The 72,089-nt window shown below is 37.2% G+C and overlaps 3 protein-coding genes across 3 annotated transcripts; all 3 read left to right on the top strand.

Moving 5' to 3' along the window:
- The first annotated feature begins 35,023 nt into the window (after window positions 1–35,023).
- On the top strand, window positions 35,024–36,191 carry LOC149007732 (trans-resveratrol di-O-methyltransferase-like). The gene is made up of 2 exons (XM_089166198.1): window positions 35,024–35,791; window positions 35,880–36,191. Exons 1-2 carry the CDS (start codon window positions 35,024–35,026, stop codon window positions 36,189–36,191), a joined length of 1,080 nt encoding a protein of 359 aa, XP_089022324.1.
- Window positions 36,192–50,198: 14,007 nt separating this feature from the next.
- LOC149007731 (putative O-methyltransferase 3) lies at window positions 50,199–51,523 on the top strand. Its single transcript, XM_089165215.1, has 2 exons — window positions 50,199–50,966; window positions 51,055–51,523. Exons 1-2 carry the CDS (start codon window positions 50,199–50,201, stop codon window positions 51,364–51,366), a joined length of 1,080 nt encoding a protein of 359 aa, XP_089021341.1. The 3' UTR covers window positions 51,367–51,523.
- Window positions 51,524–70,228: 18,705 nt separating this feature from the next.
- LOC149007730 (putative O-methyltransferase 3) lies at window positions 70,229–71,715 on the top strand. Its single transcript, XM_089165819.1, has 2 exons — window positions 70,229–71,016; window positions 71,099–71,715. The coding sequence occupies exons 1-2, from the start codon at window positions 70,249–70,251 to the stop codon at window positions 71,408–71,410; spliced, it is 1,080 nt and encodes a 359-aa protein (XP_089021945.1). The 5' UTR covers window positions 70,229–70,248; the 3' UTR covers window positions 71,411–71,715.
- Window positions 71,716–72,089: the final 374 nt, after the last annotated feature.

The raw sequence follows: 72,089 nt of genomic DNA, 5'->3' as shown, positions 1-72,089 counted from the left end.
TCTGATCAAATCCCGAAGTGGTTAAACTTCTCTTCACGGGAACCTTGCTCTGATGCCAATTGTTATTCCCAGATTGACACTGAGAGGGGGGTGAATCAGTGTCTTAAAAAATTCACTTCAATGTGAAGCTTCTTTAATCTTGAAACAAGATTAATTAGAACATTCTTGTAGCTATCAACTGCACAAGGACACGTCCACCACACACCACAATGTGGCTGGGTCTACCAGACAGTGTACCACCACTCTGCAATCAAGGCACTCCAATATGTGCAACAAAGAAAAATAAACCAAAGACACAATGCACCAGAGTTTACGTGGTTCGTCCAAATTGCCTACGTCCACGGAGTAATACCCTACCTAGGGTTTCGTATATTACTCAATACACTCCAAGATATTTTGACTGCTATAACAGTCCAGGAACACCAATCCCTGCTTTAGTCTAAAATGCAATTCAGACAAGGGCACCAACCCCAACCCCCTAGACAAGCTCCAACTTGCTAGGTTACAATGTAAAAAAATAATTCAAGTTCCCCCAATTACATTCATGATCTAGGTCTTTCATCAATTAACATAGCTTAGAAAATAATAGACAAGAACTTGTGAATATGGGTTACCTCACTTGTGTAAGATGCATGGTAACAATACTTGTTTTTTTTTTTTTTTTTCTTTTTCTCCAATTCTTCTTTCTCTTTTCAATCTTTCTCTTTAAAAAAAACTTGCTGCACCTCTGTTCTTTGTTTCATGCACACCCTTGCTGCTGCTATTTCTTCCTTCTCTTTTCACTTTCTTCCTTATTCAGCAAAACAAAAGACTTTCCTTCAACAACTGCTTCTTCTTGTTCAAAAACATAGCAGCATCTCTTTGTTTAAAAATACAGATCTTCAAGCTGTAGCAACAACATCTTCCGGCAGCAGCAGAGCACCTTCTTGTTCAAAAACACAGATCTTAAATCAGCCGCAGCAGCAGAGCATCTTCTTGTTTAAAAAACACAGATCTTCAATCAGCCGCAGCAACTTCTTCTCCTCTCTTTTTACAATATCAGAATAATAGAAGATGTGGAGAAAGAACGATTCAAAAAATTTCAGCAATATCTTCTCTTCATTCTCTCAAATTTACTTTTCAAAAACGTTTACAGCAATCTTCTCTTCTTTCTCTCAAATCTATTTTCCAAAAACGTTTGCAGCAATCTTCTCTTCTTTCTCTCAAATTTACTTTCCCAAGATGTTGCAGCAATCTTCTCTTCTTTCTCTCAAATTTACTTTCCCAAGATGTTGCAGCAATCTTCTCTTCTTTCTCTCAAATCTACTTTCCAAAAACATTGTTGCAATCTTTTCTTCTTTCTCTCAAATCTAATTTCCAAAAAAGTTGCAGCAATCTTCTCTTCCTTTTTTTTCATATAAAAACGATTGCAAAAGGAACCTTTTTGTGTGTTGATGTACCATATCAAAGCCCACTTAAGTTGCCAACAATGACAACGCCTTCATTTTAAGCCAATGGAACAACAAAATTGATTGCAGCATATAAAGGCTACACCGAAGCGTGTCGGTCATCTTTGAATAATGTTTAATCACTCACACCATGAACTGTTGGGTGATGTTTAATCAATCACAAGTTGTCACAACATACTCTATATAGGTGAAGTGCTAGGTTTTCAAAATGAAAGGTCCAAGATTAGATGGGTTGAGCAAGATCAAACCAAAAATGGAGTACTGGGTGATTTACAACTGGTTCAGTTTAGATTGATGTTAAACGCATGTTTTGTTTGATTTGGGTTGATCTTACAGTGTGCCTGAGATAACTTTTTGGCATATACCAAGTGCTGCTTATAATCAGGATGCTCCAATGTCTACAATACAAAAGCGTTGCTGTGTGGATTCCATTAACTTAGAGAGGCAGTTGCTCCTCAAAAATCTAAAATGGGATGATGGATCTTCTTGGAAATAGAACATCTGTCAAGGCAACTATAAAATGTCTCTGTTTAATTTTAGTCAATTATCGGATGCGTGTTTGTTGGTCACAACCATCGATTAGATTGATGTTGCCCCTACAGCAAGCTTTGGTTATGCCTCACTTTTTGAGTTTCAGCTCAAGACATGCATGTTAAAAGCCTCAAAATTAGATAGGTAACCCTGGGCATCTATGCTTACGTTGTGATAACCTTGTAAACAGAAAAGGTAAGTGAATGTTAGAGCTAACCTTGTACATAGATCTTTCATGAACTTCTGATTTGCTGATTTGAGAAGAGAACTGACAGTAGTCATGTTGTTTCAATTGCCAAGAACAAACCGTGGAGTCTAAATCAATGGGATATGATGGATCCATCTTCATTGGTTTCTAGCTAGGAGTAGTATGGTTGTTTGAGTCCTTTTTTACAGTTAGTTGGGGTCCTAGATTGGTAAGAGTTTATTTGCTCGGTGGCGAGGACAAGATTCCTTTTCAAGAACTCTTGTTTAACAAGTAGTTGGAGTCAGTAGGTGGAGTCTATAAATACCATTCTAGCTCGTAAGCAACAACAATTTTTATGAATAAAAGTTACTTGGTTATTTGAATGCGGAGTCAGGGAACCCTAGGGGAACCTGCGGCTGGTTTGGATTTCAGAGTTGCTTTGAGGCCTGCGATTGTGAGTAAGAAGCTATTTCTGTAAGAATATTTCTATCCAAAATCGCATAGATCGACTAAAAACACCTTAGTATGATAATGACACAAGATGATGATGAACATACCTTTCTAGGATTCATTGGAAACAAAGCGCAGCGGAATATCTTCTTTTGTCTCCCACTAGGAACGAACTTGAGGTGGAAGTTGATTCTATGATCAACTTGACGCTGGATCTTCTCCTCTAAACTCCTCCCTGTTCACTGGCTTGATGGTATATCCTTTCTGACTAAGCAGATGTGATTATTATTAGGGTTAGAGGAGGGACCTAGCATCCTTTATATAGGCAAATCCGTTAGATCGTCCATCAAGATCTAACGGTCCCTATTAGCCCACACTAGCCAGTCCATATAAGAGTTCTAGTAACCGTATATTACCCATATCAGACCAATAAGAAAGCAAATCAAAGTGTAACACAATCAATGAAGCCCACCTTATGTGGAATATTAAATTAATATTCTAACAATTTCTACTACTGCCGTATTCCATTCCCCCTTCTGCTGCTCTCGGTTCTTACGTCTCAGGCTAACTTTTGTGATTTCTCTTACACCTTTTCAAATCTCCTCTAAGTTGTCAAGGCAGCAGAGAAGGACTTCTCATAATTGATACTGAAGAATCTGCAGCCCAGCCATGAGGTTACATTATTTTCTCTGAACTGAACTCATTCTGGGAATTATTGCCGAAGAATTGTTGTTATCAATTGCATTTTAAGTGGTTATACTTAAATATTCACTGCGATTTTTCCTCTGGTGGGTTTTCTAATTTTGTTTACTCTATTGATTTGAAGAATGGACCCTTTGGCTAGTATTTAGGTTTGTTATGGTTATGTATTCAAAACTCTTGATCAATCATATTCTCTTTTATTCATTCTGGAAGTCGACACTAGTGGTTTTTGATTCCTCGGAGGTCGGTCAATGTTGTTAGGATATAGTTCCTTGTTTCACGAGTATAATAGCTATTGTGGTTCATATGTTTTTCCCTTGTTTGGTCAAGATGCTTTTAATTTGATACTAGAATGATTTTAAGAAATTTTAGTGTTATTTGTTATTGAAGTCAATTGCATTGCTGAAATGAGTTTTTTTTAGTTCTGTGCTTGTGTATGTGTATGGTATACGCGTAAATGTGTGTCAGGGAGGACCAATCTGAATTGAAGCACAATTCTATTGAGTTGAGTGTAGGTAAAGTCCTAGCTATATTCTTAAGTGGTTAGCCTTACACTACCTATAACTGGTTAGCTGTTAGAAATTTTTTGGTTTTTCTCATACAGGGGAAGAATTTCAATTGAGGAAAGACCTCAAACTAAGAGCATTCAAAACTTACCATGTCATTCCAACCCAGGTAATATTGTTGATTTGACTTCGTTCATTTATGTTCACTCAATAAAGAAATCCTTTGAAAAACAGTATTCTTTCTTATTGGCATATTTTTTGTGCTAATTTCCTCTAGTTTTTCGTAGGGTTATATTATGTTATTTACTCTGTGAGCCACTGATGCGTCCAAAATCTACTCAGCCCTTGGATCTCCACGTGATGTCCTGCAAAACGAAAGCGTCAGATGTGGCCCGACCGCTGGGGTCGAGAGTCCACCTCCGAAGGCTAAGTCAGTTGATGAACTTAATCACAAACGGCTCTGCTAGAAGCGCAGAGCTAAGGAATTAAGAACTGGGAAAGGTGATCTAGATAGCAGATCGCTGATAGTTTAGGTCTATCAGTATGTATCTGAACCTGAGTCTCAGATAGTATTCTTTTCGATCCCCTCACCTTGTATGGTAGTGAGGTTTATATAGAGTGTACCTTCGAATCTCCTTCGTTGGATGCACCTGAGCCTTCTTCGGGTAGTCGTTGGATCTTATCAGTGAGATCCGTTGAGCAATAGACTTCTACTAGTTTGGGCTAGTAGAGGACTCCTGAGATAACCTTTAGGTTATACGATGTTTATCCCTTCGATAATGATTATCCGCAGCCGTCAATTCGAATATGCCATCATTAGGGTGATTACCCTAATCCATAAGTAGGATTAGGGCACGCTTGCGGCCAAATAAGCTTTCTTCTTCAGCAAGCCATCTTCTGGATCCGGTTCGCTCGGGAGCGAGTCGGTTCTCTCCGTCTCGACCGGGGTCGAGGGTCGGACCAGGTATGAACCCGGTCTGATCATAAACTCTCCATATCACGAGCCCCCCAGACCAAGCGTTCGGTCGATCCCGAGGGCTTGGTTTTTAACTGGGTTCGTCGTCAGGTGATAATCTCTGCGTGCTTCATTAAATGTCATATCACATTTAATGCGGTGGTCACTTTTCCTCGAGCGTTGTGAGTGTAAGGCCACATATCTCCTTGCAGTTGATCTGTCGTGGCTCACGTCATCCAAGCGACGGTTTCCGAACGCCTATTTCGGATTCGTGAGTTCAAACTTTCAAAACGTCTTTCAATCTTGATCGCTGATTTTGAATCAATCTTGATCGTTCAGATTCCCAAACACTCGTGCGGGAGTTTTAAAAGCGGTTCGTTGTCTTCGTAGGTTTCATTCTTCCTGTCTGGAATTTGAACCTTTGTTGTTCGCTTTCGCGCCTTCCCGCTCTCAAGCTTCCGTCTCACTTGAATCGGTAAGTTTCTTGGTCTTTTTCTTTTGTAGTTTCTTGAAACGAGTAATGGCGGACGATAGGGCTTCTTTAGTACCCAGTGTTGGTAATAGCAGTGATGCTTTTGCTTCTCCTACTCCCGAACAGTCGGATAGTGATAACAAAACCCTAACTGTCCTCTGGCGCGAGTTCGCTGAAGTTTCTCAAAAAGGTTTTGAAAGAAAAACCGAAACTTCTCCTGTCCTTCTCGAGTCTGGATCTTCCAAGATTGTCGAGTCTTCTAGGCAGCCTCAAACCTCCGGGTCCAATGGTGGACCTGGCTCTGTTCCCTCCATTTACAATAAGGAAACCTTTCTTTCAGCTGTCCAAGATTTTGATCTTCCTTCCTCATATCAAGTTAGGGCTCCCCACCCTGATTAGAGGGTTGATTCATCCCTTTCGGGTGAATTTTCTCTGTATATAGATGCACTCGAAAGCGGGGTTCGCTTTCCCTTTTTTAATCCTTTGTTCTCCGCAGTTCTGAATCACTGGAACATTTGTCCCGGAATGCTCCTCCCCAATAGCTGGCGTCTCATCGTCGGCTTCTTGGGTTTGTGTTTTGAGCTTGGCATTACGCCATCTCTTTCTCTCTTTGTACATTTTCATGTTCTTTCTATCTCCCATCCTCCCGGATGGGTTTTTCTGTCCAAACGCCATAAGGCTGAACTTGATTGGAGGGGCAGCATCCTTGTCAAAGGAACTTGCCCTTCTAACCACAAAAGATGGCACGAACGATACTTTTTCTGTCGAGCGCCTCCATCAGATCTTAACTTTCCAACCACCTGGAGGAGGTTTACTTCTTCTTCCGAGAGTAACCGAGGCCTTCCCTTATCCAGAGAAGACGAGGCGGCCATCAGGAAGATCAAATCCATTCCGTGGTATCAAGAGATACATGGATTTGAAGTGGAGTATAACTCCATCCTTCGAAGATCGGGGCTTGGCTCATTGTGAGCTTCTAACCATCATCCTTTGATTTGATTGAAGTGATATGTTTTGAATTCTGACTCTTGTCCTTCTTCTTTGCAGTGCCTCCCAGAATGAACCCTGAAAGCCTGCGGGTGAAGGCCGCTAGGGCCGTTGTGACAGCCGAGCAACGATCGCCCAGGGTCTTGACCGTAGATCAAGAGGCTTCTCTTCCCTCTCCCGACCCCTCTTATAGGGGTATCGGGAATATCGGGCCCTGTAGGCGATGCTTCGGGTAAAGGGAAGAAACCGATGGTGGAGAGATCTAATGTCTCTTCCTCCGCCCGGACCAATAGGAGGCATGACACAATTGATGCTCCCTCCAACAAAAAATCCAAAGCTTCAACGGATGGTGAGGAGGTCTTCACCCCCCAGTGGACCCTGAAGATGACCGACAGGGTTACTCGGGATCCCGAGAAAGCTGAGAATGGAGCTCCCTCGGTCTTGCTCCTTCGATCGCCGGGAGTTTGAAGCCCTGGATGACACCTCCCTTGTTAGTCAATCTACAAGGTACCGGTCTTCTTGCTTAGTTATTTTCTCATAATTCCTTATGACTTCTTCTGATATTTTCCGCCTTCCCAGGAATGCTGTGTTGAGCTTTTATCAACACATGGAAGCATTGAGCCGGGTTGGTCGCACCAGCTCCTTGCTGCAAACCTGTGAAGAGAATTTGGCGAAAGCCAATTCTGAAATAGACCAGCTGACTGCAGCTGCCGTGGAGCTGTAGAAAAAGCATGAGGAAGAAGTGATCTCCCTCAAGGAGGCCCTCGAAGCGTCGAAGATTCGTGCCGCTGCGCTGCCGAGCGCGAGGCCAGGAAGCAAAAAGCAGCTGTCACGTTGTTTGGTGACAGCCTTAAAATCAAAAGTAGGGAGCTCGAAGAACATCCGAAGTTGGCGATCCCTAGCAAGCCCGAGCATATAAAGCCAGAGCTTCGGAAGGAGTGCATTCGGAAATACCGAACAGCGTACCTTTCTCCGAGCTGCTAGGTCTCTACAATCTTCAAGCTTATCGCATGGGGCAGAACGACGTTTGGGAGCGAATCCTTGGATCGATCCCTGCCTTCGACACTGCTCATTTTCGTGAGGTGTGCCACAAAGAGGTCTTCGGGAAAGTTGGTATGGATTTCCCGGACTGGGCCCAGGAAGAAGATGATCCTTTTCCAGCTGACCCTCAATATGAGGCATACCTGACTGACGAGCCAGCACTTCCAGAGGAGAAATCACAAGCCGAGTCTCAAGTTGCTACTGTAGAGGACTCAGCCAATGCCATTCTTGAGGAAGGCTCTTCTCATGATCCTGAGAAAAGTCCTCCCGACCAGGGTCCCTCGGGCAACAATGAAGAAAAGGCTTAGGGAGTTATCTTTTTGTAAAGATTTACCCTCTATTTAATGAATAGTCATTTCTTTCTCATGTTGGCCTTTATATTTCCCCGTCTCCTGCCGAAATCTTGCCTTGAATATCAAAGTACTAATGATAAAACTTATCACTTAACTTTTCATTCCTCGCCGAATAATAATCTTGTAGAAAAATTGTGAAGATGCGTTTCGGGAAGATGCATTAATCTTCCCCACTACTTCATTTATTGCAAAGTCCGCACGTTTCCCTTCTGCGAAGTTCAAACGTTTTCCTGCCTTTGTATACCATTCACTGTTTCCAATGAATCGGAAATACATCCATTATTTTAATGGCGGTGCGACGATTGGAGGTATCTCTGCATCAGGTGCTCGCTTCCACATGTTTCCATGTGGCATCCCTCCGACCGTTGATCTTGCTTTCTGCGGATTTCGAAGCGTCATTTCGATCTAGGTCGTCGGTTGTCCTTAGCCTTCAACCGTCGTCTTAATACCTGAGGCTATTTAAAGCCTTCGTGGGTACTCTCCATCTATCCTGACTTCTGCAAGTTAGATTTGCTAAAGTGTTAAAGCGACCTTTCGTCCTTCGGCCTGCTTCCGTATTCCTCGTACTCCAACAACAGCTCTATCAACTTCTGAACAAGTGAGTTTTTTGATTACTCATCTCTTTCCCACTTCCCCCCTGAGTAAACTGCACAGTAGTCATACTTGGGGTTTAGTTTGTTGTTTTGTCTGAAGTTATAGAAAACTAGGGTTTCCCCTCTGTTGTTGTCGTTTATTTCTGTACTGATATGGCTTGTTTTCTTTTTTGCATAGTGGCTCCCAAGATCAACCCGAACTTTATCAGAGCAAAATCTTGCAAGAAAATCGTTCCTTCGGTGGTGGTTGGGGCCAGTGCGGTGGTTTCAGCTACTGAATCCTCCAAGCGTAAGGCGACTGCTGCCGGTGAATCTTCAAGTCATATTCCCGCAGCTTCTGTTGATGCCGTCCCTGCGCCTCCTTTGCCCGAAGTGATCGCTCGTCTTTCCCAGGAAGATCTTGATCACTCCGTTGCCGATGGTGTTGCCGGCACTCCTGCTGGTGAGCCTGTTGGTGCACCCCCGAAGGAGACTCTTCGGGCATCTGAGGCAACTATGTTGGCGTCTGATGAAGGTGTGGTCCCCAGCAGGTGTTGCTCCTATTTCTAACTCTAGTGCTTGTTTGGCATCCTCCTCCTCTCCTTCCGAGTTGGAGTATTTTGCCACTAGGAAGCGCCGTCGGGTGACAAGTGATGAAGCTCATCCTTCTCTTGGTGTAGCTCATCCTTCTCATCCTTCGCCTGAATTAGTGTCAAACGAGTTTGACAGAGCGTTGGAATGGTGTACTACTGCTCGAATGACTTCTAAGAGCGCAGTTCTTTCCAAACTTCAAGATGAAGTCTTTACGAAGTCACTGGTGATGTAAGTCTTTCTTCATTATCCTCTGATTCTGAAAAATTACTTTTCTGCTCCTTGCTAACTCGGAAGTTATTTGCAGGAGTCTTGCTGGTAACTTCCATAACCAAGTGGAAGCAGTTTCTAGGCTCAGTAGATTGAGCAATGAAGTGTCTAGGCTTCGGGAAATCTCTGAAGCTAAAGATGTTGAGATTGCTCGCCTTCGGAATCTAGCTTGGGAGGTGGCGGGGAGAAAAAAATTCGATGATTGGTCGTCTTCGGTCGGACTTGGATGATGCCGGGGAGAAGATCCGGCGACTGGAACGAACAGTTGGAAAGTCAGGAGCCAAAGGATCTGAAACGTTACCTGAAAGGCAAGCTGTCATTCCTTTGCTCGAATCCCTTCCAACTGATGTTCGCAGAGCTTGCGTCTTCAAGTATTTACACAATAAGCCCTTTTGTTGATATGCTGAATGCTTATAACTTGCAGGCGTACCGGGATGGTGAGAACGAAGTATGGGAATCAATATTAAGGAAGGATCCTCATTTTGATACGACTCCCTACAAAGTCTTGTTTGCCATCCTGAAGTATTTACCGACCCGGGTATTCCTCCTCCCGACTGGACCAAAGATAAGATTGATCCTCCACCTTCCGATCCAGATATTATGCAATATCTGGAAGATTCTCCTGTTTATTCTCCCCTGGAAGAAGTCAATTATGACGAGCTTGTACTGAATGCAAGTTTGGTCGAGGACCATACTTCTCCTGGACAAGCTGGACAAAGAGTATGAAATTGCGGAGGATTTTATGCATACCAAAATATTTTTGTAATCCTCATTTCTTCTCTTCTTTTCCTTGAATCCCCACCAATGGTTGACTCATATGTTTGTTCTAACAAAGTCGCATCGATCTTGTATAACTTCTTAACAGTCACTTATGATGACCTTCTTTTTTGATCGAAGATTGTATCCAGCTCTTGTAATTGTTTTGATACTGGCCTCTTTGGATCTTTTGAAGAAATAAGAAATTACTTTATCTTGAACTTTGCTAGCCACTTGAGTCGCCGTTGCATTAGGTCTTAGTTGTTTAAAACAATGCATTTACTTAAGGATTTCCGGAGAAATACAATAAGTCTGAGAAGGAACTCACTCGGGTCTTAAACCGATGCCTTTACTTAAGGATTTCCAGAGAAATACAATAAGTCTGAGAAGGAACTCACTCGGGTTTTAAACCGATGCCTTTACTTAAGGATAATTCAAAAATTCAATAAGTCTCGAAGGAACTCACTCGGGTTTCAAACCGACGCCTTGCAAAAGGAACTCACTCGGATTTTCATCCGATGCCTCGACTTAAGAAAGTTCGAAAAATTTCCATAAGTGTTGAAGGACCCACACGAATTTTCATCCGATGCCTTATAGTTGGATCTTGTTCTTGAATGTGGTGTATGATGCCCCCCAATCAAAAGATAGTTTGTTGAAAGCCAAAAATTGCATTGATTGAGTTGAAAATGATTACATCGCGAACAAAATTGAAATCATCCTCAAGGATAAAACTTTTTGAGATGCCTAGCATTCCACGAACGATCCAACTCTTTCTGGGTATTGATGTTCTTCAGCCTGTAAGCTCCTGAACCAACCGGTTTCACAACCATATAAGGTCCTTCCCAGGAAGGGTCCAATTTTCTTTGGTGACGCGGGTCGGAAGCTAGGGTGTTTCTCAACACCAAATCTCCGGCTAAGTACCGACGATTCTTCACTCGAGTATTATAATGAGACGCTATCCTTCTTTGATAATGTTGAGTTCGTGCTATTGCCTTTGCCCGAACTTCGTCCAACAAATCAAGACTATCAAGCAGATCCTTGTTCATTTGCTTTTTCCTCGAACTCACGATCTCGTAACGTCCCCGCCATTATCTCCACTGGTGCCAATGCTTCGGATCCATATGCCAACTTGAATGGAGTTTCTCCTGTGGGTGTTCGAACTGTAGTTCTATAAGCCTACAAGTACATTATGAAGTTCTTCGACCTAAGAAGCTTTGTCGGCTTCGAGTCTTCTCTTTATTCCTTCCAGTAGTGTTCGGTTAGTAACCTCTACCTGTCCATTGCTTTGGGGGTATGCCACCGAGGACATACGATGCTCGATCATATATGTTCCACGTAATTGCTCAAATTGTGGACAGTTGAACCGAGTACCATGGTCGGTGACAATAATCTTTGGAATCCCAAAGCGATATATGATTGATTCAAGCACAAATTTCTCCACTTTTTTCTCGGTAATTGCCGCCAGGTGCATCGGCTTCTACCCATTTTGTGAAGTAATCAATTGCTACTATCGGATATTCCCGTCCCCTGATGCCTTGGTGAATTTGCCCATGATATCAATTCCCCACATTGCAAAGGGAATGTGATTTAGAATTGAAGTCATAGTTTCCGCCGGGCGCTTCGATCTTGTAGCATGAATTTGACAGTTACCACATCGACGAACGTACTCCATAGCAGCCTCTTGGACCTTAGGCCAATATAACCCAAGTCTTAGAATTTTGTGGGCCGGGGCTCGGCCACCCATGTGAGCTCCACAAATTCCTTCATGAACCTCACCCAAAGCTGATTTTGCTCCTTCGGGGCCTATACATCTCATAAGGGGTCCAGCATAAGATCTTTTGTATAGTCTCCCATTCCGAATGACAAATCTAGCTGATCGAATCTTGATCAACCTTGCCTCTCCCTGGATCCTCGGGTAATTTGTCATCCCTTAGATACTCGATTATTGGATCCATCCAAAGAACGTTCGCTTCAATATAAGAAATTTCTTTCTCATGATAACTTGGAAAAGTTATCTCTTCAATGTAGACCGAAGGGTCTAGATTCTTTTCCTTGGCATTGGCTAGTCGGGATAGCTCATCCGCCACTGAATTTTCATTCCTCGAAATCGAGATATCTTCAAATTCCGAAATTGGTTTTGAAATGCCTGCACTATCTCTCGATATTTCTGCAAGCGTGGTTCTTTAATGCCATACTCCCCCTGGACTTGGTTGACTATAAGTTGAGAGTCACTATAAATAGTAACATTTGCAATAGATAATGCTTTTGACAACCGAAGTCCCGCTATCGTAGCCTCATATTCTCGCTTCGTTATTACTTGCATCAAATGCGAATCTCAAAGCATATCGAATAATAAATCCTGCTGGACTTTTTAATAGAATTCCAGCTCTTGCTCCATCTTTATTACTCGAACCATCCACATATACCTCCCAAGTGGTTGGTATAATGGGATCCTCAATGGTGGGTTCCACTGGTGCAAGTAGTTTCTACTACAAAGTCGGCTAATGCCCGAGCCTTGATTGCAGTTCTGGGCTTAAAGCTCACTTGGAACTCGCCGAGCTCAACCGACCAGACACCATCCTTCCGGACAAAAAAATCAGGTTTGTTAAGAACTTTACTAAGAGGAAAAGTTGTAAATACCTCAATTGGATGAGCCTGAAAATATGGCCTTAGCTTCCCGGCGGCCATCATGAGAGCTGGAGCTCGCTTCTCAATCTGCGAATATCTCATCTCCGCATCTAACAACACGTGGCTTACATAGTAAATCGACCACTTGTTTTTTATCTTTTCCCGAACAAGTACCGCACCGACCGCCGAAAGGGACGTCGCTAGATATAGCTGTAATATTTCCCCCTTCTCCGGTCCGGACAGGATCGGTGGTTGTCCAAGTGCCTCTTTTAATTCCCTGGAAAGCTTTCGGCACTCTTCAGTCCACTTTGCTTCCTTATCGCCCTTCAGGTCTTTAAGTGCCTTGAAGAAAGGCAAACATTTTTCTCCGGACTTGGAGATAAATCGATTTAAAGCAAGCAACTCTCCCCGTTAAACATTGTACATCCCGAACGGTTTTGGGAGCCTCCATATCAATCGGAGCTTGTATTTTGGCGGGATTAGCCTCAATTCCCCTCTCGTGATACCATGAAGCCCAAAAATTTGCCCGAGGAGACTCCAAAGGCACATTTTTCTCGGGTTTAGCTTCATTTGATGTTTCCGCAGATCGAGAAAACCTCACCAAATCTGCAATATGATTTGCTTTTGTAAAGCTTTTCACTAGCATGTCGTCAACATAAGCTTCAACATTCTTTCCTATCAGCTCTTTGAAAATCTTGTTGACGGCCCTCTGATATGTTGCTCCTGCATTCTTCAGGCCAAAAGGCATGACCTTGTAATAATAGCTCTCACGATCAGTCATGAAAGCCGTATACTTCTCATCCTCCTTATTCATAATGATCTGATTATACCCTGAGTAGGCATCCATGAAACTTAAAGTTTTATATCCTGCAGTCGCATCTATCAAGAGGTCAATCCGAGGCAACGGGTAGCAATCTTTTGGTCAAGCTTTGTTTAGATCTGTGTAGTTTGTACACATCCTCCACTTCCCATTCGCCTTTTTTACCATTACCACGTTGGCCAACCAAGTTGGGCACTCAATTGGTTCTATGAAACCAGAATTCTTAAGTTTTTCAACTTCGCTTCGAAACGGCTTCATACTTTTCAATGGAGAAATTTCTTTTTTCTCGTATCCACTGGTTTCGCCTTAGGGTTTATCCAGAGTTTGTGCTCTGCAATGGCCCGATCGATTCCGGGCATGTCCTCAGCAAATCATGCGAATACATCTTTATTCTGTTGAAGAAATAACTTCAACTCATCTTTAAACTCTTCCACTGTTCGACCCGATATAAGTAATCTTTTTCTCATCCTCGGTACACACTGGATTTGCTCCAGCTTCTCCACCGGTTCGGGTCTTTGCATCTCTCGTCTCTTCCCGATCATCTCGAACTTCTATGGGGAGGGCAGTTACCTTCCTCGGACCCTCCTTGTCTTTTAAATAGGCAACATAACACCGTCGAGAGATCTTCCGGGTCGAGGAGACTTGACCAATTCCCATATCAGTCGGGAATTTTATCTTCAGGTGTTTTGTTGAAACAATAGCACCTATCTTGGATAAAGATGGTCGCCCGAGAATCATATTATAGGCTGGTAGTTCCCGAACCACCAAAAAATTGATTCGGACAGTTGTTTCCTTAGGAAAACTTCCAATGGATAAATCCAACTGGACCGATCCTTCCGCCACTGTAGATGACCCTGCAAAGCCATATAGATGTGTGGATGAAGGCTTCATCAAGTCCTGATCCACCTTCAATTTTTGATACACTTCGTAGGAAATTAGGTCAGCTACAGCACTCGTATCAATCAAAACTCTATGCACTTCCCGCCGTGCAATCTCTACCTTGATGACTATAGCATCATCATGAGGTAAACAAACATCCCTTTCGTCTTCCTCACTAAAGGTGATAGAATCTTCACCATTCAGCTTCTTCCGCTTCTGCGTCTCTCCGGTTCCAACAAATTTGGATTTTGTTTTCATACTCCGGAGTGATTCGGGCTCTGGTCCTCCGAAGATGGTAAGGATCGGTGACCGAGTAGCTTCAATCACCTCCTTGCCTTTCTTAGACTTCGGGGCCTCCCTTGATTGTTCCGAACTAACCGAACGATCCCTTTTTGGAGCAGCCGCACGTGGCTCACGTGGCTCCTCCCTTCTCCCCGCTAACAAACCGGACAGATGTCCCCGAGATATCAATCTCTCAATATCCGCCTTCGGATGACGACAGTCATTAGTATAATGACCATAGTCCTTGTGAAATCGGCAATACTTTTCCCGATCCTGCTGCTCTCCGGGTTTCAAAAGAATTTTAGGCGGCCACTTTAAAATATTTTTTCTTTTGAGGATATTCAAAATATCAGCCCGAGGAGCATTCAATGGAGTGTACTCACTTTTACGGGGGGACCTTTGGCGCCAAGGCTGGGATTTTCCAACCCGATCGCGAACATTTTTCTTTGGCTTCGCTTTCGCTCAGAGCCTTTTGTTCCTTATTGGAGACTTTATTATCTCCTTGGCGCGCATCTAGAATCTCCATGACTTCAGCCGCTTCGGCATCTCTCACCCAACTCAAGATAAGTCGCAGGCATATCCCGTAGTAATAACTCCAGGAGTTTCCGATTAGTGAGTCCCGTGAATAGAGCAATTCGGCTACTTGTTCATCCAAATTTTCTATCTCCATCGTCACTTTGTTGAATCTTTTCGGAAACTCTCTCGATCGATTCGCTCTTTCCTTGTTTGACAAGAAACAAGGTTTCTTTTGTTTCTTGACTCGTATCCCACTGCGGAATCGCCCTATGAATTGGCGCGCCAATTCGTCAAAGTTTACGATCCTTCCGTAGGGGAGGTTAGAAAACCACTTTTGTGCTGCTCCGCTTAGAGATGAACCAAAAACCCCGCATAAAATTTCATCGGAATTACCGAAACCGCCATGGTCTCGTTGGTAATAGCCGATGTGAGCCGTTGGATCTCCGGAGCCATCGAATGTTGAGAAGGTAGGCAAACGGAAGTTATGGGGAAACCGATATCCCGCAATTGGCTCAAAGAAAGGGAGTCTTCCGAATGACCGAGTAAATATCCTCGCTTATTCTTCCCTTAGCCAACTCGCCCTAATTTCTCATTGATGTTGGCCAATTCTTGACCAATCTGGGTCGGGTGATCTTCAGCAATATGATCACGACCTCAATTAACACGATCATCCCGTGCTACTCGATCATCACGAACAGCCCGTCCTTCCCGAGCATTCCTCTCGTCGCGAATCGCTCGATCATCACGAACGGTTCTTTCCGACAAAGGGTGAGTGAGTTCTTACCCCCGTATCCAACCTTGTGTTTGAATCAGTTGTACTCTCTTGCGGTCTGTCGAACCGATCGTCTCGCCTCGGTTGATCATCAATCCTCCGAAGTCCTCGGTCTCCTTCACGGAAATTCTGATCAATATTCCGGTCTTCAGCTAGTCTCTGGTCACGTGGCAATGCACGTCTCCCCGAATCGCGCCGATCGTGCTCTTGTGGTAAAACCACTCGTCTGGTGAGCATGCGGAGTGCTTGGCTCACCTCCAAGAGTTGAATCTTTACCTGATCCAATTGATCTTGGATTGTATCAGGAGGAGGATTACGTCCTCCCTGGCCACCATCCACCTCGATAAGATTTTGGCTTTCCTGGGGAATATCCGGATTATTCACCCGGGGATCCGAACACCGGAATTGCGTTGTGCAGCGGCTGCTGATCTAGTCACCATGGCTTTTCAAGTCGTTTCCCACAGACGGCGCCAATTGATGCGTCCAAAATCTGCTCAGCCCTTGGATCTCCACGTGATGTCCTGCAAAACGAAAGCGTCAGATGTGGCCCGAACGCTAGGGTCGGGAGTCCACCTCCGAAGGCTAAGTCAGTTGATGAACTTAATCACAAACGGCTCTGCTAGAAGCGCAGAGCTAAGGAATTAAGAACGGGAAAGGTGATCTAGATAGCAGATCGCTGATAGTTTAGGTCTATCAGTATGTATCTGAACCTGAGTCTCAGATAGTATTCTTTTCGATCCCCTCACCTTGTATGGTAGTGAGGTTTATATAGAGTGTACCTTCGAATCTCCTTCGTTGGATGCACCTGAGCCTTCTTCGGGTAGTCGTTGGATCTTATCAGTGAGATCCGTTGAGCAATAGACTTCTACTAGTTTGGGCTAGTAGAGGACTCCTGAGATAACCTTTAGGTTATACGATGTTTATCCCTTCGATAATGATTATCCGCAGCCGTCAATTCGAATATGCCATCATTAGGGTGATTACCCTAATCCATAAGTAGGATTAGGGCACACTTGCGGCCGAATAAGCTTTCTTCTTCAGCAAGCCATCTTCTGGATCCGATTCGCTCGGGAGCGAATCGGTTCTCTCCGTCTCGACCGGGGTCGAGGGTCAGACCATGTATGAACCCGGTCTGATCATAAACTCTCCATATCAGCCACAAACTCAAACAAGAATATAACAACTTTTCTAAAGGGCAAATCCTATTTGTTGACTGATGTTTCATGCATGTTATGCAAAACTAATTTGGGTGTTTCTTTGGGTTTTATAGGATTCTTGATGTTTCAGCTAAGGCTCTAGAAAGATTATCTACAGTGGAGTTGGAGGTTTTGCTTCAATAGTCTTTCTTGTGTCTATGTGTTTGTTATTGGTGTTTAGGTTAACAATGTAGTATCAACTAAAGTACATTTTGTATTTATTTTTCTTAAAATTTGTTTTTAGAAAAACTTCAGCCTTTTTGGATTTTTTGTATCTATGTACTTTAGAAATAAGGAAATACAGTAAAAGCAAATAAATTGGATTTTTTAAAACAAACCACCTAACTGGTGACGGCTTTTGAAAAACTGCGGCTAATTATGTCTTTGTAAGAGATAATACGTAGGATATTTTTTAAAACAAAAAACCCACCTTGGTGGTGGTTTTCCGAAAAACCCCACCAATTGGCCATTATTAGTGGTATTTTTTTCGCCACTAAATATGAGTTGCACATGCAGTACAAAAAACCGCCACTATTAAATAGCTGCAGTGCATTTCGTGGCAAACTTGTGGTGGTTTGAAAACCACCACAATTTAATGGTAGCAGTTTCTGGCACAATTAGTGGCGGATAAAACCGCCACTAATACCCCTTTTTTTGTAGTGATGGGAGAAATGCATAATCTTTGTTATTCCTAGGTTGATACAGAGAGGGGGTGAATCAGTGTCTTCTAAAATTCTCTTTGATGTGACGCTTCTTTAAATTCAAGACAAGGTTGGTCAAGATAATCCTGTAATTATCAATTACACAAGTGCACATCCACCACACACCACAATGTGGCTGGGTCTACCAGACAGTGCACCACCACTCTACAATCAAAGCACTTCAATATATGCAATGAAAAATAAACTAGAAACGCAAGACACCAAATTTACGTGGTTCAGCAAAATTGCCTACATCCACGAAGTAATGCCCTAAATAGAGCTTCGTATTTACTCAATACTTTCCAACTAAAATTTTGATCACTGCAATGATCATAGAGCATCCACTCTCAATTAATTCAAAACATATAGCACCTACTCCAGTATTAACTCTTGCACCAACAAAAGTATAAGGCGTCAAACTCAAACAATTCAACCCTAACAAGCAACTACTTGAAAGGTAAAACTTTTCACTACAATGATCACAGAGCACCCACTCTCAATTAATTCAAAACATATAGCACCTACTCCAGTATTAACTCTTGCACCCACAAAAGTATAAGCCGTCAACCCCAAACAACTACTTGAAAGGTGAAACTTTTCAAATTAAGGGAGATTACAATAGATTACTCACCTTCTTCTTCAACGTTTTCACCAAAATACGCATCCAAGCTTGTTCTCCATACCCATATTGCTTCTTGGCTTCTCCTCCACGTTTTTCTTAGTCTCCTCAAGCCAAAAACACCAAAAACCTTCTTCTGTTTTGCTCAACTTCGAGCTTTTAAAGATAATGAACGTTGATGCACAAGAACCGTTGGATTTCATCTTCTAGATGAGTCCCAAAAAGAATCTAATCCCACAGCCATTGGATATCCACTTTAAAAAGGCGGGTGAGATTTGGGCCGTCAGATCCTTTAAGTGATGTAAGATTAGAGTACCCTTCACCAGATTATTTCAAATAGAATCTTTTCTAATCTTACCTTTGAGCTACGATACACAGGATCATGTTGATCACTAAACTTTGCGGTGTACCATATTATAATGCTTCCGACCAACAAAAGGTGCACAATGGAATCTTTTCTGTCTTGGGCACTTGAAAACCAAGTACATCAATCTCGACCCTCAAAATTGGATCTTCATCCACGTCCTTCTAATGACCATTAGATTGTATCATTCAATCTTTCAAAATTACACTTTCCTCCTTAAGATGTAAAACTTATTTCACAAAGACCCCCAAACTCTTAAAAATTATTTTTGAACCCCTAAGAGTAGATTACATCACATAGCCAAATTTGATATTTCTTCTACAATGCCCGGATTTGCTTTCATATCGCACACTCTCACGAGAAACTCATAACTCCCTTGTTTGATATCGAAATTACAATCCGAAAAGTGCATTGGAAAGAAGACTTCATGAACTACGTTTCTTCAGTTTAAGTCGAACCCATAAAACAACTGTATGACTACTCAAAAATTCATCCAATGTTACCCTTGTGCAGTGACCTATGAAATCCACTATTCTAAGTAATCTTTGCTTCACCCAAAACACTTAAAATCTTCTCACCAACACTCAAAATTTTGTAATAGTGTTAATAACCCTCAAAATATAGAACAAACGCCCAAAGTCTTCTATGGGAGCTTCACTTCATTCTATGGGAGCTTCACTTCAGTACAAGTCATGTACTCTTAGAACACACTGTGTTTTAGTTGCCAACAATGACAACATATGCAATCTCAGCCAATAGAACAACAATCTTAGTTCGACCCCTTGGTAAACCTATCTAGGGATCACAAGGTGGGAACACCGAACTTCAATCAATGGCCCAGAGAAGCAATAATTGTAGAAGTAGTAGGAGATTTCACTCAAGGAAGTTCTCTTTACTCATTCACTCTCCTGTTCTTCTCATAAATCTTTCTCAATCCTCCAACTCTTGGAAATCATTAATACACCAAATGGTGATTTCTTTGACAAGACTTGTGTGGGAAGCCCTACAAAGAATTAATCTCACCCCAGAGCAAAATGAGAATTCAAAATGGAGGGGTTTTTTTTCTGAAAATTACAAATCCACAAGAAATTTGAAAGTTTTTTTTCGTCTTCTAAATGCAAGACTACAAATTAATGCCATTCTCTCAAAATGGACGACAATTAATCTTGCATGAAATGTATGTGGTAATCAAGAATCCCTTATGGAATTTATTTGTGGATTGTGATTGGATTAAGAGGATTTAGGCGGCGGGGCCACTTTGGATAAGAACTGAGGTTTTAACACGGATTTTTATTTGCAGCAGCTGCCTGCTGCTGCCGACGGCCCTGATCTTGCCAAGTCATCCAAATCTGATCGTGTGGCTGAGATTCACATGATGAGGATTAGAATGTAAATATAGATTTTTATTTTTACATTTTAAGGTGTTTAATTTATTAATTTACAAACCGAAGTCCCTTGTTTACCCGAGACCAAAACCCCTCTCCCATCACCGGCTCTACTTTTTTCCTCTTCTTCTTCGTCTTTTTCTTCCAAAGCTTCATGGTTGGAGGAGCGATGAGATGCATTCATAGGCCTTGACGCCCAGTTGTCTCAGCTGGAGTTACAGGGTATTGCTCAAAAATCAGACAGAAGTTCATGCTTCCGCAACTGAGTCAAGGAACGACGATCTTGTCTTGATGTTCAATTCCTTTGAGTTCCTTGGCTGAAGCCGATGTCTTTGGATGTTTTGAGTGGGGAATTTGTGCATACCTCGAGTCCTGATTTCAGGCTATGACAGTAGATCTCAAGCTTGTTGAGTTTTTTCTTCAATTATGCCATGGATTTTTTGAGCTTGGATGCTTCAAGAATGGCTTCATCTTTGTTTCGTGTAGTTTGGATGAGTTTGTGAAAGCGTTCAGCGATGTTTAGCTTTCATTGTTCTTCCTTAGCAAAGTTGGATGAGGGAACTGATAATGATGATGTTTTAGGGCTTTTCTTTGTAAGGGATGCCAATAAAGACTTGAAATTAGGGCTAGCAGCAGAATGGTTATCAAGAGGAACAACAGAAATCTTCTCCCATGAGGTTGGTCGGCACTTGTTGCAAGACATGCCGCGATCATCGTCGTCTTAGACTCTGATCGTTTTCCGTTGAAAGAGGATTTTAATTTGCCGGCGGCGGAAGCATGGAGAGGCATCGGGTGGCGGATGTGGTGATTTGAATCATTACTTGTACCACTGCAGGCTGCTGGATTTGTTCTCTCTTTCATTTTCTGAAATCAATAACCGGAAAGGAAGAAGAAAAGAAAAAAACGCATGAGACAGGGGTTTTGGCATCGGGTAAATGAGGGACTTGGGTTTGTAAATTAATAAAGTTTAACTCCTTAAAATGTAAAAATGAAAATTCATATTTACATTCTAACCCTCATCATGTAAATCTCAGCCACACGATCAAATTCCGATGACTTGGCAAGATCAGGGCCGTCGGCAGCAGCAGCAAATAAAAATCCTTTTAACACAGGAATCATTGATGGAATGGTGTAAAGTTCTAGTTAGTGATTAGACTATGGGTAAGATTAGAATTCAATACAGGGTTGGTAGAGTGGTAAGACTCATACTTCTCAGTGGTGAGATAATAGGTCCGACCTTTGCGGCCGGACGGCATATTAATTATATTAAAGTCTCCCCCTAAGAATATAGTTTACTATCCAATATATACTCTCACCCCAAACCAGACCAAAAACATAATTAATTCCATACAACTATGTTAGATTTGGAGAATATTAGCCAATATGTTTTAATGCATTTGCAGGGGGTTTTCATCAATAAGAAACTTAACTGGATGGTGCGCATGCAGACCTTTTCTGGGAATGGAAAAAAAAAATTGTTAGAAGTGCTGACGTTTTGGATGGCTTGCTAGAGTGTCTAAGATATGAAGTGGATCGTGTACGGGGAATCACCACACCAACACATGAGATATGATGTAATGTGGAAGAAGTCTTTGATCAATCTCCCACCATAACCAAAACATTTGTGGCCCCTAGAATTAATTGATATAGTATCTGTAGTTCAATGTCAAATAATATTTTCTATAGTTTTAAGTCTGAGTCCTAACTTTTTCGGGTTTCCCAGAGAAGCTGATTCTACCAAAAACATTCTCATGCAATTACCAATAAAGTGACACCTATGTGTACCTGTGGTTTAAGCTAATTCAAGTTTTTCCTTTTTCCATCAAAAAGAGAAACTGATGCACCTAGTCTTGATCAATATGAGCATAATACTTGAAGTAGAGGTGTCAATTTGGACCGAGACCGACCCTCCCAATATATTATTTGACAGATTTGATCTCAAGATCTTGAGCCAGTAATTAAAGCTCATTGATTTGAATCTGATCTTGATGCAATAGAACTAAAGAATAGAGCAATAGCCTAAAACAGGACCAACCCACTTGCTCTATGGTGAGGATGAACTGGTTTTGACCTAAATTAGATACTTTTATCGCAGTTGATGCGAACAATACACTTGTAGCATTTGAGAATAATTACCATGCAGCATATAAGGGTTAAAATTTTGAAAATAGTTTCTAAGTTTTATTTTATTTTATTTGTTTGGAGTTAAAAATAGATCTTAAGTCTTCCAGTCACATGTCAAGTTCTGTTATTATCATTAGAGTTTATCACAAGAAAAGAGATATGCATCCATGATTCCATTTTAAATTCCTAACGCTTTAAGTTCACCTCTATTGTACTTTCAAAGGAAGCTTATCGTGTAAGATCTCAAAGGTGGAAATGCATCCTAACATATGCTATCCTTGATGAGCAAAGCTGATCCAAGTTTTGAAATTTGAATTCCTCAATATAAAGCGTTAGTCTTAGTTCTCAACATACCTACTACATTTAAGATAGAGTTAGGGTTTCCAAATCGTGAGCACTATGAATGGATCTCTAATTAGATCCTATCACATTGATTTGGAGATATGGTAGACTTTTCTATCACTGTCCAAAAATTAGAAAGCTTCTTATTTTACTAATCTCTTAACAAATTCGATTGCATTCAGAATCATTAGGTTTTCTGGGTTAGTTTGGTTATCGGAAAATGAAGTCAGATGCAAAGGTCATACTGGAGTTCTCTTTAAATTTAGAAAGATTAAGAATATTCTAATAAAATAAAAAGATTTATATTTTTCATTTTAACATCGTCAGATCAATTTATTGATATATGATGCCCTCCCAACTACCAAACTAGAGATACCCATGTTAGGTTTATCCTAGGCAATATATGGGCTTGGGTTAATTACTGGGGTTAATAATTGATGGGGGTCTCAACACATCGGGCCGATGCGCTGCCATTAGGTTTGAGATGGGCCAAACCGGTCCATTGTGGAAGTGGACTAGGGTTTGGGATTGCTATTATAAATAGCTATGATGGGGTCCCTCCAATCTCTCAAGTTCTTTTGTTCTCTTCTCTCACCACAAAAAAGAGGTACGGTAGGAAGACGAGGAGATTGGAGAAGGCTTCGTCACTCTACAAATTTGGCATTCAAGATTTGCATCAATCTTCTTCAATACACATTTGGTGTAAGGTATGTATAATACTTCCTAATAGATTAACGCACTCTAATTCTTGCATGGTTTTATTACTGATTAGAGTTTTGAGAAAAACCCTAAAAGGTCTAACAATTGGCATCAGAGCCTTTCCTGCAAAACTAGATGATGCGTATCAATTATATTGATGCTGCACCCGACTGAGCCCCTTCAAGTCGAAGATGATGAGTCTTGCAAAAAGAGTTAGATGCGGACCGGTTAGAGTACTGGGTAACCGCCTCCGATGGCTAAGTCAGACAGTGAATAGATTAAGATCTCGGGCCAAAATTACACAAGACTATGCTCAGAATGTATTGGATGCTTACCAGAGGGGCATGTCATTCTTCTTATATTGTTAGTGTTACCTTTTATGTATTTGGTAAAAGTCTACCCGATGGAGGCTGTTATTTCTCCTGAGATCACGCCGCCCTGTTGTTGGTCCCGCTCGATCAGTGACGGAGTTGACTTTCCTCATCGAGAATGGTTGCTATATTAGTCGAGCGTACATCGCACCTTGATCAAGCCAGTCGGCTCTTATCCAAACTGAGTGTGTGAAGCCCCAGCCGGGTCTGACCCAGTCGGGTAGGAAACTTCCGTATCACTAGAATCGATTGTTCATTTTAGTAATGAATTCTGTATAGATCATATTATATGGTTTAAAGGGATTTTCTTTTTCTTTTTCTTTTAGAAAGGAGATATCCAATTATGTATTTGATTTTGGATTGGATTCAATGGGAGGATCTAGGGTTTAATTGAAACCCTAAATTATGTTGATTTGATTTTGGATTGGATCCAATGAGAGGATTTATGGTTTAATTAAAACCCTAAATCATTATGGAACAAGATTCTGTTGATTTGACTTTTTATTGGGAACCAAAAGTGAGGATAGTAATATTTTGTGTGAATTATTAATCCGTGATTTTTTTTTTTTATTATTGGTTCTTTCCTGATGTTTTTCCTTTGGGATGATGAGATCATGAATCCTGTCTTGTGTGGATGTTTTGGGTTTGTTTTTTTATAAATGATTTTTTCCTTAGTCCAGACGGAGTGTCGCGTCGTACAAAGCAGAAATCCTTCTAGTCCAGTTGAACCCCACCCTGTCTGGTCAACGGACGTTCGTTTGTTCCAGAAAAAAAAAATTAGGAGAGAGAAAGAAAGAAAGGAAAAGAAAAGAAAGTTTTAATTTTGTAATTAACCCCTTAGCTGGTTGTGCTTTATATTAATATATTGTGCATATTTTTGCAACTGAAGAAAAAAATGTCCAACTGGAAAGCATCAACCCTATCTTTTGCAGGGCGAGGAGTCTTGTTGCAATCCGTTCTCCAGCCACAATCATTGTACCAAATGCAATGCTTCAAATTCCCAAGAATGTTATGTAAAAAAATTGATTCCCTTTGCCAAAAATTTTGGTTAGGGAATCCGACAAAGGAAAGACACCGTACACTTATTTCTTGGGACAGATGTTGCCAACCAAAAGAAAATGGAGGATTGGGTTTCAAGAAAATGGAGGAGATCAATACAGCACTGTTACTCAAGCAAGGATGGAGAATGCTGAAACATTCCGAGTCACTATGGGTAAAAACACTGAAGGCAAGATACTTTCCGAACACAACACCTTTTGATCCAAAGGTAAAAAAAAGAAAGGGATCATGGACATGGAACAACATCTGCGGAATCCTACCAAAGCTAGAGAATATGGTATGGAGAAAGATTGGAAATGGAAGGAGCACTTCGTTGTGGTTTGATCCATGGATTAAAAAAACCAGAGATTGAATACACCTACAAATCGATACCAAGATGTGGGGAAGAAACACAACAATGGCTCAAGTAGCAAATTCATTCAATCTTCTCAACAGGGAGTCATCTTTAACTCAAAATTTTTTGATTTCTTGTCTTTCCAACATAATCCTCACTAATGAATGTGATGCCTGGATGTCTCTTATTTCAAGTAATGGGGACTTCTCTGTCAAATTGGCAAGGAAAATCCTCTCATAAATAAGATTGACATCTCAATCCAATACTCTTATCACATGGTGAAAGTTCTTCTGGAAATTACCCATACATCCTAAATTTAAGATTTTTTTTTTTTTTTTTTTTTTTTTGCGTCTATTAAATGCAAGATTACCAGTTAAGGCAACACTCACCCAATGGGTGTTTATATCTCTAGAATGCGAGCTGTGGAAATTGTGTGGAAACTTCATGGCATGTTTTTCTTTCATGCGACTGGACGTAAAGGATTTGGGCAGCAGGTCCCTTGGGACTTAGAACAGAAAGACTTTCACATACATCCATCAGTGATCTTTGTAATTCTTTCGCCCTCAACTTTGGGCTGGACAAACCATAAAAAAGATGGATGATGTTCGTATTCATAATCACTTGCTATTTTGTTTTGGAAAGAGCGGAATAGCAAGCTGTTTGAAAAAACAAACCCCAACCCAATGAGAGTTTTAAAAAACATCTCAATTTGGATCAATGATCTAAATGTTAAACCACATGAAACGGCTGAATGTCCAAATCATATGACACATGTAGAGGTATCTAGACCATATACTTGCTTTTGTAAAAGCTTTACTGACAGCTCAGGATGGAGCGTGGGATTAATATGGGAAGGCCAGTTAAAATATCTAAGCACAGGAGGACTAAGGAAGGGAAACATCATTGAAGCACTCTTGGTTGGATTGAAGGATGGAATAGCCCAAGCACAAATCAACAACTTTCAAATACAGGACATATGGTGTATGAAAAGGAAGTGCTAGAGTTACTTCAACCACTAAATCACAAGAGGTGGCCAATAACTCATGTCCCAATTTTGATTGATATAGTTAGTATCACTAAGGATACTAACCTCAAGGTTTCTGGGGAGAATATACTCCACCATTGGTTTAAGCATCTCGCTTTCATGTCCTCCATAGATTATAATAAGACACTAAATGTAATAGATCCCACAACTCTATGTATCTGCTATTCTAAGTAATACTAAGCTCTTATTTACTAAAAAAAAATAAAAATGCTCGTTTGGTATGGTGTGATTCTCATACATGTATATCTGAGAGTGACGTGTGATTCTCATAATACAATCATGATATAATTGTTTGAATATCTAAACTCACTTATATTGCTCTTTTGAATTTTTGTTCTCCTCTTAAGATGTCTACTCAGGCTAATACTTTGGCTTCCATCCCTACTCTCTTCGGGGAAAACTATAAAAGATGGGTAGATGAAATAAATGCTAACTTGGATTGTCTGATTTGATGTGGCTCTTAAAGAGCCAAAGCCTGCTGATATTTCCGCTGCAAGTAAACACGAGGAGAAGCTAAAGCATAAAGAATGGGTGATAGTCAACAAGAAAAGTTTAATTATAATGAAAACGTCCATCCCTGAGTCCATGCGTGACAGTGTAGAGATGAAGGACACTATAGTAGAATATCTTTCATAGATAAAATAAGTATTTGAGTTATCATAAAAGGGTGAGAAAGGAAAACTGATGTCCAAGTTGACTTCATCTACATTTCATGGTACGGGAAGTGTTAGAGAATATCTTTTGGAGATGTCTTCTACTGCAAATAAATTAAAAGATCTTGGGGGCAACGATCGATGATGAATTTCTAGTTCATCTTGCTATCAAATCTCTTCCAGAGTCATATGCTACGCTTAGAACCTCACTCAATGCACAAACAAAGGAAAAGACCATGAAAGACCTTATTTCCATATGTGCTCAAGAAGAAAGCAGCAAGAAAAGGACAATAATCGAGACTATGAATCTGATTGAACACAACAAGACATCTGCTAGTGGGTCTCATAAGAACAAACAATTTTCTTCCAAGAAAAACAAGTATCATCCATATAACAAGGAAAAGAAGAACCATGATGATATTACATATTACTGGTGTGATCAAAAGTGACATTTTAAGAGAGACTATAATGCACGTAAATCTTGGCTTGAGAAGAAAGACTCTAAGGATGGGAAGAAAGAGTAATACAGGGGATGAAGCCCTTTTCTCTTAGTAGTTCTTATATTTTGATGATTGAACTTTTACACTCACATCACTGTTATTTGGTAGTTTGATTGATCTTATGATCTGTTCCTGATTAAATTTATGCTTGTTTAGTGGGAGAACTCAGTGGGAGTTAATAAATTGATGTTGATGATATATACAATTAAATGCATGCTTGCATCAAATAATTCATATATATGTATATATATATATATATATATATATATATATATATATATATATATATATATATATATATATATATATATATATGAATTATTTTCTTATGAATGTTTTGATGCAAGCATGCATTTAATTGTGCTTCGTTCTTATGATGTATTGAAAATGGTAATTTTACCACTGTTCAAGTGCAGCTTTAGTCATAATTGACGGATTGACTACTGACCATGGTCTTGTGCCTAAATGTGTATTGACTAATGTGATAGTGTTCAAGACAACCCATGAATATGACGATATTAGGGGTTTGATGAAGGATTGACAAGGAATAACATCGTTTATGTGATCACAATTGTTTAATAATATTCCTTGTTCATCTCATTTCGGTTTAGTTATTAAGTAAACTTCTGTTGTGTTTGATAAAAAGAAATATGTCATATGATGAAACATATATTCTACTATTGTCCAACATTAGTGAACTTGTTAACTGGATCAAAGATTAATGACAGATTTTTGTGATTGAGATTCCATGGCCACATCAATTTATTGTAACAGAGTAATTAATCTAGCAAAAGTGGGAGATTGTTAGGTTTATCCTAGGCAATATATGGGCTTGGATTAATTACTTGGGTTAATAATTGATGGGGGTCTCAACACATCAAGCTGATGCACTACCATTAGGTTTGAGATGGGCCAAACCGGTGAATTGTTGAAGTGGACTAGGGTTTGGGATTGCTATTATAAATAGCTATGATGGGGTCCCTCCAATCTCTCAAGTTCTTTTGTTCTCTTCTCTCTCCACAAGAAAGAAGTACAGTAGGAAGATGAGGAGATTGGAGAAGGGTTCGTCACTCTACAAATTTGGCATTCAAGATTTGCATCAGTCTTCTTCAATGTACGTCTGGTGTAAGGTATGTCTAATACTTCCTAATATATTTTATTGCATTCTAGTTTTTGCATGATTTTATTATTAATTAGGGTTTTGAGAAAAACCCTAGAAGGTCTAACAATGCACGCAACAACAATTAAAAAACCCAAATAAGTGAATGGATTACAAGGACACAAAGAAAACACTATATTGTGGAGTCAGACTGCTTGGATTTAGTTAATCACCAGATTTCCATGTCAAATCCTCCTATTGAGATCATTCTCATATGACAAGATAGTTTAAGTCTAAAACAATCCTTTGATTTTGTTAATTTTGTTTTGTTCTAGTTAGAATTTCGTTTGAGAGAGAATTATTCCACACAAATTCGTGAGTCAGAAATGTATATTAATATCATTTGAATTACAATTCGAATATTTGAATGTGAATCAATTTGTTTACAATCAAACTCTACAACTTGTTGACACTTTAACCATAACTCAAACTCTTCTTGATCCGTCTTAAATAAGATCAATCGAGGATAGAGTTAGTTAACGGCGGATTTGAATTTGAATTTGAATTTGAATTCGAGGCTTATCCTTTACAAGTTCCAAGGCTGCAAATTGTATAGCAAATTCCTCTTCTAAAAGTTGACCTTATCCTTAGCTTCCTTTTTATGTAAAGCAGATGTCATTGCTTGTAAAAGCTCCTGTCTTTTTTCTTACCAAAAAAAGAGAAAACGTGATAAACATAGTAAGAGATCTCCAGAATTGGCTTCAAATTAGTCTAGTGGTTGAGACAAGATCATCACATTGATTCAGGAGATCGGGTACGTCAGCTATATGCTTTTTCAGTTTAGGTAAAAGCTAAGGGACCACAATTACCATCTTCAATTTGTTTGAATAAAATATTTGCACATTTAAAACAACTAGTAAAAACGCACATGCAAATGCACGTGGACGTTTTGCTCTTAATGTAATTAAATCGAAGCAAAGTATAGATTTTTAATGATGTATGATTTGACTTAAATAATTTTTAGCTCTACTTAAGCTTTTCTTTTTAAACAAATAAAAATTATTATAAGAAAAGATTGAGATATTGACATAATGTCTTAGAAGAGAGCTAATATGGGAGTTAATGTTGTGCCATCTCAATAATCTGTTGAACCTAGCTGTTTGCGTTCTTTCAATTCCATTATGGGATAGATGCTAATACTATTCTAATAAGTAAAGTAGCGATCGTCTAACCAATTGGCTCCAACTCTGATGAGGCCGACTAAAATTCGTACTAATTGATGTTAACAATAGAGGATCGGTTTCTGTATGACACGACAAGATCAGAACCAGACCCAACAGGGCTAGTTTGAAATCATATGATAAAGATGACAAAAAAACTTCATTTTGCTTGTTAAACTGAGGTCAATCTGATATAGTTTCATTCGATTCTACCCTAACCGCATGAGCTTCTCATCTAAAGCATATCGTGTTGCCGATACCAAAAGAACATGTCATATGGCAAACCTTTAGATTACTCAGGGTCAGCCACTAATGCAAGAGTGAAAATGTAGAAGCATAAGGAAAAGGTTTAAGAAACATATCATGGTTGTCATTAGTGTTTCAATGCAACAATTTCCCTAGAGCTTCAAATAGCAAAACATAATTAAGGAAGTAGGATTAGAGTTTACAACAGAGGTGCAAATGTCTTAGTAGTAAACATTGGAGCATAGTGTTTGGGATATTCGGACTTGTATGATAGCATGAGAAAATATGCAAAAGCTGGAAAAGATAGTAACATTGAGTTTAGTTGAGAACCAGCCCTATTAGAAGTTCAGGAAATTTATTCAACAGAATTAAAAAATAATAAAATAAAAAAAAATGTTGAGTTCGTCAACAAACTGAAAAGAACCAATAGAAAGTCAAATTTTGATAGAAAAGTATTAAGAATAGAAATTTGACAAGCTATCAGCTCAATAAAATTAGAAGTATGACAAAGAATAGCCAAACATTGAATAAAAGTGGAACTTAGAAATAGATCAAATCAGACAAATCAATAATGAAATTTACAGTTGGGCCGTGAACTGGATTGGAAGCGATGAATTCTTCAACATTAGAATTAGACCATGAGGGTATAGGCTTTTCACGTTTAACAAACTTGCTATAGTTATCAAGGAAAGAAATTTTCTCGCCCCAGTAGCCTTTCCATTCTTCCAGTGCCCCCGGAAAAATGAAGGCGATGAATTTGAGCCATCAGCCATCAGTTTAAATCCTTTTTTAGACCTCCTTGCCTCTTTTGGTTCTGTTATATTTATCTCAATCGTTGGGAAAGTGTGCTGCAAACAGAATCAAGCAAAAAAGCATTAAACAGACACCAGTCAAAGCAAATAGGGGTGCATTACATAGTTGTCTAATTATATTTTGGGAATTATCAGTACAGACAATTATTTGAAGCAATTATTTTTCTTCCTTTTTCAGTTTGAGAATTCAATCAGAAAAAAAAAAACATAATAATAGTTCAGCTTTAGATTCACATTTGAAGATTATAAGTTTATCAAAAAGAGAGGGAAAAAAGAAAGATCCCTCAAAATCTTATTCTTTCATTCTTCTTTATCATAGTTCTTTTTCATACGGTCAAAAATCAGTAAGACACTATATTATTTGCAATTTTAGATGCACAGTCGCCCAGTGGGATTTCAGCAAGAAACAGAAAAGAGATACAGAAATAAGTTTGCAATCCACTCTTCTTGAATAAATGATTCAATAGAAAAAAAGTTGTCAACGATAACAGCCTTCGGAAAAAGGTAATGGATATTATAGATAAACAAATGCAAGAACAACCTAACCCACCAGCATATCAAATTCTAAATCAAAAGAGACATGAAAGGAACAGAATATGATGAATCAGTACTCGTTTCATCAATTTACCACTTCCTAAATAGATTAATTAATATGTTAAGCTAGTAAAACAGAAGTTTTGAAAAGGACATCCGTAATCGAGCATAGGATAGAATTGTAATCGATTAACCTTGTAAACAAAAACTTAGGTTAATGCTCTCAACAGAGAATACTACCTCAACTCTCAACTGGTCGTGCAATCCTCGTCTGAGTTGTCTCTCTCAACTCTCAATTTTTGATTGCTCTAATGGCTGAAAAGGCTGCTTTTATGATTTTCTCATTTTTCTGAAGAATAGATGTTATTGGGCGCGTTCCCCGTAGACCTCCTACTCTGAGTACTTGATGGGGTTGGAGGCGCATCCATGGCACCAAATAGAGAAGGCAGTGGAGAAGGTGTGAGATATGTGCATCTTCACCTTCTACCATTAGAGTTGACACTGGGAGATGAAAAGGTGTTACTAGTCGGACTTGAGTATGAATCATACGGAGAAGTCTTAAACCACTATGGTGAAATTAGCAGATGAATGCACTTACTGCCACTACAACAGGGATGTAGATTACTTTATTTTCACCCTCGACGCTGACCAATTGAGCTGAAAGGCTAGAGATATGTGTTATTTCAAAAACAAGATTAGTAAGAAGAAGATTGAGTAAAATCATATATCTGGACGTGAATTTCTGAAAAATGTACCATGAAAAGGAACAAACTGAACATCAAACATAAAAACAGAATTTCTAATCAGATGTCAAAACATGTACCTCTGGTTTACAACAATATTTTATAGGTAAATAAAAATGAAAGGGATAGAAAGCATATAAGACACTTACGTTCAGTACAGCTGAAGAGGAGGTAAACTTTCTCCCCATGAAGCACTCCACCCTCTTCAAATTAATTCTGATGAAAATTGAGAACTTTCAGTGCCTACAACTTTTAAGTCGCTTTTTTGTATTCGGAAGAAAACTCCTTCGCCAATGACCAGGATCATTGGCTACATACTTAATGTCTGTGCATATTTCTTTGAAGTTGAGGTTGAAGGAGGAAATAAGCCAAACACTAATGTACATTATCCAAAAAAATTGCACTCACTTCCAAGTTTGAAAAATCCCAGTTGAGCTTATAAACGGAGTCCAGTTGATCCCACTGCAATTTATAGATCAAAATTATTTCTGAGTCATGTTGTCTAAACTATAAAATTGGAAGAAATAATAATATAAAAACAATATGAGGACTTGATGTGAATTAAGTAGTAAAAGAAGACTAATAAAGTTCCAATCAGACCTCTGTCCCTACAGGAAATGCAGCTTGCCACAAATCTTCCTACAAAACGGAAACCAACATTTGGATCAATGAACGAGAAAACAAAATCAATGTCCAACTAAATTAACTATATAACAGGTAAATTCACCATCTGTACAGCCAATCTGATGCAGTTGAGGATCGGCTGCAATTAAAACTGAAGAAACAATGAAGATCGAAGAAAAGAAACACGCAAGCACGAAAGTCTGAGCTGCTGGATATACATTACAGCTCCAAATGCAAATTTACTAAAACGAAAGTCCGAAATAAGCAACTTCCAAGTCGTAGCAACTGGTTCCCCTAGAATTGTATTGAAAGTAATCGAAATCAAAAGAAAACAGCAGCTTCAAGGGGGAAATGGCTAGAAATATAACTCCACCACGCGAAATAGTGATGGAGAAAGTGAAACCTCAGTAGCATGAAGCAAAGCCCTAATAATTTAAACCTTAAGACTCGTTATTAGAATGGAAGAAATACGATTTGAAAATGGGGTTGAAGAAGGGGAATGGAGAAATAGACAAACCAGATTGAGCTTCTCGCGAAAGTATTCAGGTTCAGCTTCAGTTTTACGAGCAACAGGAGCTTTAACTCGTTTTCCTCTGCTGGAAGCTTTGGTAGAATCTTTCGGAAGCTCTTCAAGAGATTTGCTTTCTTCTTTGTGATTCGATTTTCTCACTTGACCCGGGTCTTCTTTCCAGATGCATTGAGGGAGAAAATGGTTTCAGAGGAGAATCTAGAGGTGATCACTGGATTAGGAGAACATGAAAGTGAAGTGGAAAAGGAATAGAGGACAAACTGGGTAGAGAGGCTTTTGGAGCTTCAAGGTTGTTGGATGAACGGACAACCGAGAGAACAAATGGATGGTGATGAAGACAAAGAGGGAGAAGAAGATGAAGATGTATGCTTGGTTGATTACAGTTGCAGACGTTGAAGATGAACAAAAAACAAGAATATTTCGAGCTTATGTCCGATACTAAGCTCTTTTCTCAACTAATGTGCAAGACGTTTTTCATGTAAATAGAATTATAGAAGAATACTGAGTTTTGTTTTTTGTTTTTTTTTTTTTTTTCTTCCGAAAAGAATAATGAGGATTTGCGACCTTTCAAGTATTAACGCTGAAGGACATTCATGGATTGTCAAGATCTATTTCTTGGAAGATGGAGAGATGTACAACCGCCTAACTTAATGTTTTGCCTTTTTTAATAAAAAAAGTAGATTATTCAAAGCGTCAAGAGAAGAAAGAATATCTAAATATGTAAAATTGTAATTGTAAAACATTTACAGCTATTTGTGTACACCTAAAAGGTAATTCAAAAAATAAAAGATTTTGTAGAAAAATTTAATAAGGGTAATTTGAAACGTAAAAGGAATTTGGAGATAAATTCAAAACGTTCCCATGAGAGGAAAAATAGGAATTTTAATATTTTATTATTATTATTATTTTTTGGGTAAAATGAATTCCAAGAGACTTAAAATGTTGGAAAAAAAATTAATTAAAAAATATATATTTTTTTAAGGTCTTCGATATCTTTGCATTATTTGTTATATCAATATTATCGTTTCACGATAATTTCAAAGAGATTTGAAGATATGCAAGATAACTTTCTACATTAATTTGCATTTAACCGACTGTTTGTATTTCCAATAGGGAGGGGTAGATATGATAGTATTAATAACAACTGTTTGTATTTCCAATAGGGAGGGGGTAGATATTATAGTATTAATTTCAACTAATTATTCATTAATAATAATTGTAACTATTAATTATATTTGTGAATGAAATTTACAATTTCAGACATCATTTATTAGTGAGTTAAAGTTCTAATTAATTGAATACATAAGGGTATTTAAGAAAACCAAAATGTAGCCATGTCCTTTGAGCTCATACTTTTATAATAGCAGTATGATAGCATGATAGTATGATATGATATATTCTAAACCCATTTTTCCAATAGTTTTGTGGTACCAAACATTGATTTGTTTACCTGCCATCTCAATGCCTCGTAAACTCTTTGAACGTTCCTTTTTTCGGGAAGGAAAACTTTGCAATCCCATCTTTGATAATTTTAATACGGGTAAGAAATGATACCATCTGACAATCTCATATGTAATTTCACAACCATTTCAAGTGGACCTTATGAGAAGAAACCATTTATGTGGATCACAACTGTATTACACCATGGCCCTTGTTTAATTGAGTTGAGGTCCTTCCGAACATCTGCATTATTTTATATATATATATATATATATAGAATCTGCACTATATCTAATTATATAATCTAGTGAAAATTGACGTACGCAAGGAAAAGATAAACATCTTGGGAAATAAGAAGCGATTGAACATGCACGTGTAGAGCATCAGCATTAATCCTCAAAACTAAGATTCATGCTAAACCTAACTATAATGTGACAAGTAACAAATTCATGAAACGCATGCAATCCCCAGCTTTGAACTTTAAATTCCTCTTTATAATCAGCATTAATCCTAAAAACAAGATTAATGCTAAACCTAGTTGTAATATGAAATTAACAAATCTCATGAAACACAAGCAATCCTGGCTTTAAACTTTGAATTCCTCTATATAAAGCATCAGTTTCAGTACTGAACATAACTAGATTTGAGTTAAAGCTGAGGTTTCTGAAAATGGAGAGAAAAACAATGGATCTTATTGCGAATGAGAGTGGGGAGGAGTTGTTCAATGCTCAAACTCATATATGGAACCATTTATTCAGTTTTATAAATTCTATGTCACTTAGATGTGCAGTTCAATTAGATATACCAAATATTGTTCACAATCATCACCAACCCATCACCCTCTCTGAACTAGCCACAAAGCTTGCCATCCCTAAGACCAAGACTGCTTGTCTATTTCGCCTCATGCGCTTACTGGTGCATTCCGGCTTCTTTGCAATTCAAGAGGATGAAGGATATGTGCTCACACCGTGTTCTAGGCTCCTCCTTAACGGTAGTGACAAGAGTGTGTTACCCTTCTTTCAAGCAATGCTTGATCCAATCTTGCTGATGCCTTGGAATTTCCTTGGCACATGGTTCCAAGGGGATGGTCTTACTCCATTTCAGACTACTCATGGGAGGGGCCTATGGGACTATGCAGGTGAAGACAATGAACTCAACAAGTCCTTCAATGAAGGAATGGCAAGCGATGCTCTGATGCTGAGCAGTGTGATTGTTACAGAGTGCAAGGCAGTGTTTGAGGGATTAAGTTCATTGATTGACGTTGGAGGTGGCACTGGAACTATGGCTAAGACTATCGCTAAAACATTTCCAACCTTGAAATGTTCGGTGTTTGACCTACCACATGTGGTTGCTACTATGGAAGGAAGTGACAATTTAAACTATATTGTAGGTGACATGTTTGAGTCTGTCCCCCAAGCAGATGCAGTTTTACTCAAAGTAAGTGAATCCTATCTTAATTATTATCATTACTGGCACTTTAAAATGTTTGGTTCCTAACATTATATGAATTTTGATATGTATACAGTCGATTCTACATGATTGGAATGATGAACAATGCATAGAGATATTGAAAAGATGCAAAGAGGCAATATCTGGTAAGGGCAGGGAAGGAAACCAAGGAAAGGTGATCATCATAGACATGGTGGTGGAAGACAGAAAACTAGACCACAAATCAACAGAAACACAACTGTTCTTTGATATGTTAATGATGACTTTGTTAACCGGAAAAGAAAGAACAGAGAAAGAATGGAGAGAGCTTTTCTTGAAGTCTGGATTTACTCAATACAAGATCTATCCTGTCTTGGGTTTAAGGTCTCTCATTGAAGTCTATCCTTAATTAGTTACATGAATTGGTTCAAGGACGGTGACCTATATACGGTTAGTTTTTACTGGCTCCCACCTTGAATGGAAGAATTCTGTTTGCTTGTAATATTTCTATACTTGAAGTCATAAAAGGTTTAGTGGTGTTGGTTTGTGTTTATGCTTAATAATGTCGTAATGCAAATTTGAGGAGTCGCCTATGAAATTTGTGGAAGATTAGACCTTCATAGGAGTCGCTTATGAAATTTGTGTAGACAAAAAAGGACAAGGATTGTGAGGATTGAAAAGAGAAAAAAGTAGATCTTCATAGCTTGTTTTCCTAGTGGAAGCAGATTGATTCTATCTTCTCTTCTGTTGTGCTTCGGTCATTATTTAATACAAATACTATTCATCTCAAAAAATAATTGCTAAGAGATTAAATATACAATGATTGCTACATGTCAAATGAAAATGTTGGGGGTATGGAAATAAATATAAATCTTTTATTTTACCAAACCCCTCCTAACCTTTCTAAATTTGAAGAAAAATCCCTGTATCAATGCATTTTCTGGCGGCCAAGCCACTTATTTTTTCATCAAACAACAACTTATTAAGCTATCTAGAGAAACCCCCTCTAGAGGCTAAAAGAGAAGGATTTACAATATATGGCGGTGGAATCTCTAGAACTCGTAGCCAAAATATTTTCCAAAGAGTTCTCTGACTCATGGGTAATACACAATTTTGAAGAGGCAAACACATTCACTATTAGGGATATTTCTGGAAAACCAACCAAATCCTTAGCACCACTCTATCACAAGCTTATGTGGCTAGGGTTGCTTTTAAGACTTCCATAGTTGATCAAACACTAGCTAGTACACTCAAGAAGGTCTCTGCAATTGGTACTCACAAGGACTCTAACCAATCCAAATAAGAGTTTGATACAGTACAATTTCTACAAAACCAACCCTAATCAATATTTTATGTAATCTAAAACACCTATATTCATGTAAATCCAAACACTGTAACTCAGGGAATCTAGAAGATCACAACTACAAGAGTCCTAGAACACTAACGAAGAAAGACACTACCTCTATATAAGGAAGCCATGTACACAACTTTGAACATAGTGGAAAATATCTAAAACTCTCTCATAGATGTAGGTTGAATTAACCCAAACCATGTAAACTTGGTCTCTCACCTCTTCTCTTTCTTCTTGTGAGTGTTCTTCTCCTTCTTCCCCTTCTTTAAGCCTAGTTCTTAGCTTATTGAGCATGGAATAGAAAAGAAGATTAATTGAAGCTTTAGAAGTGTGGGTTTGCAGCCCCCCATTCCCCTCTCTCTCTCTCTCTCCCCCCCCTCCTTCTTATGAGTGTTCTTCTCCTTCTTCTCCTTCTTTAAGTCTAGTATTCTAAGATTTCCCCTTCTTTCCCCTATCTTCTTTAACCGTCTTTCTCTCGATCTTGTGTGATCTTCTAGATTCCTTGAGTTACAGTGTTTGGATTTACATGAAGATATGTGTTTTAGATTACATATAATATTGACTAGGGTTTTGTAGAAATTGTAATTTGTACCAAACTCTTCTTTGGATTGCTTAGTGTCCTTGTGAGTATCAATTGTAGAGACCTTCTTGAGTGTAGTGGCTGGTGTTTGATCAACTGTGGAAGTCTTAGAAGTAACCCTAGGTGCTGCATAAGCTTGAGATGGAGTGGTGGCTAGGGTTAGTTGTGATCCTTCTAGATTCCCTGAGTTACAATGTTTGGATTTACATGAAGATAGGTGTTTTAGATTATATAAAACATTGACTAGGGTTTTGTAGAAATTGTAATATGTATCAAACTCTTCTTTAGATTGGTTGGAGTCCTTGTGAGTACGAATTGTAGAAACATTCTTGAGTGTAGTGGCTGGTGTTTGATCAACAATGGAAGTCTTAGAAGCAACATGATGGAGTGGCGGCTAGGGTTTTGGTTGATTTTCCAGAAATATCCCTAATATGCCCCCAAAAACTCAAGGGAGGTGAAGTGACATTGAGGTTGGCCAACTAGGTGGTGAAACGTAGAGTAGAGAGTGGCTTGGTAAAAATGTCAACTAGTTGATCCTTGGTAGATAAGTAACCATCTGTGAGGGATTAGATTGACGACACCTTCCCAGAGGAGGTTGGTGTGTGACTTAATGCATGTCTACCATAGAGACTAGCATTGGTTAGAGTATAGGGGCATACTTGCATATATACATTACTTCATTCCATTTACATTTAGGTTTCATATATAGTATATATATTATATACACAATATGTGATTTTGTTGATCTCACTAAATTTTGTAGAACTCATTCCTCAAAGAAATATTTTCTTTAGATTCATTGACAGGTCATAAGGATGTCATATTCTAGGAAAGTTTGCCACAGGCAAAGTCTTACGAGGGACCAGCAGGAGAAGAAGCCGAGGTACATAGAGAGTCATGCCTCTACCTAGACTATTCTTATGGAGTCCAATCATTCTGAGGCCCTAAGGAAATTTTTTGGAAACATGGTTGCCTTGATTGGAATTATGTACATTCATTATCTGTTTGTTAGGCAACACTGTTAAATACACTTTATACATTTTTGTGATAACTCTTTAGACATCCACTATTTTAACTTTTAATTTAACTTTAAACTTTGATTATCATTTGGGATATCTATAATAACAAATATACTTTGATATATTTATTATTCTTTTGCTCAATTGATTTTTATATTTTGTGTGGTTATGGATTAGCCATAAACCATGATCTTGTAGTTTTTTTTATCACAATCATAACTAGTCAGGTAAGTTCGATACCTACTAGGTGAGGTGTCACAGATTCTGCCCTCTCGTAAACCATAAATGGAAAAGGATACGATATACCTAGGAACAAGGGCAGAACCAAGATTGAACAATGGGGGGGGGGGCGAATTATAAGTATAGATTACTTCTTCATAGGATGAGCACTAATGTCTTTTCACCATATATATTATGTGGCCAATGTGGGACCCACTGTGGGTCCCACCTCTGAATTGTTTTATTATATTCGAACGGATCCACATTAAAAATTTAGGTAAATTAATATGAGGACTAAAATATAGATAACACAATTATAAGTAAATTATAAAAAAATAGGGTAAATATCACTTACCTCCCCTCTTAGCTGGACAAATAGCACTTGCACCCCCTCTTAGTTGGATAATATCACTTACCTCCCCTCTTACCTAGCAAATATATCAAACACCTCTCCTCTGTTAACTTTCTCGGTTAAACTTAACTTTTACTGTTAAATATTTTTGTAAAACCCCAAACTACCTTTGGCAAAATTTCTTTTTATTTTAAACCCTAAATTATCGTAATCACCGTAACAGTTAAAATACTAAATTACCCTCAATTAAAATAATTATTAAAGACAAAAACACCATAGTTAAAACCTAAATTATGTTTAATTATTAAAATCCCAACATACCTTTTTTTTTTTTTTAAATTTATCAAACAATTAAAAAAAACGTACTATTATCAAATAAAATAAAAAATGCAATTAAAAAAAACAAGGGTGTATTGATAAAATTAAACACGTATTACTATTTTGAGTTTTTTTAATTGTTTGATCAAATTTTAAAAAAAAAATGTATGTCGGGCTTTTAATAATTAAAGATAATTTGGATTTTAACTATGGAGTTTTGATTTTTAACAATAATTTTAAATGAGGGTGATTTAGTATTTTAACTATTAGGGTGATTACGGTAATTTAGGGTTTAAAATAAAAAAATATTTTTAGCCAAGGGTAGTTTGGGGTTTTAGAAAAATATTTAACGGTAAAAGTTAAATTAACCGAGAAAGTTAACAAAGGGGAGGTGTTTGATATATTTGCTAGGTAAGAGGGGAGGTAAGTGATATTATCCAACTAAAAGGGGGTGTAAGTGCTATTTGTCAAGCTAAGAGGGGAGGTAAGTGATATTATCCAACTAAAAGGGGGTGTAAGTGCTATTTGTCAAGCTAAGAGGGGAGGTAAGTGATATTATCCAACTAAAAGGGGGTGTAAGTGCTATTTGTCAAGCTAAGAGGGGAGGTAAGTGATATTATCCAACTAAAAGGGGGTGTAAGTGCTATTTGTCAAGCTAAGAGGGGAGGTAAGTGATATTTACCCTAAAAAATATATTGAAATAAAGCATAGGGGCTAAAATTGTGGGAGAAAAACTTAAAAATCATGAAAGAAAAATGTGGGAAAGAAATTGTGGGAGAAATTGTAGGGAAAAAAAGATAGATTTGAAGTCTATTAACTAAATATGGGGGAAAACAGTCAAATTTCATAAATTAAGTAGGGCGGGACAGAACCGGAGATTTGAAACATGGATCAGAAGAGAAAACCCGGGGAAAAACAGACAGAAACAGAGACACCACACAAAACGGAACATAGATAGGGAAGGGGTGAAACCGAGACAAAAAGCAACATTGCACACACAAAATACGCGATCAAATTATTTTAGGATGAATCCACATCTCCACAACCAAACATCAATTTATAAATTATAACCCATAGATCAAATCTATAGATTTCAAATCTCTAGATATTTGAAATCTCTAGACTCATGTAACCAAACAGGCCCTAAAAAAAAAAAAAAAAATCAATGATTATGATTAGATCTAATAATATTAATGGTTGAAATTCTAAACATCCAACTAATAAAACTTAAAATTTACTAATGCAGGGTTGGTTTAGTGGTAAAGATCCATACTTCTTAGTGGAGAAGTTGAGGGTTCGACCCTTGTGAAGGGCATATTTTTTAGGGATTAAAAATCAATTGATTATGATTAAATCTGACAAAATCAATGGCTAAATTTTAACAAGATTTAAATTGCTATTAGTAGAATTGAAATTCTAGGAGAAAGAAAGAACAACGAAATAAAAGAAAATTTCAACTATACTGAAAAGAATACTAGAAAAATCCTGAGTGGAGTGAGAGAGAGGAATAATTTGAGAAAAAGAGACTATATCTGATAATTGTGGAGAAGATTTAGGAAAAAAATCCAGATTTAGGAAAAAAATCCTGAGTGGAGTGAGAGAGAGGAATAATTTGAGAAAAAGAGACTATATCTGATAATTGTGGAGAAGATTTAGGAAAACTTCAGTGTCTACTAACTGCTCTAATGTTTTGTGAGACATGTGAGATAAATAAGAGAGAAAAAATATGGAATAAAAGAGGAGACTAGAAGAGAATAAATAGGAATGAAAATATGAGAAAATAGTGAGTTAGTTTTTAGTTAGGATTTAATTTTTTATTCCTTAAAACTGGGGATTAATGATAACCATCAGATAATGATTAAAAATGACATCTATACCCATCATCTTTATTTTAAACTTTTATTTTTAATTTAGGGGGGGGCAAATAGTGGTATTTCACATGTGAAGTGAGATAAACAAGGAGAAAATGTAGGACAAATCCAAATTTTAAAAAATCTGGGGGGAGCATGGCCCCCCAGCTCCAATGTGGCTCCGCAACTGCTTGGGAACAACACTATTCCAAGGTAAGGGTGTCAATTGCATGCGTACCAAAACCGTTTAACCGTACTGAACCGTGCCATCTAATACCGCACCGTATCAGACGAAATTAAATGGTAAATTTTGAAACCGAAAGATCGTATGTCATGAAACCGAAATTCTTTGGTACGGTTTCGGTTTTGGTACTCATACCGTTGGTACATACCAAAACCGTACCAAATTAGTACCATACCAAATTAAGGGATATAAATTGTAATTTTACAATTAAAACACTTTACCCTTACCCTATCCCTAATTCCCTATTTCCCTATTTCAATTTTTCGTTTCATCATTCACTCCTCTTCTTATATTTACTTGTTTTGTCTCTATTAATTAGATTTACTTGCTTTATCTATGTTAATTTCAAATTATATCGATTGGTTGATCACAATTTCATCAGGATCTTAATGAACTAATAACAAAAGTGGCATAAGTTCATTCATACAAAAATTGTACCGTACTAAATACCATGTTTAAACCGTTTTTCCGTACCGATTTAATACCGAAACCGTACCGAACCGTTTTTGTAAATACCGAAATCGTACTGTACTGTTTAAATTCGGTACGGTACAGTTCTGGTTTTCGGTATTCAAAATTAGTATCGTACCGAAACTGTACCGAATTACCGAAACCGTATCAATTGACACCCTTATTCCTAGGTAAAGTAAAGTCTAAAGAGCTTGTGGGAATCATTAACAAGATAAGGTCTAGATTGGCAAGTTGGAAGGCCTCAACACTCACCTTTTTTGGACAATGAATTCTACTACAAGCTATGTCCTTGTATAAGACATAGGGCTTCAAATTCCTATGGTTTTGCAGGAAAATTGACTCTCTATACCAGAAGTTCTAGTTAGGGTGTTACATCCACCCAGCCGGTACCCTATCTGGCATACCCGAGTGTGTCCACAATCCTGAAGATCAGTATCGAGGAAATAAACCTCCCACATTCACAATAATATAATCAAGAACAAGACTAAATCAATGTTAACAATATTATTTGAATAAATCAAAGCAAAGTCACGAGATAACATCAGAGTGCGGAAATGATACCAATATATATATATATATATATATATATATATATATATATATATATATATATATATATATATATATATATATAATCAAAATGTAGAGTGAGGCGGAATCTCACTCCATGAGTACAGCATAATGTAGTTCGAAAGTCAAAAGAATATTAGAATCGGTTCCAAAAGAAAAGAAAGAAATATAATCAAACTAAACTAGAGCTTATTCTACTTTATAAAGAACATCTTCATAGACATAGACTTCATCAACCAAGCACATACGCTCCCACTCCACGGTAGGGCTAATCATGGTACGTAACATGATCACTCGAGGGATCATCAACGTAATCTTCATAGTTGCCAACACCTTGCGTGTAGTACGCTTCTTCAGCTTGCGCTTCCTCAGATTGGCCTTCAAAGTCATCTACACCTGTAGAATAATCTAACAAAAGATATTGTACAAAAGGAGCGAGTTCAAGAGAACTCAGCAAGGCAAGTCATTCCATAACAACATAAATAACATGATAGCAAATACATAGCATGAATGCGATATGATATGAGACAGACAATGCATGAATGATAACTCTATATATGTTGGTCTCTATAGGTAGACATGCTTTAAGTCATAGCACCATACTTCTTTGGAAAATGAATATCCCTCTTTTAAATGCCATACCCCAGATCCCTGCCTATGCAAAAGTGTTGAAAGATATATGCACTCATAAAAGAATCACTAGCATCTTCAAAAAGGTAGAAGTGAATATCCCTCTTTTTATTTTCTTTCTCTTTCCTTTTCCCACTTTGTCTCCATGTTAACTTCAAAATCAAAGTTCTTTTAAATTTAATTTCTCCACCTTCTCTCCACTTTCCCTCTTCACCTGTTACTATTTTTTTCTTCTTTTCCAAACATTCTCTCTCTCTCTCTCTCTCTCTCTCTCTCTCTCTCTCTCTCTCTCTCTCTCTCTCTTTTTATTTCTAACGAATTTTTCTCTTTCTTTATTTGTTTTCCTTCTTCTCTTATAAATATTACCTCCCCTCTTAGGTGTGGACACTTTATTTTCTCTTTAGTTTATTTGAGTCTTGCATTTTCTATTCTCTTTATCTTGCTCTAGGTTTTCTCTAGTTCTTTGATTAATTTGTGGGTTCTAGTTTTTAGATTGAATGTTTAGGAATATTGAAGTTGTGTAATTTATTTTATGCAAGTGTAATTCCTTTAGTTTTATCAATGCAATTTCAAGTTCAAGTTCAAATTCAAGTTTCAAGTTAGAGGATTCGCTTTCTCTTTGGGTCTAGCAATTGCAGATCAAGATTATTCTAGATCTGGTTGTTAGGGTTGGTTGAGATTCAAATCGTTTATTCAAGTTTTGTTTGAAAGATGCAAGTAAGTAAGATTCTTCAATAATCTTCTCTCCCCCCTCCATTCCCGCTTCTATCTACCCCTCCATATTCTTAATTTAGGATTTATTTTTCAGCACTTACTTACTTGTTCTCCTTTCCCTGGGTCCTTGATCAAAGATGTCTACAGTCATGCCTCTCTTTGTTAAGATTTTCCTTTTTCCTTTTATTGCTTTGTTTATTGTTTTTGTATTTACTTTCTGTTATTTCCTTTCTGCAATTTCTTTTTTCTCTAATATCCTTTCCCCCGATCGATGGACTGTAAGTTACGGCAAAGGGTCCACGGTCAAAGTCATTATTATTATACTCCACTTCCCTCGATCCAGAGCTGACACTTGGATCACTTTTCTTTTCCTTTTATTTTTATTGTTTGCATTTTTTTTTCCTGTCTTTTATTTATGCGTTGGTTATGTTTGCTTTATTTTTTGTCTTAATTCGATTGCATTAGATGTATGGATTAGGATTGTTGGTTTAGTTTAATTAATTAGTTAACAAAATTGAATCATTCCACTCTCGCATTACCATTAAGAAGTTGAATTTTAGGTGGCATATCTCCCTGAGATCGACCCGTTAGCTACACGATAATGTGCGCTCACGGTTATTTTATTTTGCAAACATTTATCCTAGGCAATATATGGGCTTGGATTAATTACTGGGGTTAATAATTGATAAGGGTCTCAACACATCGGGCCGATGCAATGCCATTAGGTTTGAGATGGGTCAAACCGGTCCATTGTGGAAGTGGACTAGGGTTTGGGATTGCTATTATAAATAGCTATGATGAGGTCCCTCCAATCTCTCAAGTTCTTTTGTTCTCTTCTCTTTCCACAAGAAAGAGGTACGGTAGGAAGACGAGGAGATGGGAGAAGGCTTCGTCACTTTACAAATTTGGCATTCAAGATTTGCATCAATCTTCTTCAATATACATCTGGTGTAAGGTATGTCTAATACTTCCTAATATATTTTAACGCATTCTAATTCTTGCATGGTTTTATTATTGATTAGAGTTTTAAAAAAAACCCTAGAAGGTCTAATAATTGGCATCAGAAACTTTCCTGCAAAACTAGAATCGATTATTTGTTTTAATAATGAATTCTTTATAGATCATATTATATGGTTTAAAGGGATTTTTTTTCCTTTTAGAAAGGAGATGTCCAATTATGTTATTTGATTTTGGATTGAATCTAATGGGAGGATCCATGGTTTAATTGAAATCCTAAATTATGTTGATTTGATTTTGGATTGGATCTAATGGGAGGATTTATGGTTTAATTAAAACCCTAAATCATTATGGAACAAGATTATGTTGATTTTATTTTTCATTGGGATCCAAAAGGGAGGATAGTAATATTTTGTGTGAATTGCTAATCCGTGAATTTTTTTTATTGGTTCTTTCTTGATGTTTTTCCTTTGGGATGATGAGATCATGAATCCTGTCTTGTGAAGGTGTTTTGATTTCATTTTTTGAGAAACGACTTTTTCCTTAGTCCAGATAGAGTGTCGCGTCGTACGAAGTAGAAGTTCTTTTGGTCCAGTTGAACCCCACCTTGTCAAACCCCTGAACCTCACCCTGTTTGGTCAACGGACATTTGTTTGATCAAAGAAGAAGAAGGGGGAAAAAAAAGGAGAGAGAAAGAAAGAAAGAAAGAAGAAAAGGAGAAGAGGAAGAAAGAAAGGAAAAGAAAAGAAAGTTTTAATTTTGTAATTAACCCCTTAGTTGGTTGTGCTTTATATTAATATATTGTGCATATTTTTGCTTTTCGACTACAAATTTTGGATGGAGATAATAATAAGAGGAATGTAATCCACCAAAGTACCATCTCCCCCATCTTCTTATTGTCTGTCATAGTAGTCAAAGTTTGGTGACATTTGCCCAAAGGTGATGTTATCTAGTAACATTGACATGCATTCAAGTGGGAATGAATAATAATTCAAGAAATTTCATTAACCCAAAGGTAATGAGATTTTCGAGGACTATTGTTGCATTCAATTATTTTTTTTAAGGTGGGTTAATACATTATGACGTTTTGGGAAGCATAATTGAGAAATTTCTTATCACCCAAAGGTGAAAGGAATTTTAAAAAGTTATTGCTGTCCCGCGGTATTTGCAAGTTATATGTGAGACCTTGTATACTCTAACCCAAATGTTGAAATATTACTTGGTCGGCTCATGTTGGCTAAGGTTTCTGCCTTTACCATGATTGGATTAAAGGATGGAATAGCCCAAGCACAAATCAACAACTTTCAAATACAGGACATATGGTGTAATGAAAAGGAAGTGCTAGAGTTACTTCAATCACTAAATCACAAGAGTTGGCCAATAACTCATGTCCCAATTTTGATTGATATAGTTAGTATCACTAAGGATACTTATAACCTCAAGGTTTTGGGGGAGAATATACTCCACCATTGGTTTAAGCACCTAGCTTTCATATCCTCCATAGATTATAATAAGACACTAAATGTAATAGATCCCACAACTCTATGTATCTACTATTCTAAGTAATACTAAGCTCTTATTTACTACCAAAAAAAATAGCTCGTTTGGTTTGGTGTGATTCTCATACATGTATATCTGAGAGTGACGTGTGATTCTCATAATACAATCATGATATAATTGTTTGAATACCTGTTCTCACTTATGTTGTTCTTTTGAACTTTTGTTATTCTCTTAAGATGTCTACTCAAGCTAATGCTTTGGCTTCCATCCCTACTCTCTTCGGGGAAAACTATAAAAGATGGATAGATGAAATAAATGCTAACTTGGATTGCTTAATTTTGATGTGGCTCTTAAAGAGCCAAAGCCCGCTGATATTTACACTGCAAGTATACACGAGGAGAAGCTAAAGCATAAAGAATGGGTGACAACCAACAAGAAAAGTTTAATTATAATGAAAAAGTTCATCCCTGAGTCCATGCGTGACAGTGTAGAGATGAAGTAAACTATAGTAGAATATCTTGCAGAGATAAAAGTAGTGTTTGAGTTATCATAAAAGGGTGAACAATGAAAACTGATGTCCAAGCTAACTTCATCTACATTTGATGGTACGGGAAATGTTAGAGAATATCTTTTGGAGATGTCTTCTACTGCAAATAAATTAAAAGATCTTGGGACAATGATCGATGATGAATTTCTAGTTCATCTTGCTATCAAATCTCTTCCAGAGTCATATGCTACGCTTAGAACCTCTTTCAATACGCCAACAAAGGAAAAGACCATGAAAGACCTTATTTTCATATGTGCTCAAGAAGAAAGCGACAAGAAAAGGAAAGAATCGAGACTATGAATATGATTGAACACAACAAGACATCTGCTAGTGGGTCTCATAAGAACAAACAATTTTCTTCCAAGAAAAACAAGTATCATCCATATAATAAGGAAAAAAAGAACCATGATGATATTACATGTTACTGGTGTGATCAAAAGGGACATTTTGAGAGAGACTATAATGCACGTAAATCTTGGCTTGAGAAGAAAGACTCTACGGATGGGAAGAAAGAGTAATACAGGGGATGATGCCCTTTTCTCTTAGTAGTTCTTATATTTTGATGATTGAACTTTTACACTCACATCACTGTTATTTGGTAGTTTGATTGATCTTATGATCTGTTCTTGATTAAATTTATGCTTGTTTAGTGGGAGAACTCAGTGGGAGTTAATAAATTGATATTGATGAAATATATAGGAATTATTTTTCTCATGAATGTTTTGATGCATGCATGCATGCATGCATGCATTTAATTGTATTTCGTTCTTATGATGTTTTGGAAATGGTAATTTTACCATCGTTCAAGTGTGGCTTTAGTCCTAATTGACGGATTGACTATTGACCATGGTCTTGGGCCTAAATGTGTGTTGGCTAATGTGACAGTGTTCGATGCAACCCATGAATATGACAATATTCAGGGGTACGACGAAGGATTGACAAAGAATAACGTCGTTTATGTGATCACAATTGTTGAATATTCCTTGTTCATCTCATTTCGGTTTAGTTAGTAAGTAAACTTCTATTGTGATTGGTAAAAAGAAATATGTCTATGATGAAACATATATGAAATATGTCATATGATGAAACATATATTCTACTATTGTCCAACATTAGTGAACTTGTTAACTGGATCAAGGATTAATGACAGATTTTTGTCATTGAGATTCCATGGCCACATCAATTTATCGTAATATAATAATTAATCTAGCCTAAGTGGGAGATTGTTTGGTTTATCTTAGGCAATATATGGGCTTGGATTAATTATTGGGGTTAATAATTGATGGGGGGCTCAACGCATCGGGTCGATGCACTACGATTAAGTTTGAGATGGGCCAAATTGGTCCATTGTGGAAGTGGACTAGGGTTTGGGATTGCCATTACAAATAGCTATGATGGGGTCCCTCCAATCTCTCAAGTTCTTTTGTTCTCTTCTCTCTCCACAAGAAAGAAGTACGATAGGAAGACGAGGAGATTGGAGAAGGCTTCGTCACTCTACAAATTTGGCATTCAAGATTTGCATCAATCTTCTTCAATGTACGTCTGGTGTAAAGTATGTCTAATACTTCCTAATATATTTTATTGCATTCTAGTTTTTGCATTATTTTATTATTGATTAAGGTTTTGAGAAAAACCCTAGAAGGTCTAACAACCCATGCAACAACAATTAAAAAACCCAAATAAGTGAAAGGATTACAAGGACAAAAGAAAACACTATATTGTGGAGTTAGACTGCTTGGATTTAGTTAACCACCAGATTTCCATGTCTAATCCTTCTATTGAGATCATTCTCATATGACAAGATAGTTTAAGTCTAAAACAATCCTTTGATTTTTGTTAATTTTGTTTTGTTCTAGTTAGAATTTCGTTTGAGAGAGAATTATTCCACACAAATTCATGAGTCACAAATGTATATTAATATCATTTGAATTACAATTCGAATATTTGAATTGAATCAATTTGTTTACAATCAAACTCTACAACTTGTTGACACTTTAACCATAACTCAAACTCTACCTGATCCGTCTTAGATAAGATCAATCGAAGATAGAGTTAGTTACGGTAGATTTGAATTTGAATTTGAATTCAGAGGCTATCCTTTACAGATCCCAAGCTGCAAATTATATAGCAAATATATTTTCCCAAAATTGACCTTGTCGATTGAATTTCCAACTAAATGGCTTTTGTCCAATCCTTGGTTTCCTTATTATGTAAAGCAGATGTCACTACTTGTAAAAGCTCCTGTCTTTTTTCTTACAAAAAAAAGAGAAAACATGATAAACATAGTAAAAGATCTCCAGAATTGGCTTCAAATTAGTCTAGTGGTTGAGACAAGATCATATCACATTGATTCAGGAAATCGGGTACTTTAGCTCTATGCTTTTTCAGTTTAGGTAAAAGCTAAGGGACCACAATTACCATCTTCAATTTGTTTGAATAAAATATTTGCACATTTAAAACAATAGATTCCAAACGCGTTTTCCCAATAGTTTTGTGGTACCAAACATTCATGTGTTTACCTGTCATCTCAATGCCTCGTAAACTCTTTGAGCTTTCCTTTTCTGGGAAGGAAAACTTTGCAATCCCATCTTTGATAATTTAATTATGTGTAAGAAATGATACCATCTGACAATCTCATATGATAATTTCACAACCATTTCAAGTGGACCTTATCAGAAGAAACAATTTAAGTGGATCACAACTGTATTACACCATGGCCCTTGTTTAATTGAGTTGAGGTCCTTCCGAACATCTGCATTATTTATATATAAAAGAAATAAGAAGCGATTGAACATGCACATGTAGAGCATCAGCATTAATCCTCAAAACAAGATTCATGCTAAACCTAACTATAATGTGAAAAGTAACAAATTCATGAAACGCATGCAATTCCCAGCTTTGAACTTTAAATTCCTCTTTATAATCAGCATTAATCCTAAAAACAAGATTAATGCTAAACCTAGTTGTAATATGAAATTAACAAATCTAATGAAACACAAGCAATCTTAGCTTTAAACTTTGAATTCCTCTATATAAAGAGTCAGTTTCAGTACTGAACATAACTAGATCTGAGTTATAGCTGAGGTTTCTGAAAATGGAGAGGAAAACAATGGATCTTATTGCGAATGAGAGAGGGGAAGAGTTGTTCAATGCTCAAATTCATATATGGAACCATTTATTCAGTTTTATAAATTCTATGTCCCTTAGATGTGCAGTTCAATTAGATATACCAAATATTGTTCACAATCATCACCAACCCATCACCCTCTCTGAACTAGCCAAGAAGCTTGCCATTCCAAAGACCAAGACTGCTAGTCTATTTCGCCTCATGCGCTTACTGGTGCATTCGGGCTTCTTTGCAATTCAAGAGGATGAAGGATATGTGCTCACACCGTGTTCTAGGCTCCTCCTTAAGGATAGTGATAAGAGTGTGTCACCCTTCTTGCAAGCAATGCTTGATCCAATCTTGCTGACGCCTTGGAATTTCCTTGGCACATGGTTCCAAGGGGATGGTCTTACTCCATTTCAGGCTACTCATGGGAGGAACCTATGGGACTATGCAGGTGAAGACAATGAGCTCAACAAGTTTTTCAATGAAGGAATGGCAAGCGATGCTCGACTAGTGATTAGTGTGGTTGTTACAGAGTGCAAGGTAGTGTTTGAGGGATTAAGTTCATTGATTGACGTTGGAGGTGGCACTGGAACTATGGCTAAGACCATCGCTAAAACATTTCCAACCTTGAAATGTTCGGTGTTTGACCTACCGCATGTGGTTGCTTCTATGGAAGGAAGTGACAATTTAAACTATATTGCAGGTGACATGTTTGAGAAAATCCCCCAGGCAGATGCAGTTTTGCTCAAAGTAAGTGAACCCCATTATTATTATTATTGTTACTTGGACTTTTTAAATGTTTGTTCCTAACATTATATGAATTTTGATATGTTGACAGTGGATTCTACATGATTGGAATGATGAACAATGTATAACGATATTGAAAAGATGCAAAGAGGCAATATCTGGTGAAGGCAAGGAAGGAAACCAAGGAAAGGTGATCATCATAGACATGGTGGTGGAAGACAGAAAACTAGACCACAAATCAACAGAAACACAACTGTTCTTTGATATGTTAATGATGACTTTGGTAACCGGAAAAGAAAGAACAGAGAAAGAATGGAGAGAGCTTTTCTTGAAGTCTGGGTTTAATCAATACAAGATCCATCCTGTCTTGGGTTTAAGGTCTCTCATTGAAGTCTTCCCTTAGCTAATTGACTTGCTGCAGGGATAGTGACCTATGGTTAACATATTCCATGGAAGAGTTCTATTGGCTTGTAATATTTATATACTTGAATTCATAAACGATTTTAGTTTTGTGGTTTGAGCCTCTGTTTATTAGTGTCCTAACGCATGTTCAGGAAGGAATTATTAATGAAATTTGTGGAAGATTAGGTATTCATAAGGGCTTTTATTGTGTAAACCAAAGGGATAGGGTTTATAAGATAAGTGGGGTTTCTAATTAACTGTTACCTAGTGTAAGAAAATTGATCGTGTCTTGGAATCACTTCTGTCATACTTGCTTAATTTTGTTTTTGATTAATAAAAATACTATTTATTCATCCAAAAAAACAAAAAATTTCAAAGAGGTTGGGCATTCAATGGTTAAATAGGGGATGATGATCTTTTGATGAACCTGCCCATCATCCCCATCTGATTTATGTATGGATGGTCATGTATCATAATTACTCCATGGAGATCCCGATCAAGGTTTAGAATATTTTACGATACGATATTAGTCAACACGTATTCATATTGGATACAATTGATACAATACATACCAATATGTGTCTCTATTGGATTGTACTATAAGAGAGTACACTATGAATTGAATAAAAAAACCGTAAGATCTCAAATAATACCTCATAGATATTTCTATATGACGAGAAAAGAATACATCACATGGGGAGACAATACATCATAGGAGTATACTAGATCCTAACATGGGTCAGAGTCCCTACTACCCTCCCGCAAAGTCAATGGTCCTTCCAGGCGGAGCTTGAGTTTTGACCATAGAAAACAAAACCTAGATGGAGAAAGACCCTTGGTTAATATATCTGCAGGTTGGTCAACAGTGGAGAGAAAGTGCACAAGCAAGTCCTTCTTGGCCACCTTATCCCATACAAAGTGAAAATCAATCTCGATGTTCTTGGCGTGTGCATGGAACACTGGCTTGGCAGATAAATGTGTAGCTCCAATGTTGTCAGACCATAAGGTGGTAGTGGAAGGAGGCGATATAGAAATGCCCAACTCACATAAAAGAGAATGTAGCCAAGATATCTCAATAGTAGCAGCAGCAAAAGCTCGATACTCACTTTCAGTGCTAGAGTGAGCCAACCAAGTTAGCACCAAGAAAAAGAGGAGGAGATTTATACAAGGCACCCTAAGTTAGCATGGTGAAAGCATCAAAGAATAAGATGAGGATGGAGGATAGAACCAAATAAGAGAGTGCAAGTTAGAAGAAGGTGAAGATAACCAATGGATATCCATAGGGGCGACCATAAACTGGCATAACTTGTTCATAGACAAAGATAAACCAAGTCATGTAAGAGTCACATATTGGAGTCCGGGTACCATTAGTCTTGGAAAGACGGATAAAGGAGGCCAAAGGGATTGGAAATAGGCTTTGATTAGAATCTAATCTTGAGCTTAATCATGTATCACAGGGAGGATGAAGCTAGCGAAATGATACCTAATGAGGAATGAACAAACACGAGCAGAGAATAAAAGAGCAAGAGACTTAAAATTTAAAAATAGTTTATAGGCCTTTTTTTTATTTATTTATTTTGTTTGTGAAGCTATCTTGAAGACCAACGGTGGAAAGCATGAAAGTAACATATGCTATCCGATGAGCAAAGCGATCCAAATTTAAATTTGAATCCCAATTCACCACAAAACTACATCTAAGATAGAGTTGGGTCGAAATAGTGAGCGGAATGGATCTAAATTAGATCTATACATTGATTGGAGATAGAGGCTTCTATCAGTTCAAAATTAGAAAGCTTTATTACTAATCTCTTAACAAGTTTGATTGTGTTCGAGTCATTGGGTTGGGTAGTTGGTATGGAAAATGCATGGTACTTGGAAGTGGATGCAAAACAGGTATCGAGTTCTTTTAAATTTAGAAAGATTAAAAAGATTCTAATAAAATAAAAAGATTTATATTTATAAAGAGATCAATTTATTGATATAGATGCCCTAACTAAAACTAGAGATACAGAACAAAAATTAAAACCAAAAAGAGAAAGGATTACAAGGACACAAAGAAACAATACGGGAGTCAAATTGCGATAGTTAACCACGAATCATGTAATCTCCTATGAGATCATCTATGAAGAAGTTTAGATCCAAACCAATCTTGATTTTTGTTAGTTTTATTTTGTTCCAAGGTCTGCAAATTGTATAGAAAATTTCTTTTCCAAGTTGGCCTTGTCGGTTGAGTTTCCAACTAAATGACTTTTGTCCAATCCTTGGCTTCCTTAATTATGTAAAGAAAATGTCAGCGTATAAGCTTGATATTTCTTACCAAAAAAAAGAGAAACTATAAACTAGAAAGAGATGAATTGGCTTAATTTAGTTTTGTGGTGAGACAAGATCATACACATGATCGGAAATAGGTATTAACGAGAGGGATTTATCGTGGTGGGGGAAAGAAACCCGGAAGATCTTCCATCGGCAAAAGAAGACGACGGGGGTGGGCGGCGCATGCAAAAGATGAGCAGTGGTTCTGTGGCGTGCTTGGCAACTCACTGCATCCTGGCCTCAAGAGCAAGAGAGAACGATGGAATGAAACAGAGAGTGAAAAGAGAAGAATGAGGCGGACAGCGAAATAGGGTTTGGACTGGTTGGCTTTGGCGTGGTCTTTAAGAGGCAAGGAATGAAAGCAAAGAAGAGAGAAATGGCGGTGACGCAAGTTGGACTTGGATCATCGGGCAATGGAGGTACATTGCTATGGGAAGGAGGATGGGAATGAGTAGAATCCGGAGATGGAGAAGCGAGGGACAGAAAATTCAGAGGGGGAGAGACGAGGAGCGATGAAGATGGGGAGTCGTTGATCTTCATACTCGCGTTATCCAGAGGTGCGAAGGGAAGCGGGGATCGAAACTATCGCGAGATGAGGAGGAGAGCAAAGAAGGAGAAAGGAATGAGGAAAGAAAAGGAAAGGGTGTTTTTCCTTTCAATCAAGAAGGGGCGACATGTGCGGGGTTGCCGGTGTCGCCAAGCACCGACATGGCGACACCAGGCGACATGTTGGACCATAGTATTTAAGCTATATGTTTTTTTCTGTTTAGGTAAAAGCTAAGGGGACCATAATTACCATCTTCAATTTGTTTGAATAAAATATATGCACATTTAAAACAATAGATTTCAAACGCATTTTTCCACTAGTTTTGAAACATTGATGTGTTTGGCTGCCATCTCAATGCCTTGTAAAGTCTTTAAACTCTATTTTTCCGGAAGGAAAACTTTCAATCCCATCTTGATAATTTTAACATGTTTAACAAATGATACCATCCGATAATCTCATATGATAATTTCACAACCATTTCAAGTGGACCTTACCAAAAAGAAACCTTTAAGTGGATCAAAATTATATTATACCATGACCTAATTGAGTCAAAATCCTCTCCATCTAAGTAAGCTGTTGAGTGGAGAACATATGCATCATTATTATTATTATTATTAGGTCACCACTCTCTCACGTCACCATTGGTATAAGGTCTGGCGCGTGTCAAGGATTATCCTAGGCCAATGCAAAGTCATACGGTCTCATACTACATGTGGTATAGATACTTCCCCTAAGGCACCAACCAACTCGGACTAGGACCCCTAACCTATGGTCATCCACATATAATGGAGGATGCTTCATGTCCTCTCACGGGTATTTACCGGTCTAAAGCCCAGAGCCCTTGTCTATTATATGCAACCCTACCATCTCATGATGACAGTGGGCCGGACACACAGGACCCAACCACTAACATCACGGGTTAACGACTCAATACCCCGCCAAAAGGGTAGTAGTACTCACGAGGTCACCTAACCAAACACTTCTAGACATGCCCTAAATATGTAAATCAGTAATCGGGAAAGAGAGCCAAGGGCACCATAGGAATGCGTCCCATACCATCTCCTCTAGTATCCTATGGCAGAAATGCCAAAAAGGCATTCCCCATTCACAACCACAATATAAGCAATCATATAATGTCACTAGGGCAATGGGTGAACCCACAACCCTAGCAGAAAATACAAGGTAGAAGAAATAATAATATTTTTCCTCTTATACAATCACATTCCATTTCATAACAACAATAATAGATTTCAAAGCAAGGAGCAACATCAGAAGTAATAATAAACATAAATTATAGCAATTCATATTTAACAAAAGACATAAAATAACCACAAGATAATACTAAAGCAATACAAGATATCAATAATGAAAAGTAACTAACATCATTACACATGTAATATAAAGTTAAGTATATTCATCACCTTTTACTTTGTTCTTCCTCCAAATCCAAGAATCCACTCCCACAAATTAGTGATTAAGGATATATTAACCTATTTATGCGAAAGAAATAATTATCACAAATTAGAGCCAATTTGGGTTTCAAAGGATATCTTAAAATCTTCCCACGAAAACCCAAATCTGAAAAACTAGGTTAAAAAGGGTAGTTCTCAACCTCACTAGTGAATGGTCTTTAATTCGTTACCAATTCGAAGTTTATAATGAAGCAAAACTTTGGGAAAGTCTAATTGGAAACAAAAGGATCCTTCGGGTACCTTCAATTTTATTAAATTTGACCCATCTCAAAAAGCCCCAAATTTTGCTCTCATAAATCACCCGTGGGTGACCTAGAGAGTCAAAATGCGTAAACCTTAGCATGGGATCTTACCATTACTCCCATACTCAAGGGAAACATTAATATAAGAAAATATAAGCTTGTATGATACCTATCATTATTCCCTTTCATAGATCCCTCAAAAGAAGATAAAAGAAATTACTCCCACAAACTAGGAAGGGACATTAAAATAAAGATTGAGAAGTAAGCAATCAACCTAACGTGCTTCCCTTTCAAGATTCCCCAAAAGGAAAGGAGAGAAAATACTCACACAATTAACCTTTCTTGAAGTTTTCGTGAAGATTTGAATCACAAAATGCCTCCGGAAGAATGGAAATCACCCCCTCTTTCGTTTCTCCTCTTACCGCAGCCTCAAAGTCGTTCGTGTAAAATAAAATGCGGCTACAAATGAGTTAAAACATAAAATAGGGTTTAAAAATCCAAAATTCCGTTTTTGCCCCTAAATAGAAAATAGTGTGGGGATTGGTTCACCCAAACTTCTAGTCCATGATTGGACCCCCAAACGAACTCCGATTTTGATGATTTTTGGCTCGTTGGAAAGGTCTTTTGACGATCTTCAATTTGATATATATTTGCATCAATCGGATTCTCCATCACTGATCTAAAGATATTCCAAAATTACCCCTTTTACACTATCGAGACTAATCTTCTCTCTTCACTTAAACTCTAGGAGAGTTTTTGAGTCATTATAAGGGTCATCTACCAACATTGGTTCAATTTCCAATCCTTCAGGCTTGATTTGAATGGTCCACGATTATCGCCGAATCAAGGCCTAGATTCTTGGTCTTAAAACCATGGATAAAGGGGTAGAAATCCGGGGGATTTCACATTCCTCCCCCCTTAAAAGAAATTTCGTCCTCGAAATTGAGGAACCTGAGGTGCCAAAAAAATATGATACTTCACCTGCATTTCATCTTTTTTTCTCACATGAGGCTTCTTCTACTTTGTGATTCTTCCACCTACCCCTCACCAAAGGAATGGTTCGATTTCAAAATTGCTTGCCCTTTCGATCCAATATCTCAGAAACCTCTTCTTCATTAAATAAATCCTCACTCAATCCTTCCGATTCTTGTGGTAATAGGTGTTTCTGGTTCTCTATACCTTGACAAAACATAGAAACATGGAATACATTAAGTACACCTGCCAAAGATGTTGGAAGTGCCAACCCATATCCAACCAGTCCCACTTTCTCTATAATTTTAAAAGGACCAACATATCTTGGGCTAAGCTTCCCCTCAATGTTGAACCTCATCACACCTCTCATGCAGACCTGAAATGCCCTTCACCTACACGAAAATAAAGTCCCCTATCACAAAAGACTCAGCTAGACCGAGCTACCTTGATTCTTTCTCTAATCAAATCAACCATAGCTCCAATGGCTTCTCTCAATTCAGGGCACAAAACCCACCCTTGCTTCATCCCAACTTCCACTCATGCCAACTACACAAGCACGAAGCATATCTTCTCTAGCTTCTCTTGCAACAATGGATCCGAAGGCTACAAGGTAATGATCCTGCATCTTAGGGTAGTCCTTGCTATCAAAGCAGCAAAGATTACCTCAAAACCTTCCGGCACATTCTCCAACTCCAACTTCATAATAGAGTTCAACAAAGGCTTACTAAGAACATTAAGGTCAATCACCCTCGAGTGCTCCTCCACTCAAGGCATCGCCACTACATTTGCTACCCGAATGATACCGGATATCGCAATCGTAGTCCTACTAACTCCAACCACCGACGTTATCTCATATTCAACTCCTTCGAAATTTCCAGCCATGGTCGGTGAACAATGGCTATCTTTTCTCCAAAAAGATAGTGGCGTCATATCTTCAAAGCAAGGACCACAACAACCAATTCAAGATCATGAGTAGGATAATTGTATTCATAATCCTTGAGTTGCTGGGACACATAGGCTACCACTTTCCCATGCATAGCACACAACAATACCGATCTTGATGCATCCGAGTAAACCATCAATCCTCCAAAGATCAAGTACACAAAACCGTGCATTGGTCAATCTCTTCTTCAACTCTGGAAGTTCACCTACTCAACGCCTTCAATGGACTTCACTTCCTCTTTCTTTTATGGAAGCCCATAGTTAGCACCCCCATTAGTTCCTTCTAGAGTCCACCACATAGTCTCTCCACAATGCTTCCCAAATCACTTGAACCGAAAACAAGGCCCATCAACGATAAAATAACTTCTCCTCGAACATGAGATGACCGCCAGAGCGCAATCAATTCATGCCTAAGATTGCTAAAATCCTTAATATCCAACTTCACAAATGCACAAGTCCAATAAATCCATCTCTTGTAATAACCACTAGCAAACCAACCAACCATTGAGCAAGGCGGAAAATACCAATTGAAGTGCTTAAAGGTCCCAAAAAAAATTTTAATTAATTTTTAATTATTATATTGGAAACCAATAGAAGTGCTTAGAAGCTTTCCAAAATTTTATTTTTAATAAATATCATGGGGTCTTTGGAATAAGAGGGCCAAGAGAAAGAAAAAAATAATAATAATTTCAAAATTTTTTTCCAAGAGGACTAAGGGTTTCTAAAATTAGGACCCAATTTTTTTTTCTTTTGTTTTAAAAAATAATAAATAAATACCCAGTCTTTGAAATAATAATTTTTTTTAAAGGAACCAAGGGTGGTTTTTTATTTTTTTATTTTTTTTGTTTTGTTTTGTTTTGTTTTTTTTAAATTTTTTTTATCACATGCCCAAAAGAAGAAGAAAAATTTTCTTTTAAACTTTTTTTTTTGGGGGGGACCCAGGAGGTTTCTGAAATCAAGAGCCCAAAAACAAAAATTTGTTTTTTTAATTATTTTATTTTATTTATTTTATGTTTATAGATTTAATTTTTTATTTTGTTTATATATATAAATATATATGATTTATTTTTAAAAACCCATGGTCTCTAAAAACAGCGTCCTGGAAAAAAAAAGTTTATTTATTTATTTATTTTTTAATTTATGAAAAACCATGGGGGGTTGGGCACTGGCTTCAAGCGCCCGGCCACCCGCCCGATAGGTCTTTGGAAATCAGAGACCTACCAAAAGTAAAACTTTTTTTTTTCCTGAGAATATCATGTCGATTATATGTGGATGACCATAGGGTTAGGGGTCAACGTAGTCCAAGTTGGTTAGTGCCATAGGATACGTTGACTCTAGGTGGGAAAGTATCGAACCAACATGGCACTAGGCATGAGGGGAGATATTGGATACTGAACCGAGTTGGTTGGTGCTATAGGGGAAGTATCTATACCACATGTAGTACGAGACCGTATAACTTTGAATTGGACCTAGGATTATCCTTGATACGCGCCAGATCGTATACCAATGGTGATGTGAGAGAGTGGTGACCTAATCCCCAACTATGGCTTGACAGGAATTTACACAACAACCGCGGAGAACCCAACAGACGTGCATTAGAGCCGTGAGGGAAGAGTGATGAGACCGCCCAAAGAAGACTGGTGTGTGACTTAATGCGTGTCTACCATAGAGACTTCATGATAGAGTTAGGAGCATAATCATTCACATATCATATCATTGTCATTAATTACATTATTGATATTCATATTGTATGTGTGGTGTGGAATCTTGTGAATGAATGCATGATATGATGTTGAGTTGACCTCACTGAGTTCTTTTGAACTCATTCCTTTTATATGTCTTTTTCTATTAGATTATACTGCAGGTTATGAGGACTTATTCCAAATGGAGGATTCGTTGCTAGTATATCTTCTTGAAGGAGTGACCGAAGAAGAAGTGGACGCACATGGAACTTCATGCCAGTATCAAGACTATTCTTTTGGGTGAGATTCCATTAGAGAACTAGTCTAGTTTAGTTTTCCGCTGCGTTGAAAATTACTCTCTTTTCTTTTCAAAACTTTGATGTTATATTTTTATTTTGAAGTAATGGATGATTGTAACCATTATTTCGGTTTTGATAACTTAGTATGATAAACTTGATTTATTCTTGTCCATTTAATTATGCTATATCATGTTTTGTATGGATTTGTCACTGAACCAAGATGTTGCGGTGTATCACCCCCACGGGCATTCGGGTAATGACCGGATCCGGTTTGGTGGGGTGTGACAGTCAAATTGCACAAGAGATGGGAGCTAATGTGGATGAGTTCTTGGCCATAGATGGGAGAGTGCACACCGAGCCTAATCGTCCCTTTGTACCACACCCCGGTGCATCAAATGTCAGTGAGGATAATATTATATGGTAGATGATTATGATTATGTTACTTAGCCACCCGCTAGTTAGGCACAGGATGATGAAGATGATGATGATGATGATGATGTTGGACTTGGTAGTGGGCATGACAGGGAGAGTGATGAAGATGATGATGATGATGGTGGTGGGTGATGATGATGATGATGATGATGATGATGATGATGAAGGGTTTGCTGATCAAGATTCAGCTGAACCACGGGAGAGACCACCACCACCACCACCAGAGCCAGCAATGACCCCAGTTGAGAGTCAGGGACAGGGAGGGCCATTGAAGTTCACGGGGGAGACTCAGTTCACCCACGCTACCTAGGATGTCGACCATAGTGCAAGTCGTAGTTCCACTCATAGCAGGAAGGGGAAAGGGAAAGGGAAGCAGCATAGACATGGGTATGAGGATGACACTTCATCGCATGGGTCTTACCATCCCATTGATATGAATAGCTTGGCAGGCTCCATGGGATCCATGAGTCTAGATGAGTCAAGAGGCTCCACTGCCGGATACTGGATACCAGCAATAGCCTATCCCCACTCATACGAGAGTGGTATGGAGAGTGTTGGATCTTCTTCTGAGGCTTATAGTAATGCATCTTATGGTCAAGGGTTTCCTCAGAGTTATGGGAGACATAGACTAGTGGAACAAACTAGGATGTATTATCCAGCGTCTGTCAGGAGGACGGTATATGTGCACAGGGGTGCAATTTATATGGATGCTAATTCGGGATCACAAACGTTTGTGGAGCAGATCTTCGGCATGCAACCCAACCCCTACCCCTGAGGCTAAATCAGGACTTCCCTATCCATATTGTGCATTCCCTCAGATTGGATATCTTAGGCATGTTGATGACCAGACCTATAGAGTTGTAGTTGTCGATTACCTTGACAACCATAAGCATCACATGTCATGGGATGTCTATATCCGTTGGTCAGAGGAGAGGATATCATAGGCACAACACTACTCAAGTTACGGGATGGATCTGCCGAGGCACTCCTCTTGGCACTGATTTAGTGAGTTGTACTTCCCATTTTATTTTTATTACTAGTTACATTGTATCTGATGTTTAGAATTTATTTGATGTTTTGCATTGAACTCATAAGTTAGAAGTCATATGTTGAATGTTATGCTTAAGTATAGTTAACTTTATTGTGTACTTCTCGGTCAACTTTACATAAATGTTATGTACTTTGAATGACATATTTACATTGATTTCTTTTAATAAAATGCATGTGCCAATGTGTTCTTTATTCCCTAATTAGCATAAATGCAGAATCCCACCTCAAAATACTTTCTAAAACCTATGGAATCTTGTCTGAAAAAATCCTCGATTTCCTCAAAATTTCCCAAGTTTCCACCTAAGTTTCCCATTTTCACCCGATCGAAACTTGAGTTTCAATTCCCTCAAATTTTTTACCATGATCAGAATCTGATTTGAGCTTAATCATGTATTACCACATGGTGAGGATGAACTGATTTTGGTTTAAATTTGATACTCTAATCACAGTTGATACGAACAATACACCTATAGCATTTAAGAATAATTACCATGACAGCATACGAGGCCTAAAATTTTAAAAATAGCTTCTTGTTATAAATAATATTTATTTATGGATGTCCATTACCCCCAAAGATATTGTACTTCCAATTGAAGATCTCAACTACCTCAGGATGCAATCTTGGTGATTCACATTCCATGTCAAGATTATCTTATTGTGTGTGAGAATCATATATTGTATTTCTTTGTAGACTCTAATATTACCATATCAGAGAAGATGCTAGTTCCATTATAAATATGTAATGACTAACTTAATAGAAGAGTCGAACTCATCTTGTCTTTCTTATTTGTATTCAATGTTTTCTTTATAACACGTTATCAGCACGAGTCTACTCAAAGTATTACGTTTTGAGAAGAAAGACAGCAGATTATGAATCATTATGTTTTCTATTCCAAAGTGAAAAGATGATCGACCTCCTCACGCGTTTTTGTAAATAATGGAGTTTACCTTGTCTATCTTGTAATGTAAGTGTATCATGATAAAAATGTATGTATTATTAGGTTGTCTTAACAATTATGGTTTGTCATTAGCCAATCTAAATATAATGATTTTATTTTTTGTATATAGTGGTTATTAGTCTTGCACCACAAATATTGTTAAATGCACCTGAAATTGCAAGATTTTAAACTGTAAATGATTACAGTTTTGCAGATGCATTTGAAGTTGCAAGATTTGAAACTGTAAATGAGTACAGCTCTGCAGATGCACACGAAGTTGTAAGATCTGAAATTGTAAATGAATACAGTTCTGCAGATGCACATGAAGTTGCAAGATTTGAAACTGTAAATAAGTTCAGTTCTGCAATTTTTAAAATTAGTTCTCCATGGAAATTATGTGGATAAAATATTATTGATGAAGACTTACCAGCAAATTTTCAAGCTTCAGATGTGTTGTTACAATAGTAATATTGTAAAAGAAATTTTAATAAATACTCTAAATGATATCATGCCTATTTTTGGCTGGGAGTAAAATAATAGACTATTAATAAAAAGTCATGAAGCTTGTTTTATTGGTTCCGTTCCATTATTTGAAGTGAATGCAGCAATTCATGATATGCCTGAAAGAAGGCAAAATTAAAATTATGGTCATGATTATGGAAGAGGACGAGGAAAAAGACGGAACAATTACTATCATTATGATTGAAATAAATAAGAGAATAATAAGGATTCTCAATATAACTCTTCAAGGAGTGAAGATAATATTTGTTATCGATGTGGTATGAAAGCCATTAAACATGTATCTGTCGTACTCCACAATAATTAATAAAGCTTTGTCAAGCCTTAATTAAAAAATAAAAATAATGTGGAGATAAATTAGATTTTCCAAAATCATGATACTTGAGCAATTTTTGCTTATAAAAGAGATGATTTTGATAGCCTCACAGATATTCCATATCTAGATGATGCAAATTCCTTTGAAGATAATAGTTGAAGATTTGGTTATGTTAGTCGAATTCAAATAAAATAAAATAAAATATTATACTAGTTTTTAATTATTTTTTCTTCAAATCTCTTCTCATATGTTAGGTTATCTTAAATTTAATCTTTTTCTTTTCTTTTGATGTATTTTGTTTCATTTTGATGAAAAATGTGAATATTCTGTTATATGCTATGACGCATATTATATTGAAAAAATATATATATATTTTTTTCTTATTTGATGATGCATAAGCCAATGTTCATATAATAATCGGTAGTACAACATTGATTGGAAGCACCGGAAGAGTTAATCTATTATTATTTGGGAGATGAAATTGACTATAAATAATTCATCATTTTGTAGTAAGTCTCAAAGAAACTTGTTAAGTTTCTAAGCTATTTGCCAAAATGATTATCAGATTGAGACTACAATTAATGGTAAAAATGAATATCTATACATTACTACAAAAGTGTTAGACATTTTCTCCCAGTTTGTACTACACGAATATATTCGCATGGTTGAAACACTTGCTTAGGTAAATCAAAAGAACATTGATTCTGATAGTTTTATCATTTGGCATGACCAGTTGGACCATCCCGTATCAAGTATAGTGCGAAAAATTATTTAAAATTCAATTGTCATCTATTGAAGAACTAGAAGATTCTTTAATTAAGTGAATTTTCTTGTAGTGCTTGTTTTTAAGGAAATTCTATTATTAGATATTCACCAGCTAAAGTTAAGATTGAACATTTTACGTTTTTGAAACTTATAGAGGATGAAATATATAGGTCCATTGACCCATCATGTAGACCATTTAGATAATATATGATTTTAGTAGATACATCTATAAAATGGTCACATGTATGTTCATTATGAACTCACATTTGAAGCTCCTCCACAAGAAATTTTTTGGTGTCCTCCTGCTGTAGGTTGGGTTAAACTAAATATTGATGGGTCTTCTTTAGACAATCCAGGAAGGTCTGGCGGTGGAGGAGTATTTCGAAATGAAGTTGCTGCGGTGGTTTTCAATTTCAGTATTTTTTTAAATGTTAAAACCAACTTTGAGGCTGAATTGGAAACTTTCATTCACGGATTACGTTGGGCAAGGCATTTACAAATTAAAAAGCTTTGGGTAGAAAGTGATTCAAAAGCTGTGGTGACTTTAATACAACAGAAGAAAATACCTTGGTATATATTTCATATGTGGAGAGAGCTACAAGAATATTTGTTGATTATAGATTGGAAGATTTCATATTGCTATCGTGAAATAATACAGTGGCAGATTTTTTGGCAAATTCGGCAGTTAGAATAGGAACTTCTGATATTAACATTCCTTGGTCAGCTTCAATCCTTAATGAACTTGATGTGGATGCCTCTAGACGTCCTAGATTTCGTTTTATAAGTTAGTGGTTTTCTAATCTGAGCAGGAACCAGTGAGGAAGGGTGTATTGGGGGCAACAGTTGTTGCGGGTAAAGGAGGTTGGTTCTTTATACGATATTAATTGATGTATTTTTAATATTTCTTCTTCGCTTAATATAATGATCCTTTTAGCGAAAAAAATGAACTCACATTTGATATTTACGAAATTGTTTGCTCAAATAATTAGATTAAGAACACAATTTATGGATTATAAGATAAAGACAATTTGACTTGATAATGCTGGTGAATTTACATCTCAGGCTGTATGATTATTGTATAACAACTGAGGTCACAGTTAAATAACATGTTACTCATGTTTATATCCAAAATGGTTTGGCAAAATTATTTATTAAATATCTCCAATTAATAGCTAAACCATTGTTTATGAGAACAAAACATCATTTGTATGCATCAGCCAAAAAAATTGTCATAAATTCTCCTTATTATAATTGGTTTATAGTTAGAAGCAAAATATTTCTCATCTTAAAATTTTTGGATGTGCGGCTTATGTTTCAATTGCTCCACCACAGCGCATAAAGATGAGTTCTCAAACAAAGTTGGGAATATATGTTGGATATGAATTTCCTTATATAATTCAATATCTTGCCAATGATAGGAGATTTATTTAAAGCAATACTTGCTGAGTATTATTTTGATGAATTTGTTTTTCTAACATGAGGGGGAGATAATAAACAGTTGGAAAAAAAGATTGATTATAATGCATTATCATTATCTCACTTTAGATCTTCACTCTGAGCAATGTGAACTTGAAGTTCAAAGGATAATGCAATAAATATTATGAATCAACTACCAGATTTGCTAACCTGCTACAAGTTACTAAATTTCATATTCCAGTTGCAAATGCTCTAATTAGAGTTGATGTCCTAACAAGACAATTTATTAGTGCAATTGAAATTAGAACACATTTAAAACGTGGAAAATCAATCGGTTCCAAGGATAAAATCCTAGAAAAATGAAAGGAGCAAATGATCAAGATGGTCATAATATGGAGACAATTGATTATGAAAATCCTGAAGACATAACTTCCTATAAAACCCCAGAAGAGATTCATGTACCTAAAAATAATGAAGAGATCTTGATTTGTTATATCATTACAGGAAAAGGATGGAACCGAAAATATAAAGTTGTCGATAACATTTTTGCATATTATGTTATTGTTGAAATAATGCAATAAGACGAGGATCTTGAATACAAATTTGTTGATGAATGTAAATAAAGAAATGATTGGCAAAAATGTAAAGACGCAATTCAAGTAGTATTGAATTCGTTTGAAAAATTAAAGTTTTTGGACTTGTAGTCCAACATCTGAAGGTATATAGCCAATGGGGTAAAATTGAGTTCTCATGTGAAAAATAAAATGAGAAAAAGAATGAAATTATAATATGTAAAGCATGAATTATGGCACAAGAATTTTTGCAGAGCCCTACCATTGATTACATGGAAACATGTTCTTTTGTGGTGGATACAATCACCTTCAAATATCTTATTAGTCTGGCTGTATATGAAAATTATAGCATGCGTCTAATGGATATTATTACAGCCTATTTATATGGCTCACTCGAGTGTAATATATATATATAAATCCCTGAAGAATTCAAAATGCCTGAAGCATATAAAAATTCCTTAGAAGTTTGTTCAATAAGGCTTCAGAGATGATCAGGGCATATATAGTATAATCTCCTTAGTGGATATTTACTAAATGAAACGTATAAAAATGATTCAATTTATTATTGTGCATTTATTAAAGGATATGGATCTAATTTTAATAAGTGTATATGTTGATATTATCGAAACTCCTGAAGAGTTTCCAAAAGCAGTAAATTATTTGAAGAAAGTTGAAATGAAAAATTTTGAAAATACAATATATTGTCTTGACTTGATAATTTAGCATTTGAAGGATGAAGTATTCGTTCATCAATCAATTTATATAGAGATTATTTTGAAGTAATTTTACATAGATAAAGTACATACATTGAGTACCTCAATAGTTGTGAGATTGCTCAATATAAATAAATATTCATTTCGATGCTAAAAAAACTATGAAGAATTTTTTGGTTCTGAAGTATCATATCTCAATGCAGTCAATGAATTATTGACATTATGTCAATATTTCAGTACATTTGAGGAATTATTGACATTTTGTTATTTTATGAATGTGGACATCAACTTATTTGTTATGCAGATGCAAGATATTTATCTGATCTACATGAAACTAGATCTCAAACATGTTATTTATTCACAAGTAAATGTAGCTATTTCATGGCTATCAACAAAACAAACTATAGCTGTTATTTCTTCAAATCATGCAGAGATAATAGTGATTCATGAAGTAAGTTGACAATATATTTGGTTAAGAACAATGTTACAACACATTCAGGAAGCATGCAATCTTCTACTAGAATAAGGGGTTTCAACAATATTATATGAAGACTATGCTACATGCATAGCTCAATTGAAGGGATGATACATCAAATGAGATAGATAGAACGAAATATATTTCACTAAAATTTTCTTCACTCATGATCTTCAATAACATGGTGAAATCAATGTTCATTGAATTCATGCAATTGATAATTTGACTGATTTATTAACTGAGGCACTGCTTACTTCAAAGTTTGAGAAGCTGGTACATGATATTGGAATATGCGTATTCAAAGATACTCAATGATATTATCATCAAGGGGAGTAAAATACGTGCTACACTCTTTTTTCCTTCACCAAGGTTTTGTCACACTGAGTTTTCCTAATAAGGTTTTTAATGAGGCAGCTTTCAATACGTATTATTTAGATATGTATACTATTTTTCCTTCACTAAGATTTTTTCCCACAGGGTTCTAAGCTTAGTAAGGTTTTAACGAGGTATATTATCTATTGATAAACATCCAAGGGGTAGTGTTATAAATAATATTTATTTATGGATGTCTATTACTCCTAAAAAGATTGTACTTCCAATTGAAGATCTCAACTACTTCAAGATGCAATCTTGGTGATTCACATTTTCATATTATTGAAGATCACACCCATCTCATATTACACAATGTTTGCAGTCAATATTTCCATTCTATGCACCTTCTATCTTAGGCGACAATCTATAATTCCATGTCAATATTATCTTATTGTGTGTGAGAATCATATATTGTACTTCTTTGTAGACTCTGATGCTATCATATAAGAGAAGATGCTATTTCCATTATAAATATGTAATGACTAACTCAATCGAAGAGTTGAACTCATCTTGTCTTTTTTCTTTGTATTCAATAGTTTCTTTATAACACTTCTCAGCTTTCCCTTTTTTTCTTTTTTTCGAAGCTTAACTTGTAAGACCTCAACGGTGGAAATGCATCCTGAACGTAACATATGCTATCCTCGATGAGCGAAGTAGATCCAATTTCAAATTTAAATTCCTCAATTCTCCACATAACCTACACTTAAGATAGAATTGGGTTTCCCGAAATAGTGAGCACTGTGAATGGATCTCAAATTAGATCTTATCACATTGATTTGGAGATACGGTAGGCTTTTCTATCATTGTTCTAAAATTAGAAAGCTTCTTATTTACGTATGCTGTTGGTTGAGCATCACGCGGGACCATGTGGACCCAACAAAATTTGGATGGAATTAATGATCTGTTGGTCCAGCAAAATTCGGTTGAGCATCAAGTGGGATTGGGTGGGGCCCAACAGAATTTGGATGGTTTGGAAGGCTCTTCTTTGGTCGTTCACTCCAGTATTGATGAGCAGCAGCTTTTGGAAGTAGTTCTTTCTTCAAGCTCTCTTCCTGATCAAGTGGAGGGTGGCTCTCTTCGTCGTAAGCCTGGTCGCCCAAGGAAATATAAGAAGGTTAGAGAAAACTGATGTTAATATACCCTAGATAGTATTGATAAGGAGAGAACTTGATTTAGATGTTGTTGGTTGCTCTCGTTTCAGATTTTGATTCATTATCTATGATTATGTGAGTTGGATCCAGTGAGGTTGGGTGCATTTTGGGGCAACTGATGTTGCCGGTTTGAGGGATGATACTTTGATAGTATGTTTGTTATTTTTCTTTTTGCTTTTTAATACAAATGACCCTTTTAGCGATAAAAAAAAAAAAAAAAGAAAAAAGAAAAAAGAAAGCTTCTTATTTTACTAATCTCTTGACAAGTTCGATTGCGTTCAGAGTCATTGGTTTTCTGGGTTAGTTTGGTTATCGGAAACTGCATTGGTACTTGGAAGTTGGATGCAAAAGAGGTCATACAAGAGTTCTCTTTAAATTTAAAAAGATTAAGAAAGTGCTAATAAAATAAAAAGATTTATATTTTTTATTTTACACCGCTAGATCAATTTATTGATGTACGACGCTCTCCCAACTACCAAAAGAGAGATACCCACGCAACAACAATTAAAATCCCAAATAAGAGAAAGGATTACAAGGACACAAAAAAAAACACCATATTGTGGAGTCATACTGTTTGGATTTAGTTAACCACCATATTTCCATGTCTAATCCTCTTATTGAGATCATTCTCATCTGACTAGATAGTTTAAATCTAAAACAATCCTTTGATTTTTGTTAATTTTGTTTTGTTTTAGTTAGAATTTCGTTTCAGAGAGAATTCTTCCACATTAATTCATGAGTACATTTGAATTTGAATTACAACTTGTTTACAGTCAAGCTCTACAACTTGTTGACACCTTAACCATAACTCAAAGTCTTCTTGATCGGTCGGAGATAAAATCAATGGAGGATAGAGTTAGTTACGGTGGATTTGAATTTGAATTTGAATTCAGAGGCTTATCCTTTACAATTCACTGCAAATTGTATAGCAAATGCCTTTTTCCAAAAGTTGACCTTGTTAGTTGAATTCCCAACTTAAATGGCTTTTGTCCGATCTTTAGCTTCCTTAATTATGTAAAGCAGATGTCACTGCTTGTAAAAGCTCTTATCTTTTTTCTTACCAAAAAAAAAAAGAAAAAAAGATAAAAATGGTAAGAGATCTCGTGAATTGGCTTCAAATTAATCTTGTGGTTGAGACAAGATACATTGATTCAGGAAATCGGGTACTTAAGCTATATGTTTTTTGTTTTTTTGTTTTTTTGTTTTTTTTTTTTTTCCCTGTTTATGTAAAAGCTAAGGGACCACAATTACCATCTTCAATTTGTTTGAATAAAAAATATGTACATTTAAAAATAAGAGATCCAAATGCGTTTTTCCACTAGTTTTGTGGTACCAAACATTGATGTGTTTACCTGCCATCTCAATGCCTCGTAAATAATAAGAAGCGTGAACATGCACATATAGAGCATCAGCATTAATCCTCAAAACAACTTTCAAGCTAAACCTAACGACAATGCGAAAAGTAACAAATTCATGAAACGCATGCAATCCCCAACTTTGAATTTTAAATTCCTCTTTATAATCAGTATTAATCCTAAAAGCAAGATTAATGCTAAACCTAGTTGTAATATAAAATTAACAAATCTCATGAAACACAAGCAATCCTGGCTTTAAACTTTGAATGCCTCTATATAAAGCGTCAGTTTCAGTACTGAACATAACTAGATCTGAGTTATATAGCTGAGGTTTCTGAAAATGGAGAGGGAATCAATGGATCTTATTGCGAATGAGAGTGGGGAGGAGTTGTTCAATGCTCAAACTCATATATGGAACCATTTACTCAGTTTTATAAATTCTATGTCACTTAGATGTGCAGTTCAATTAGATATACCAAATATTGTTCACAATCATCACCAACCCATCACCCTCTCTGAACTAGCCACAAAGCTTGCCATCCCTAAGACCAAGACTGCTTGTCTATTTCGCCTCATGCGCTTACTGGTGCATTCCGGCTTCTTTGCAATTCAAGAGGATGAAGGATATGTGCTCACACCGTGTTCTAGGCTCCTCCTTAACGGTAGTGACAAGAGTTTGTCACCCCTCTTCCGAGTAATGCTTGATCCAATCTTGCTGATGCCTTGGAATTTCCTTGGCACATGGTTCCAAGGGGATGGTCTTACTCCATTTCAGACTACTCATGGGAAGGGCCTATGGGACTATGCAGGTGAAGACAATGAACTCAACAAGTTCTTCAATGAAGCAATGGCAAGCGATGCTCGACTAGTAATTAGTGTGGTTGTTACAGAGTGCAAGGTAGTGTTTGAGGGATTAAGTTCATTGATTGACGTTGGAGGTGGCACTGGAACTATGGCTAAGACCATCGCTAAAACATTTCCAACCTTGAAATGTTCGGTGTTTGACCTACCACATGTGGTTGCTACTATGGAAGGAAGCGACAACTTAAACTATATTGCAGGTGACATGTTTGAGAAAATCCCCCAGGCAGATGCAGTTTTTCTCAAAGTAAGTGAACCCCATTTTTATTATTATTGTCACTAATTTTTAAATGTTCGATTCCATTAATTGAACTTTGACATGTCAACAGTGGATTTTACATGATTGGAATGATGAGCAATGCATAGAGATACTGAAAAGATGCAAAGAGGCAATCTCTGCTGAGGTTAGGGAAGGAAAACCAGGGAAGGTGATCATCATAGACATGGTAGTGGAAGATAAAGCGCCAGAAAATAAATCAACAGAAACTCAACTCTTCCTTGATATGTTAATGATGACTTTGCTAACTGGAAAAGAAAGAACAGAGAAAGAATGGAAAGAGCTTTTCTTGAAGGCTGGTTTTACTCAATATAAGATCTATCCTGTCTTGGGTTTAAGGTCTCTTATTGAAGTCTATCCTTAATTAGTTACATGACTTGGTGCAAGGACAGTGACCTATATACGGTTAGTTTTTACTGGCTCACATCTTGAAGGAAGAGTTCTGTTTGCTTGAATTTTTCTATATTTGAAGTCATAAAAGGTTTAGTGGTATTGGTTTGTGTTTATGCTTAATAATGTCGTGATGCAAATTTGAGGAGTCGCCTATGTAATTTGTGGAAGATTAGACCTTCATAGGAGTCTCCTACGAAATTTGTAGACAAAAAAGGACAAGGATTGTGAAGATTGAAAAGAGAAAAAAAGTAGATCTTCATAGCTTGTCTTCCTAGTGGAAGCAGATTGATTCTGTCCTCTCTTCTGTTGTGTTTCGGTCGTTATTTAATACAAATACTATTCATGTCGAAAAATAATTGCAAGAGATTAAATATACATGACTGCTACATTTTAGGAGACGTTTAAGAATTACAAAAAAAAATCAATGATTATGATTAAATCTGATAAATTCAATGGCTAAATTTTAACATGATTTAAATTGCTATTAGTAGAATTGAAATTCTAGGAGAAAGAAAGAACAATGAATTAAAAGAAAAATTCAATTATGCTTTCTGAAAAGAATACTAGAAAAATACTGAGTGGGAGAGAGGAATAATTTGAGAAAAATAGACTATATCTAATAATTGTGTAGAAGATTTAAGAAGACTTCC

The sequence above is a fragment of the Hakea prostrata genome, chromosome 8, assembly GCF_041222555.1.
Source record: "Hakea prostrata isolate BN-2017 chromosome 8, UWA_Hpros_2, whole genome shotgun sequence".
NCBI classification, from domain to species: Eukaryota; Viridiplantae; Streptophyta; class Magnoliopsida; order Proteales; family Proteaceae; genus Hakea; species Hakea prostrata.
Note: the sequence above shows the minus strand (reverse complement) of the source record. Positions and strands in the feature narration are given on the sequence as shown.

Excerpts from the sequence above, each read along its gene's own strand:
- LOC149007731 (XM_089165215.1), top strand. The coding sequence starts at position 50,199 with ATGGAGAGGAAAACAATGGATCTTATTGCGAATGAGAGAGGGGAAGAG. Across the intron at positions 50,967-51,054 it reads CAGATGCAGTTTTGCTCAAA|TGGATTCTACATGATTGGAA; the intron begins GTAAGTGAACCC and ends ATATGTTGACAG.
- LOC149007732 (XM_089166198.1), top strand. The coding sequence starts at position 35,024 with ATGGAGAGAAAAACAATGGATCTTATTGCGAATGAGAGTGGGGAGGAG. Across the intron at positions 35,792-35,879 it reads CAGATGCAGTTTTACTCAAA|TCGATTCTACATGATTGGAA; the intron begins GTAAGTGAATCC and ends ATATGTATACAG.
- LOC149007730 (XM_089165819.1), top strand. The coding sequence starts at position 70,249 with ATGGAGAGGGAATCAATGGATCTTATTGCGAATGAGAGTGGGGAGGAG. Across the intron at positions 71,017-71,098 it reads CAGATGCAGTTTTTCTCAAA|TGGATTTTACATGATTGGAA; the intron begins GTAAGTGAACCC and ends ACATGTCAACAG.